The 72,089-nt window shown below is 40.7% G+C and overlaps 1 protein-coding gene and 1 non-coding gene across 4 annotated transcripts; one reads left to right on the forward strand and one right to left on the reverse strand.

Moving 5' to 3' along the window:
• Positions 1-10,983: 10,983 nt before the first annotated feature.
• Positions 10,984-11,090, reverse strand: LOC126013036 (U6 spliceosomal RNA). Its single transcript, XR_007497372.1, has one exon. It is a non-coding gene; the product is annotated as a U6 spliceosomal RNA (small nuclear RNA).
• Positions 11,091-30,222: 19,132 nt separating this feature from the next.
• On the forward strand, positions 30,223-33,909 carry FOXA2 (forkhead box A2). 3 transcript variants are annotated; one of them, XM_049774342.1, is made up of 3 exons: positions 30,223-30,385; positions 31,484-31,553; positions 32,559-33,909. In XM_049774342.1, the coding sequence occupies exons 2-3, from the start codon at positions 31,485-31,487 to the stop codon at positions 33,861-33,863; spliced, it is 1,374 nt and encodes a 457-aa protein (XP_049630299.1). In that variant the 5' UTR covers positions 30,223-30,385; position 31,484; the 3' UTR covers positions 33,864-33,909. The 3 variants fall into 3 exon arrangements, with proteins under 3 accessions (XP_049630299.1, XP_049630300.1, XP_049630298.1); XM_049774343.1 differs by lacking the exon at positions 30,223-30,385 and adding an exon at positions 30,399-30,521; XM_049774341.1 differs by lacking the exon at positions 30,223-30,385 and having other exon boundaries at positions 31,402-31,553.
• Positions 33,910-72,089: the final 38,180 nt, after the last annotated feature.

Consider the following 72,089-nt stretch of genomic DNA (forward strand, 5'->3'; position numbering starts at 1 on the left):
CCATTTTAGGAACTACTTAGACATCCTCAGCTGTTGAGGGGTGGTGGTGGGTTTGTATAGTAACTCCTCTGAGTCTTACTAAGCTACACACCAGAAAATTCATTCTTCGTTTATTCCTTGGTCTATCCCCTATTGCCACTGTACAGATCAAGAGTGCATTCCTGCCTGGTATTTTGCATATATGTGGGGGGGGGTGCTGTAGGGATTTTTTGTACTAAAATGTCTGTGGTTCATGGGAAGAAACAAGGTTAGTATTCGAATACTGTAGATATCATGTGTTCTAGCCATGTTCACCTTCAGTCTTCACTCTGGCTCTCCACAAAATAATCTTTGAACTGCCTGTTCCTCTGATCCTTATCTTTGAAATCCTTATCAAGAAAGCTGGGGGCTTCTCATCCTTCTGCAATGATGCATATTTCCTAGTAGGCCTATGAGAATATCTGATCCCCTTCTTTCCTTGGAGAGGGGTGAGAAATATAAACACTCTAAATCCTTTTCTTTCCTACATCATTCTCCATGTTCTAAAAAATAACATGTCGCCAAATTTCTTGGAAGTCTCAGAAATACCTCTTTTCTAGCTATTTCCACATTCTTCCTATTCTGAAATTTGGCCCTAAGGAGACCTGTCAGGGCTCTATACCTCACTTTTTTCCTATTCTCACTTATGTGAACTGCACAAAGCTTTTTGCTCTCACCTCTTTTTGTTGGACAATGTTTTTATATCATGTAGCTGCAACTCCCCTTTGCCACAATTTATATTAGAACTTTAACTCTCAATGTGCCCATTTTCATGTAAAGGAGATTTTTTTAAAGTTAAAAATATTTCTTCTATTTTTTCCAAACTTGAATTTAAAGTTATTGTCTTGCCATAGACTCAGAAAAAACACTTTCAGTATTAAAGCAGAACAATGATTTTTTTCTTCTTGCTTTTGATATTTTAAGACTCATTTCTAAACTCACAAAACAATTGGGGGCATTGCTTTAGATATCATCTCTCAGATCTCCCTGAAAGAAGTTTCTCAGACACCATGAAGTACTTTAGTTTAGATAATTTTCAAATGCAGTGAAAATATTTTTTGTTATTCTTATACCCTGAAATAGTCTTGTTAAAGATCAATATTATTTTAAGACTTTCTCGATTGATACCCAAAATGAGTTTATTGTAAACTTACTGGATACTTGATCTCTTGAATCTGTTTTATTAAAGGCATGTAGGAGTCTTTCTCCCAAACAGTGCTCAGGATTCTAAAGGTACCTTTTCTGGCATTCTCAAGCAATCAAAAAGCATTTCAAAATGAAGAAAGAGCTTAAGGATTTGGGGTTACTCAGGCCCTGGAGTGTCAAGATTGCCCAGGTCATCCAGAAATGTCAGGAGTGCCTGTGAACAAACAAGGGTCAGTAACCCCTGTAATATCTCTGTATCCCCTTAAGAAACTAAATATTATTGAGTCTACATACTCTAGCCAAGTAATGTAACACATACATTGTGAAATCAGAAACTCAAGTCACAGGTTTGACAATTGATGTTCTTTATCACTGACAAACAATATCATCAGTGTGTCTTCTCAATCAAAGAAAACCTTAAATCTAGACCATATGTTAGGTAAATAATGAGTCCAAGGGAAGAGAATAATCACTGGTTTAACTATGAGGAAGAGAAAAGCCTGTCAGAAGAAACCTAGGAGAAATCTGTGGAGACAGAGGAACAGGGATCCCCAAATATCAAAGGAGTGGAATAATAAAGTCCTGAGTTCCATGTTGGCACAATTGTAGAAAAATAAGGTGGTGCTAATGAGTAGAACTAGGTTAAAGCAAATCTAAGGTTTATTCTAGCCTCCATGAAAACTCCTCAGACAACCTTTAGAGAATGATGCTTTCCATATGCTCTGGTGTGCCTCCACCCTTTTTTGTAAAGTTTTAAATAAACTTAACCCGTGGTATTTCCAGGAACTATAAAATATGTTTTTTTGTTTTTGTTTTAGTTTGGGGTCTATATCCAGCAGTGCTTGAGATAGAAATGAGGTCAGCTTTCATGCAAGGCCTTTCTTGCTGAACTATCTTTCTGCCCATCACCTTATGAAATACTTTTGACAACAAATTTTTTTTACCAATTGGATAGCAAAAACTCCTTCTTCAACCCATTTTACAGCACAAAAGAATGTGAATGATATAATTACCTGCACAAATTTAAGAAAGCGATAACAGAATATTTATGGATTTTCAACTTCTCAGAAGGGAAGTTCTTATCTACTCAAAGAAAAGAAATAATTTACCCCTCAATTCCAAGACCAACTGGTGCAGCCCAGGGCCTTTCAATTTATCCTTTCCTTCCCTCCTAAATTCAAGATAGAGCCTAAGTTCTAACGCATTGTGATTGGCTGCTGCTGAGCCATAATGTCCAATGAACATGAGCATAGCTAAAGAACCCAGACCCTGCACCCAGAGAATTCATTATGTGGATTGTTCTTCTGAATGCTCCTTTAAACATGCAAATCCCTTCAGGACTTCTCTTCTTGTGATTGAATAGAATTTGAAATCAAAGGTTATTCTTTCCTTTAATGATCGGATCATAAAGTCTGAAACACGTCATGTTGTGATGTTTTTAAATAGGTACAAGTTAAAACTTTACTTATTTTCCAATAGTGCCCAAAATGAGTGTAGGTGGTAATGAGAAGTCCTTTGTATGTTAATCTAGATTTAAAAATTAAAATAATGAATGAATTTCTAGAATGTACTACCAATTATAGGAAGACCATTGAGATGGTGTTAAAATATAGGGTGGAAATCCAGATAAAGTCTGAACAGCCTTGTTACTAATTAAAGTTTCTGTTAACCTCATGGGGATCTAATCAAATGCTTTCTGTCAAAAGTAAATCTGAAACTCCAGGCGTGAGAGTTCTTACAGGGGTGGGAGAAATTCCATCAGTGCTTTGTAGAAAAAGCCCTGAAAAGGAGATGCATCATATCACTCATGGTGAGAATGATCACAGTCCAGTTTTTGTACAAGAGGGACAGATTCTGAGAGCTTTCCTCTGTGCTCACTTTCTGGATTCTACTGTTGAAGGTACAACTCATGATCCAGATTGTACTAGGAGAGTTTTTCATGATTACACAGTGTCAGAAACCTCATTCACTACAAGTGAAGCATCAGGAAGGAAACTGGAGCCAAGTCAGCAGTTCACCTTCTAAGTGTTTAATAAGGCAACAAAGTTCACCATTACTAGATACTTTTAATGCTTTTGATACTTCACTGAGCACTAAAAATGCACAATTTTAAATTTCTACTCAAAGTATTCGAAGTAATAAAAAGGCTTTGCAAAAAAAACCCAGGATTCACAATCCTATTAATTCTCTAGTTGGTATAGACCACACTGTTCCTGAATTCTATCAATAAATAATTAAAAAATTACATTGTTTATTTGGTAAATTTTTCCAAGAGGTTTATTTATTGGTCCTAGCAATCATTGGCAGAATATAACTTTTTTTTTTTTTTTTTTTTTTTTTTGGTTTTTGGGCCACACCCGGCATTGCTCAGGGGTTACTCCTGGCTGTCTGCTCAGAAATAACTCCTGGCAGGCACGGGGGACCATGTGGGACACCGGGATTCGAACCAACCACCTTTGGTCCTGGATCGGCTGCTTACAAGGCAAATGCCCGCTGTGCTATCTCTCCGGGCCCAGAATATAACTTTTAAATTAAACAAGTAAATAATTAATGAAAAAATTCAGAATTTGGGAGGAGGTTGATTTGGTCTTAAAGAAATTGAAATGGTGCTTTCAAATGTGGCCTATCCACGTTTGAAATTAAAATTCTGATTTTTGAGTACATGGTATATTAACATAATATGTATCATCTTTATGTCATTTCTTTAAAAATATTGTTCAACAACTGAAGCAGAGTCACATTTAAATCTGTCAATTCTTTTTTTAATAATATTTATTGTGATCAAAGTGAGTTACAAGTCTTTCCCAGTAATATTTAAGGTACATAGTGACAATGAATTAGGGCCATTCCCACCACCAGTGTTGTCCTCCCTCCACCCCTGTTCCCAAGATGCATCCCATACCTCCCCCCTTTACCCCATTTACTGCTAGTGTAACATGTCTCCTTTGTGTATAGCTTGTTGTAGATTAGGTATTGATTCTGGTGTAGTTGACTTTGAATTTGGTGCATAAGTCTGATCATTTTTTATTTTCACTCACTGTTCATACAACTCATTGTTCCTGGTACCATCCATTTTCCCCCTCAATTTATGAAGTGCTGTGGTTCTGTTGCAAAAAAAAAAAAGAAAGAAGAAGAAGAAGAAGAAGAAGAAGAAGAAGAAGAAGAAGAAGAAGAAGAAGAAGAAGAAGAAGAAGAAGAAGAAGAAGAAGAAGAAGAAGAAGAAGAATAGCAGGAAGGAATCTGTATAGAGGCTATATCAATTCAAGAAGAAAGGAAAAAAAAAACAAAAACAAAAAGAAAAGCAATGACAAAAACACAACAGAAACAACAAAAACTCATCACCAAAACAACAACCACAAGGAAGAAAAGAATTAAAGAGGGAAAAGAAAAAGAAAAGAAAAGAAAGGGATGGTATGGCAAGACTTTGTAGTTTTGTTTTGTTTTGTTTTGCATAGGCACAATAAGTATTGGGAAAGTTAGAAAGGGAATTCCCTTGGCCTAGGAGATACAGAGTTTCTCCAACCTTTATGTATTTATATTTCTATATATAACTTATTTAAACACCTTGATTACATACATGATTGTGTTTGGGTTTCAGTCATGTAAAGAACACCACCCATCACCAGTGCAACATTCCCATCATCAATGTCTGAAATCTCCCTCCTCCCCACCCAACCCCCGCCTATACTCTAGACAGGCTTTCTATTTCCCTCATACATTCTCATTATTAGGATACTTCAAAATGTACTTATTTCTCTAACTAAACTCATCCCTGTTTGAGGTGAGCTTCATAAGGTAAGCTGTAACTTCCAGCACTTTTATGTGTCTGAAAATTATTATTGGAAGAATGTCCTTCATTTTTCTTAAAATACATGGTAGAGTGAGACCATTCTGCATTTTTCTCTCTCTCTGACTTATTTCATTCAGCATAATAGATTCCATGTACATCCATGTATAGGAAAATTTCCTGACTTCATCTCTCCTGGCAGCTGCATAATATTCCATTGTGTACATGTACCACAGTTTCCTTAGCCATTCATCTGTTGAAGGATATCTTGGCTGTTTCCAGAGTCTTGCTATGAATATAGGTGTAAGGAAGGGATTTTTTTTTTTTGTGGTTTTTGGGTCACACCCGGCAGTGCTCAGGGGTTACTCCTGGCTCCATGCTCAGAAATTGCTCCTGGCAGGCACAGGGGACCATATGGGACGCTGGGATTCGAACCGATGACCTCTTGCATGAAAGGCAAACGCTTTACCTCCATGCTATCTCTCCAGCCCCAAGGAAGGGATTTTTATATTGTATTTTTGTGTTCCTAGGTTATATTCCTAAGAGTAGTATAACTGGATTATATAAGAGCTCGATTTCCAGTTTTTGGAGGAATCTCCATATTGCTTTCCATAAAGGTTGAACTAGACAGCATTCCCACCAGCAGTGGATAAGAGTTCCTTTCTCTCCACATCCCCGCCAACACTGCTTGTTCTCATTCTTTGTGATGTGTGCCAATCTCTGTGGTGTGATGTGGTACCTCATAGTTGTTTTGATTTGCATCTCCCTGATGATTAGTGATGTGGACCATTTTTTTCATGTGTCTTTGGCATTTGTATTTTTTCTTTGTTAAAGTGTCTGTCCATTTCTTCTCCCCATTTTTTGATGGGATTAGATTTTTTTTTTGTAAAGTTTTGTCAGCGCCTTGTATATTTTGGAGATTAGCCCCTTATCTGCTGGGTATTGTGTGAATAGTTTCTCCCACTCAGTGGGAGTATCCTGGGCACTATTTTCTTTGAGGTGCAGAAGCTTCTCAGCTTAATATATTCCCATCTGTTAATATCTGCTTTCACTTGCTTGGAGAGTGCAGTTTCCTCCTTGAATATACCTGTAGTCTCAATGTCCTGTGTTTTGCCTACGTGTTGTTCTATATATCTTATTGTTTCGGGTCTGATATCAAGGTTTTTAATTTATTTGGATTTTACCTTTGTACATGATGTTAGCTGGGGGTATAAGTTCATTTTTTGCAAGTGGCTAGCCAGTTGTGCCAACACCACTTGTTGAAGAGGCTTTCTTTGCTCCATTTAGGATTTCTTGAACCTTTATCAAAAATTAGGTGATTGTATGTCTGAGTATTCAAGTCTATTCCACTGATCTGAGGGCCTGTCTTTATTCCAACACCAATACCATGCTGTTATGGTAACTATTGCTTTGTAGTAAAGTTTAAAGTTGGGGAAAGTAATTCCTCCCATATTCTTTTTCCCAATGATTGCTTTAGCTATTCTAGGGTGTTTATTGTTCCAAATGAATTTCAAACTGCCTTCTTTGAAGGCATGTCACATGTATCTTTAGAGGGATTGCATTAAATATGTACAATGCTTTTGTGATTATTGCCATTTTGATTATGTTAATCCTGCCAATCCATGAGCAGGGCATGTGTTTCCATATTCAAGTTTTCTCTCTTATTTCTTGGAGCAGAGTTTTATAGTTTTCTTTGTATAGGTTCTTCACATTTTTAGTCAAGTTGATTCCAAGATATTTGAGTTTGTGTGGCACTATTGTGAATGGGGTTCTTTTTTTAATGTTCATTTCTTCCTTATTACTATTGGTGTATAGAAAGGCCATTGATTTTTGTTTGTTAATTTTGTAGCCTGCCACCCTACTATCTGAGTCTATTGTTTGTAGAAGCTATTTGGTAGTCTTTAGGGTTTTCTAAGTAGAGTATCATGTCATCTGCAAACAGTGAGAGCTTGACTTCTTCCTTTCCTATCTGGATTCCCTTGATATCTTTTTCTTGCCTAATCGCTATAGCGAGTACTTCCAGTACTATGTTGAATAGGAGTGGTGAGAGAGAGGACAGCCTTGTCTTGGGCCAGAATTTAGAGGGAAGGCTTTTAGTTTTTCTCCATTGAGGATAATATTTGCCACTGGCTTGTGATAGAGGGCCTTAACTATATTGAGAAAGGTTCCTTCCATTCCCATCTTGCTGAGAGTTTTGATCAAGAATGGGTGTTGGATCTTATCAAATATTTCTCAGCATCTATTGATATGATCATGTGATTTTTATTTTTCTTGTTGTTGATGTTGTGTATGATGTTGATAGATTTACAGATGTTAAACCATCCTTGCATTCCTGGGATGAAACCTACTTGATAGTAGTGGATAGTCTTCTTAATGAGGTGTTGAATCCTATTTGCCAGGATTTTGTTGAGGATCTTTGCATCTGCATTCATCAGCGATATTGGTTTTTAATTTTCTTTTTTTGTAGCATCTCTGTCTGCTTTAGGTATCAAGGCGATGTTGGCTTCATAAAAGCTATTTGGAAGTGTTCCTGGTTTTTTGATTTCATGAAAGAGTCTTGCCAGGATTGGTAGTAGTTCCTCTTGGAAAGTTTGAAAGAATTCATTAGTGAATCCATCTGGGCCTGGGCTTTTGTTTTTGGGCAGACATTTGATTACCATTTTAATTTCATCAATAGTGATGGGGGTGTTTAGATATGCTACATCCTCTTCATTCAACCGTGGAAGATTATAAGAGTCCAAGAATTTATCCATTTCTTCCAGGTTCTCATTTTAATGGCATAGAGTTTCTCAAAGTAGTTTCTGATTACCCTTTGAATCTCTACCATATCAGTAGTGATCTCTCCTTTTTCATTTCTAATACTAGTTATCAAGTTTCTCTCTCTCTTTGTTAGTTTTGCCAGTGGTCTTTCAATCTTGTTTATTTTTTCAAAGAACCAACTTATGCTTTTGTTGATCTTTCAGATTGTTTTTTGGGTTTCCAATTCATTGATTTCTGCTCTCAGCTTTGTTATTTCCTTCTGTCTCCCTATTTTTGGGTCCTTTTGTTGAACACTTTCTAATTATATGAGCTGTGTCATTAAGCTATTCAGGTAGGCCCCTTCTTCCTTCCTGATATGTGCTTGCAAAGCTATAAATTTTTCTCTCAGTACTGCTTTTGCTGTGTCCCATAAGTTCTGATAGTTTGTGTCTTTATTATCATTTGTTTTCAGGAAAGTTTTTATTTCCTCTTTAATTTCATCTCAGACCCACTGGTTATTCAGTATGAAGCTGTTTAACTTCCAGGTGTTAAAGTTTTTCTTCTGTGTCCCTTTGGAATTCACATATAATTTCGAGCCTTGTGATCAGCAAAGGTAGCCTGCAAAATTTCTATCTTTTTGATATTATGAAGGTATGTTTTATGTGCCAGCATGTAGTGTATCCTGGAGAATGTCCCATGTACATTAGAGAAAAATGTGTATCCAGGTTTCTGGGTATGGAGTGTCCTATATATATCTACTAGGCCTCTTTCTTCCATTTCTTTTCTCAGGTCTAGTATATTCTTGTTGGGTTTCAGTCTGGTTTACCTATCCAGTGTTTACAAAGCCATGTTGATGTCCCCCACAATTATGTTGTTATTGATATTATTTTTCAGATTTATCAACAATTGTATTAAATATTTTGCTGGCCCCTCATTTGGTGCATATATGTTTAGGAGAGTGATTTCTTCCTGCTGTACATACCCCTTGATGAATACACAGTGTCCATCTTTGTTCCTTACAACTTTTCTGAGTATAAAGTTTGTATCATCTGATATTAATATGGCCACTCCAGCTTTTTTTATGAGTGTTATTTGCTTGGATAATTATCCTCCAAACTTTTATTTTGAGTCTATGTTTGTTCTGACTATTCAGGTGCATTTCTTGTAGGCAGCATAAGGTTGGATTGAGTTTTTTGATCCACTTAGCCACTCTGTGTCTCTTAACTGGTGCATTTAGTCCATTGATATTGAGAGAAAGAATTGTCCTGGGATTTAGTGCTATCTTTATATCAAAATTTGGTGTGTCTTTTGGTCAGTTTTGTCTTAAATTAGGTCATTCAGTTTTTCCCTTAAGACTGGTTTTGAGTCTGTAAAGTTCTGAGCTGTTTGTCTGTGAAACCATGTATTCTTCTGTCAAACCTGAAAGTGAGTTTTGCTGGGTACAGTATTCTAGGTAAAGCATTCATTTTATTGAGCTTTTTCACTATGTCCCACCACTGCTTTCTGGCCTTGAGTGTTTCTGGTGACAGGTCTGCTGTAAATATCAAGGATATTCCCTTTAATGTAATTTCCTTTTTTGACCTTGCTGCTTTCAGAATTCTGTCTCTCTCTCTCTGTGGGTTTCATCATTGTGACTAGGATATGTCTTGAGGTATTTTTTCTGGGTTCTCTTTTGGTTGGTACTCTTCGGGCAAGCAGAATTTGATCGCATATATTCTTTAGCTCTGGAAGTTTCTCTTTAATTATGTTCTTGACCATTGGTTCTTCCTGGAAATTTTCTTCCTGTGTCTCTGGGACTCCAATGATTCTTAAGTCATTTCTGTTGAGCTTATCATAGACTTCTATTTTCATCTGTTCCCATTCTTTGACTAATTTTTCCATTGTCTGTTCATTTGCTTTAAGGTTTTTTTTTTCCCAATTTCTTCCGTGTATGGAGTTGTTATTTTTCTCATCTTCCACAGCACCAATTGTATTCTCAGCTTCTGTTACCCTGTTGGAGCGCTTATCCATTTTGTCCTTCAATTTGTTTACTGAGTTTTTCAGGCCTGTTATTTGACCTGTTATTTCAGTTTGGAGGTTTGTGATTTCTGTCTTCATATTTTCTTGGTTCTTATTAGTGTTCTGTTCAATTTGATCCATGGTTTCTTTGAGTTCTTTGAGCATCTTCCATGTTTCTTGTCTAAACTCCTTATCTGAGAGATTGATTAGTTGATTGGCCATTTTCTGTTCATCAGAATTGTCATCTTCATTCTCTATGTTTGATGCTGGCCTGCGTTGTTTCCCCATTATAACACTTGTATTGTGGGTTTTTCTACGTGTTGTGGTGGTATTCATTGGCTAAATGATGTACTCGGCCATGCTCCTCTGGCTCCGCCCTTTCTGGGTGGGTTGACTTGTCTCCAAGGAAGGGGAGTCCTCCGTGAATGAAGCCTCATACAGGATCAAATCTTGGGCCCGAGCACACAGCAGAGAAGACAGTCATGAGAGAAATGCTGGGCTTCAGTGATCCAGCACAGTTCTTAGTGTAATTTTTTTCTTCTTGTTGCAGTAGTGTTCTTTCCTTCTGAGCATCAAATGGGTGTTGCCCCAAAACGAAAAAAAAAAAAAAAAGATTTAAAAAAAAAAAGAAAGAGTGCACGGCCACGTAGTGAAGCGGAGCCAAAGTGCTCTTCTGGACCTTCTGGGAGAGTGAATTTTCTGGGCCCTTTTTGGCTCACATCCAAGAGGTTCAGGAGACAGACAGTACAGGAGACAAACACACACAGGCAGCACTCACAGTTTCTCACAGTCAGACTTTCTCCACCCTTTAAACCTCTCAACTCTTGAGGCATTTTTACTATCCTTGTTTTATAACCAAGGTGCTGAATTTTTAGAGATATGAGTTCTCTAAGCTCTGGCCACCTTAAACAGGTCATCTTAGAGTTCAACTGCCATCTTTATCTTCTATCCCTTTCCATCTTTCCTTCATGTTGGAGGATCTTTTTGGCAACAGAATCTTCTCTCTATGCAGGACTGAACAGGTAACTACCACCAGCAGCCATCAATATGCAACCAGGAGGGGTTTGTATAGAAATACCTTTTTTCCTCTTTCCTCCACTGGGATACCTCCAAAGTGCTTGTTATACTCTATATCATAATTAACTCCTTGCCCATAATAGTAAAAAGCTTGATGGTATCTCCTTAAAAGATTGCCTAACCTTCCGTATTTTTACTTAGCAAAGTTTTCTGGATCAAATATTCTACTAGCACTGAAATCCTTGGTAACTTTGGGGAGCATAATTTTTTTAATATTTTTTAAATAAATTTGCTTCACAAATTTGCGTGTCATCCTTGTGCAGGGGCCATGCTAATCCTCTCTGTATCGTTCCAATTTTAGTATATGTGCTGCCAAAGCGAGCACGAAACATAGGTTTTTTTTTTTTAATTTTTTGTCCTTTTTTCTAAATTTTCATTTCAAATGGCAATCTGTGTCATTTGAGAGTCTCCTGAGACTCTCAGAGAAACTGGCTCCAGATGTTCAGCTACCTAGGTAAGTGCTGCAGTCTCAGGATGGTGATCTAAATCTGCTATTTGAAGGCACCCTCAGAGTCAGAGTTTAGAACTCATAATGTATATGAAGATTATTGGACTCAATTACTAACAGGAGGGTGTGCAAAATAGAGGGAGAGGTAGGAGGAAGCTGAGGATAAATTCCAACATTCACATACATCTAACATAGCTTTGGTGGACCAACTGAAGAATCCTTGAACTAGTGTAATCTTCAGAGTGTCTAGAGAGGGATGTTAGAGCCTTGAATAATTTGAACATTGGATGTAGTCATCCAGAAAGAATTTCAGCAAAGATACTCTACAGTTGTACTAGCCCCTTAGGCCCTTAAACTATTGATGATCTCAGAAATAAACATTTTTTATAAGAAATTCACAAACCTTCCTTGACAAGAGTCAGATGACTGGTGCTCCTGGGTTTATACTCTCTCCCTTTCATACTGCCGGGAAGACAATCCTCCAAGATATCTGGGACTCAAATATCCTTAAGATCTGAGGTCAAACTCTTTCAAATTTAGTTCCTCTGGTCCCAGGATTCGCCTCCTCTCCCAGCCCCCTGCTGCTAGGTACACCATACCAGAGGAGCCATTGTTCTCGTCAGCCTGATAACTCTTCCAGGATTTGACTTAAATTCCACCCACTCAAGCAGAAAGCTCCAATCCTGCTCATTAAAAAAATGGTGCATTGATATTATTTCAGGGATATGTTGATTGTTGCTATATTAAAATATTTTCTTATGTTTGGTTTCATTTTGGTATACAATTTTTCTTTTTTTGGTTTTTGGACCACACCCAGTGACACTCAGGGGTTACTCCTCGCTATGCACTCAGAAATTGTTCCTGGCTTGGGGGACCATATGGGACGCTGCGGGATCAAACTGAGTTCTGTTTTGGATCAGCCACTTGCAAGTTCTATAAAGTTGAAAACATCTGAGATACTCCATGAGTCATAAACCCATGACATATACTAGGCATTTAGTATTTGTTGTGTGAATAATAGTTGAGCTTATCTAGAAGCATGAATAAATGTGACTTTAATTGATGGCTAAGATGAAAATTAGTGTTCACTTCTTGTCACAGATTCTGAAGAAACTGAAACAAATGAGGGCTACAATGAGATCTTAAGGATCATCTATAAGAAGTTCCTAATTCCTAATCTCTAGTCCTAATCTCTATTTCCTAAACTATAAGGGAAATTTTATAATGAATTCTATATGCCACCCAATGCAATAGGAAATATTTCACCATAACAAATTTGAAAAGACATGAAAATGGATCTGGAGAGATAGTACAGTGAGTAAGGTGCTTGCTCTGAAAGAGACTAACCTAATTTTAATCACCTGCATCCCATATGATTCCCTGTGCACCACCAGGAATAATTCCTGAGTGCATAGCCAGATGTAACCCTTGAACTTCACTGGATGTGGCCAAACAATAAACAAAACTACAAAGGATATGAAAAGTGAAAAGAAAACATTACATATTACCACCAAGTTTCTCTTTATACACATTCACTCCACTGTGCTCAATTTCTTCCACTAGGATAATCATTATCGAGTGCACTGTGGATCTTTTCAAAATTTTCTGTGCTCTAGAGGAGCATTATTATGTTCATAGGCTAGTACAAGATTATATATTATAATACTCCTAACACCAAAATATTCAATCCCAGGTAATATATTTTTGGTTTGTCACCAAGTTTTCCTTCAATTCTGCTTCTGTCATTTGGTGTTAGATTTTTCATGAGTTACTGTAGCTACTTCTCTATCAGACTGTCCTTGGACATTAGAACTCACTTGGCAGACACCTAGAAATCACTTGTCACAGGAAGACCTTTTGCCCATGATGGGCTTGGAAAGATGGTCTTACTCTGGAGTTCCATGATGGGTTCTAGTAAATGGCTTTACTCTGGTATTCTGGCAGATTATTGGTGCAACTTTTCTTTGTGAAATTTCTGCCAAGACAGTATGTAACTTAGCTTCACTATATTCCCCTCCCCTTCCCCATACCTTTCTGATTTATTTTGAGACCAGCTTCATAAGTCATATAAATATGAGCCCCCATACCTTCAGGGTGTGCTTCTGAGGAGCACCTAAATCCAGACAGAAGCAGATTGATTAGAGAAAAATAAAAAATACTCATTGGAATAAAATAAAAATAAAAGTTTTTCTGTGTAGATTAACATAAGAAATCCTCATGATATAACTTTGTGTGGTAAATTAAAATATGGCAAGAACATACATATAAAAATAGCATGTCAGGAAAAAATAATGCTGCCCAATGCTACTGAAAAGTTCAGAAATACATACTTCTCCCACATGCTCCAATCTGCTTCCCTATTGCAGTTGTTGTTTTACTAATCTGACTTATGTTTTTTTTTTTTAGAAGATTCTGATCAAAGGTACCCTTGCTACCACTAGCCATGAACTGGATTCATGAGGGGAAAAAAATCATTAATTTCCCATCACAAAAAACAAGGTTACATTGTCTTATATTGGAAGTGAATATACTATCCCCAGCAATTTCTAAGGGCTACAACTAGCTCAGAGTATTTGGTGGGACCAGAAATCAAACACATGCTCCAATCTGCTTCCCTATTGCAGTTGTTGTTTTACTAATCTGACTTATGTTTTTTTTTTTTTTTAGAAGATTCTGATCAAAGGTACCCTTGCTACCACTAGCCACGAACTGGATTCATGAGGGGAAAAAAATCATTAATTTCCCATCACAAAAAACAAGGTTACATTGTCTTATATTGGAAGTGAATATACTATCCCCAGCAATTTCTAAGGGCTACAACTAGCTCAGAGTATTTGGTGGGACCAGAAATCAAACCCTGGTCTCTTGCCTGAAATGTTAAGCTATCTAGATCTTTAGCTCCTGGCTTCTATTTTAGAACTAATAGCTTTTCTAGTAAATTAGTATAACTTTCCATGCTAACTGAAATAAATCCAAGTGGAAGACTTGGGTTGTTTGTTTTATTAGTTGTTGTTTGCTTCATTGATTGTTTAAGGAACTGGTTGAAAACTGACAAATGTTCCATCCAGGTAAGATCTCCCAGAGTGGTTTGAGGCAGCCATTCTGAGAAAGATGGAAGATGATGACTCTCACAGTTAAGAAATTTTCCAGAAAGATGAAAAAAAAAGAAAATTCTACTTGATTCTGGAGAATATATTTTGGGTAGAAAAGAGTTTAATGGGTAGAGAACAAATAAGAATGCAAAGAGAACAAGATAGAAGTTAGAGTAACAGTTTACAATCAACAGGGGAAAAGGAGAGTTCTAAACACATCTAGAAGGTGAGAATTCCTGGGCCAACTAACTGCAAAAAAAGTGATAGAGTTAAAGAGATGATTTTAGATTATCCTCTTAGTAGACAATTTATGATTTAAAAAGAACCATAAATAAAGAAGGGTCGGTAATTATGATCAACATGAAACTTAAAATTCTTAATTTAACCTACAAAATGAAAGGCATCTTGAGTTTGAATATAAGATGGAGTTCCTTGTTTAAAAGTATCAGACTAAAGAGATAGTACAGAAGGTAAAGCACTTGTGTTGCTTGCACTAACCCTTATCTAATCTCTAGTACCACATATGGTCCCCCAAACACATTGTCCAGAGCGAACTCTGAGCAACAGAACCAGAAGAAATGCCCAAGCACTTCCAGGTATGGCTCAAAAGTAATATAAACTGAAAAAGGATCACAAGTGGATAGAATATGTTTGCTAACCATGGAGCACTCTCTTCTCTGAGATCATATATCAGAATGGTATTTTCATATGCGCAACATTTAAAGCAAGTATTTTGTTTGTTTGTTTGTTTGTTTTTGGGGGTCATGCCTGGTGATGCTCAAGGGTTATTCCAGGTTAATCTGATCAGAAATCACTCCTGGCTTTGGGAGACCATATGGGATGCCAGGGATTGAACCTAGGTCTATCCTGGGTTAGCTGCGTGCAAAGCAAATGCCCTACTGCTGGGCTACCATAGAGCAAGTATTTTGAATAATTAATGAGAAAAAAATTATGAAACATGATACAATGCATTCTTCTGTGTAAAATGTTGAAAATGCCCTTTTGTTTAACGATGAGAAGTTTCCCAGGGTGCCTAATATTAAAAAAAACAAGGTTGATTATTGTTATCATGTTATACATCAACCTAAGCCATCATCATCTACTTTCCCTTATTTCATCCTCACCTTTTCTGTGATGGTGGCATTTGCTATTACCCTATCTTCTGAATGAGACATTTGATGTTCTTTTACAAGAAAAAAATAAGGAACCCATAGCCCCAAAATGCAGTGTCTCAAGCTATTTTTACACAATAACTCACAGTAAGAAAGAAATGCATTTTTATTCAGGTGAAGATATATAAACATGTTTATAATAGAAACAAGTTTTTCAGAAGTGCACATGTCTTTTTTCACGGTTTATTTCATTTTTTATTATTAATTATTTAATAAATTTTTAATTTGTTTGGGGACCACACCCAGTGGTGCTTAAGACTTAGTTCTGTGCTCAGTTATCACTTTTGTGGTGTTAGACATTAAATCTGGGTAAACCATATACAAGATAAATATTCTACCTTCTATAATACCTCCCCAACTATTAATTTCAAAGAAGTAAATTGCTTTCAAATGAAAATATGCTAATTTATTTACCATCAGGTTAAATTTGTAAAAGACTCAAGATTTGCTATGATGTCATTTTATCTCTCCAAATCTAGTGCTCATAGGTAAAGATATAAATTTTTAAATAAATACTGCACTGCATCTACTTTCTGTTCTCTTTTGGAGGGGCCACACCATTGATGCTCAGGGGTTACTCCTGGCTAAGTGCTAAGAAATTGCTCCTGGCTTAGGGGACCAAATGGGAAGCCGGGGATTGACCCCAGATCCATCATGGGTCAGCAGTGTGCAAGACAAACACCCTACCACTGGACTGTCGTACCAGTACCTACTTTCTATTCTTTATTCATTCATGAATCTATCTTCCCACCTACTTATCATCATCCATTCATCCATATTTTCATCTATCCATTCATCTAATAAAAACAAACAATTTACTAATGTGTAGAAATTCTACCAATTTAATTTCTGGTCTCAATTTTCCATTATAAGAATTTATGCTATCATCAACCTTCTGCTTCTAACATGAAAAATTTAAATTATTAACACATGCAAAAATCCATAAATAACAGATATTCTAGCAATGTCCAGTGGAGAAATTTTAAGTAGTTCTAAGGTAACATATTTTATCTTAACATCCTACCCTGTATCAATATTTTTAATAAGCTGCAAAGACAAATAAAATATTAAAAAAGAAAAATGGTAACAGTTTGTCACTATAGAATTTTATCTCATACAAAAAAATCTGGAGACAAGAAACCAAAATCATGCCATCCCACAGCAACCTAAATTCTTGCTTCTGAATTTGCTGTGAGTCCTGCTAACCATGAGCATAGGCTGTTTAAAAGTACACCATTCACCTTATTTAATTTTCTTCTCCAGTCATAAATATTAATTAAGTAAACCACAGAGAGCTTGCATTTTAGTCCTTTCCTGAGAACCATAAGCAGTTAGACCCACAGCAATTTCAGTAGTAACTAGATCTTTATGTCTGCCCTGTGACATTCCTTTTAATTTTTTTAATTAGGTCTGATTTATTAAATTTTAGTGGTTTCTTTTTCCTACCAAGCCTCTCCTGAACTTTGAGTGCTCCAATTTGATTCTCTTCTTACAACTATGATCTATGTTCTCTCAAAGAACTTGCTCATTACTTAATGCAGAAAAATGCATGTTTCAATTAATAAAGACGAAATATTTGTGTATACAGTCTTTTAGCATTTTAGCAGTAAACATGATGCCTTTCTTTTTCTTTTTCTTTCTTTTTTTTTTTTTGGTTTTTGGTTTTTGGGTCACACCCAGCAGCGCTCAGGGGTCACTCCTGGCTCTACACTCAGAAATCACTCCTGGCAGTCTCAAGGGACCATATGGGATGCCGGGATTTGAACCACCGTCCTTCTGTTCTAAGGCAAATGCCCTACCTCCATGCCATCTCTCCGGCCCCAAAGATGATGCTTTTTAAGACTTACTTGTTAAGGTTTGTTTAATGATAAAGATGGATGCAACAACAGGAAAGAAAGAAAGAAAGAAAGAAAGAAAGAAAGAAAGAAAGAAAGAAAGAAAGAAAGAAAGAAAGAAAGAAAGAAAGAAAGAAAGAAAGAAAGAAAGAAAGAAAGAAAGAAAGAAAGAAAGAAAGAAAGAAAGAAAGAAAGAAAGAAAGAAAGAAAGAAAGAAAGAAAGAAAGAAAGAAAGAAAGAAAGAAAGAGAAAGAAAGAAAGAAGGAAGGAAGGAAGGAAGGAAGGAAGGAAGGAAGAAAGAAAGAAAGAAAGAGAGAGAGAAAGAAAGAAAGAGAAAAAGAAAGAGAAAGAAAGAGAGAAAGAGAACGAGAGAAAGAAAGAAAGAAAGAAAGAAAGAAAGAAAGAAAGAAAGAAAGAAAGAAAGAAAGAAAGAAAGAAAGGAAGGAAGGAAGGAAGGAAGGAAGGAAGGAAGGAAGGAAGGAAGGAAGGAAGGAAGGAAGAAAGAAATAAAGGAAGGAAGAAAGAAAGAGAAAGAAAGAAAGAAAGAAAGAAAGAAAGAAAGAAAGAAAGAAAGAAAGAAAGAAAGAAAGAAAGAAAGAAAGAAAAAGAAAAAGAAAAAGAAAGAAGAAAGAAAGAGAGAGGAAGATAAAAGAAAGAAAGAAGGAAGGAAGGAAGGAAGGAAGAAAGAAGGAAGGGAAGGAGGGGGGAAGGAAGGAAGAAAAGAAAGAAAGAAAAAGAGAGATAAAGATAAAGATAAAGGAGAGAAAGAAGAAAGAAGAAAGAGAAGAAAGGGGAGGGAAGAAAAGGGAGGGAAGAAAGGAAGGAAGGGAGGGAGGGAGGAAGGAAGGAAGGAAGGAAGGAAGGAAGGAAGGAAGGAAGGAAGGAAGGAAGGAAGGAAGGAAGGAAGGAAGGAAGGAAGGAAGGAAGGGAGGGAGGGAGGGAGGGAGGGAGAAGGAAGGAAGGAAGGAAGGAAGGAAGGAAGGAAGGAAGGAAGGAAGGAAGGAAGGAAGGAAGGAAGGAAGGAAGGAAGGAAAAAGAATCTAAGGAACAAAGGGCGGGATGAGGAAAGAAGAGACAGAGGAAAGGAGAGACAAAAGAACAGCCTTATCCCTTCAAGTTCTGAGGTCTGGGGATATAATTATTAATGGTTTTCTATGTAATCTTCACATATTTTTTATGTATTAGGGTCAAGGCTAAATTTTTGCTGATTAAATCAAATCACTCACATTCTGCAACTTTTAGAAATATATCAGATAGTGGATATGCTTTATAGATAATTTAAGAATTTACTTAATTGGGGCCAGAGAAATAGCATGGAGGTAAGGCGTTTGCCTTTCATGCAGGAGGTCATCGGTTCGAATCCCGGCGTCCCATATGGTTCCCCATGCCTGCCAGGAGCAATTTCTGAGCCTGGAGCCAGGAATAACCCCTGAGTACTACTGGGTGTGACCCAAAAACCACAAAAAAAAAAAAAAAAAAAAAAAAAAAGAATTTACTTAATTTTTTATGAAAGCTGTACAATGTTTCACAATAAAGTTGAACTCGAATGTGGGCGAATGTTGGGACTAGAACCAGATAGGTTTAAGGCTCACTTTTATCTGTACACTCAAGGGTCACTCCTGGAGGTGCTTCTGGAATTACATGCTGTGCCAGGGATTGAACATAGGTTCCTCATATGCAGCCCAAGTGACTTATTCATTGTGCTGTCTATCTGGCCTCTGGTTGTTTCTCATTTTATAGTCTTCCTTTTAGAGTTAAGAGCTTGAGCATCTTGTAAGTAAACTATATACATGCTGAAAACTTAACTTGAAGCATTTTTCTCTTCTCCTACTTTTGGCAACATCTTCAGTCAAACTAAAGGTATGTGACCAGAAAGGAAAAAGAAAAATGCAAAATGAAGAATTGCATAAAAGAACCTGGGTTGAGATTATAAGGCCTGGGTAACCAATGAAGGCTCTCAACAACCTTTCTTCTTATTCCTGTGACAACAAAGATTGCACAGAATAACGACCTGAGAGAACCATAATTGATGCCAATTATCAGTCTCTTGTACCACATCTTTATTCACTAAGAACCAAGTCACTGAGGGGCAATAGGAAAGACTAAAGAAATAAGTAGAAAAACATCTGTACTTCTAAATTCAATATGTAAAATAAAATAAAATAAAATAAAAGGAATAAAATAGGAAAGAAACAGATTAAAAAAGGGTTTTAGGTCCAAGGCGCAGAACTGCCTCCTGGACCAATTGTTTTTCGTCATTAACATCAACTTAGCACTTAATTTTAAAGACTTAAAAGAAGTGAATTTATCAGATTTTATTCTTTGGGGGGGGGGTTTGGGCCCCACCCAGCGGTGCTCAGGGTTTACTCCTGGCTATGTGCTCAGAAATAGCTCCTGGCAGGCACGGGGGACCATATGGGACACCGGGATTCGAACCAACCACCTTTGGTCCTGGATTGGCTGCTTGCAAGGCAAAAGCCACTGTGCTATCTCTCCGGGCCCCAGATTTTATTCTTAAAACAAAACAAAACAAAAAAAAAACTGTTAAACTCAAATATTTAAAAGGTATTTACCTAAACATTTAGATTTCTCAGGAAAGTATTATATGCCTTCTATATCATGACATCCATGTACTATAAAATAAGATATTTGTAGTCAATCACACACATTTCACTCCTTTAGTCTGTCCAAAGCAATATTTGCAATAATTTGTTGTCTGAGTGTGAAAGAAATAAGTAAAAAATATTTTTTTTTTGGTTTTTGGGTCACACCCGGCAGCGCTCAGGGGCTACTTCTGGCTCTATGCTCAGAAATCGCCCCCGGTAGGCTCAGGGGACTATATGGGATGCCGGGATTCAAACCACCATCCTTCTGCATGCAAGGCAAATGCCTTACCGCTGTGCTATCTCTCTGGCCCCGAAAAATAATTTTTATAAGCATTTCCAACTAGGAATCTCAAATCAGTTTAATACAATTTCTTCACAAGTCTTATGATCTCCTAATTTCACTGCTTTTTAAAAATATAGACTAGAGAGATAGCTCAACCAACTAAGCACTTGTGTTGCATATAAAATATCTAGGCTGCAACTAGGCACTAATGGTTTCACAAGCAAAAAATAAATTAAATTAAATTGAAAATTAAAAAATAATAAATTAAATCAAATACTTAGTCAAAACTCTTTTGTTTACATGAACTATTTGCTTTTAATATATATTATAAATATGAATAATTAACCAAACCATAATTAAAATCCCTTCCCATTTAACGTGTCTTCCCTAGAAAGAAAGTACCTTCTTCAGAACGAGTTCCTTCTTTGAATTCCCACAAGAATAGACAGTCTTAACATTCATTATGAATGCATATAGCAAATAGGTAGGTGTTAAGGATATATCAGAATACTTTTAGGTTCTTACATTGAAGACAGAAATTTCAATTATATATGTAAGGCAATATATAAGTAAAACAATAGGGGAAAAAACTTTTTCTGAACAGAATTGAGAAGCTGGAGTGTAACGTGGTCAGGGTTTTCTCTTTGGCATTAGCAAGTAACAGAGTTCACATCATGTCATGTTTTGTGGAAAAAGTTTCGCAATAAGGTTGCCATCAAAAAAAGACTAGCTTGGGGCCGGTCAGGTGGCGCTAGAGGTAAGGTGTCTGCCTTGCAAGTGCTAGCCAAGGAAGGACTGCGGTTCGATCCCCCAGCGTCCCATATGGTCCCCCCAAGCCAGGGGCAATATCTGAGTGCTTAGCCAGGAGTAACCCCTGAGCATCAAAAGGGTGTGACCAAAAACAAAACAAAACAAAACAAAAAAAGACTAGCTCATCTTCCAAGTGATTATGAAAAGCCCACTCATAGCTCAATAAACAGATATGTCCTTGTCACATTTCTTTTCTTTCTTTTTTTTTTTTCTTGGTTTTTGGGCCACACCTGGCAGTGCTCAAGGGTTACTCCTGGCTGTCTGTTCAGAAATAGCTCCTGGCAGGCAATGGGGACCATATGGGACACCAGGATTCGAACCAACCATCTTTGGTCCTGGATGGGCTGCTTGCAAGGCAAACGCCGCTGTGCCATCTCTCCAGGCCCCACATTTTCTTTTCTGATTTATTTTGTTTCTTTAGTGAATATTGTGAATGAGAGCTTCAGGTTGTTTTGAGAGGGCCAGTCACATTCTACACACACACACACACACACACACACACACACACACACACACACACACACACACACACACACACTCACTTTATTTTTGGACCACAGCTTGGTGCTCAGGGTCTTGGATCTGCACTTGGGGCTCTGCACTCAGGGATCACACTCCTAAAGGTACTCAGAAAACCATATGTGGTGCCAGAGATAGAACCTGGGTAGGCCATATGAATGTTAAGTGCCTTTTTTTTTTTTTGGTGATTGTTCTGGCTCCCTCCCCACCCCCTTTTAAGTAGAAAGATGCAGGGTTCTACCTTCAGAACCAGCCCAGTAACAGAAATTCCATCAAGTCAGGACCACTCTGAAATCCTCAGGGGTTTTTTTGCTTAAGGAGACAAATAAGGCATTCCAGAGGTGCTTGCTGTTGCAATGTAATTGCAGCTAAACCTACCTCATACTGTTTTTCCATGACTGAATGACAATTTCCAAATTGCAAAGTCATGACCCTTAGGAATCTCATCACCTAGGAAGGGCAAAACATACACACACACACACACACACACACACACACACACACACACACACACACACACACAAAACTGAGGAAAGGTGGTATTGGGTGAACTAGCAAAACAGGCTGAGAGGGGCCAACTGTTTGTAGCATAAATATGGAACTCCTTGAGCCATATATTTTACAGAATGCTTCTGGATTCTTCAGAATGCAAAGGCTTTACAGAATGGAGACACATCTCTGTGGGGATAGTCAGTCTGGTTAGGAGAGAGTTAAAGGGGGGAACCTATACAGGTAGAGGTGGATTTTGTACTTCCCATTTTGTCCTGGCAAAACATACACACACACACACACACACACACACACAAAACTGAGGAAAGGTGGTATTGGGTGAACTAGCAAAACAGGCTGAGAGGGGCCAACTGTTTGTAGCATAAATATGGAACTCCTTGAGCCATATATTTTACAGAATGCTTCTGGATTCTTCAGAATGCAAAGGCTTTACAGAATGGAGACACATCTCTGTGGGGATAGTCAGTCTGGTTAGGAGAGAGTTAAAGGGGGGAACCTATACAGGTAGAGGTGGATTTTGTACTTCCCATTTTGTCCTGTGGCATCTCACCATGCATCTTGTAAAGATTGTAAAGGGAGTGAGAGTTGTTTGAGGCATAGTTAACCCACTAAGCCACTCACATAAGTGTCACCTAAAGCAGCCTAAGTGTGAAAATTTTCAAACTACTCCTAAACCTCTGAATCAGCATATGCATTTAACATGCTCTCCAGGAGAATCCTATGCACACAAAAAAGCCGAGGAACATTCCCATTTTGTTTAATTACCTTACATTCCTATAAGGCAATGAAGGTCTCATCTTTTAGGAAACTCTATTGTCCTGCTTTTGGTACTACTTTTGAAAGTACTATCTACAAAAAGTGAATAAAAGCAGACTAAATGAATATAAGAATATAAGAAAAGGAGAAGACAACAAAAGTCCAGGAAAAATGGAGTACTTCTCAGTAACTCTCAGAAAGCACTCGATTACATCTGCAGTACTATAAACTACTCCTGGTTCAGTGCTCAAGGTTTGGAGTTGAAATAAAGAAAATGAAGAAAGTAAACAAAAACAAAAATAAGAATATAAAAAAAGGTAAATATCCACCTAATAGTGAGATGAAATGAGAAGACCCTCCATCTTAGGATCTGTGCAAAAACCAAGATCTCTAATTACAGAAGACTGACTTTGACAATGTGACTGAGCAGAACTTTTTCTGGGATTATAAAGAAAGACCTGGGCGGGGGGGGGGGGGGGGTTTGACAACTAACATGCCTGGAGCCTGTAGTCAATCTCATGACAGTATGCTTCAAGGGTGGAGACACCATGTATCTCTTAGGCAAAGGGAATTTCCTTTCTAATGACCCCAACATTTACTGCTTCTATGCAAACAACAATAATAACAACAACAAAAACATGTCACATCTGCCCCCCTTTTTTCTTTTTTTTAATTTTATCTATAGCTTCTAGATAGGGGCTCATTCTTTTTAATATAGAATCATAGAACATTAATCATCTTGTTTTGCCTCATATTTCTATGTCTTCCTACCAATTGAGAAAAGAAAAAAAAAAAAACTGGATGGGAACCAGGGGCCAAGCAGTCTCATGAGCACTGAATAGAAATCTAACATGGTCATTACTAAATACTCAAATCAAAGTCAATAACAATAGAATCAAGAGACCCAAATTATAACAATCTAAACTTAAAAGATGCCTTTTACACTAGCAGTCCAGGGGCTAAGGGTGGAGGTATGGGAGGCATGCTGGGAACAGTGGCAGAGATAGATCAACACTGATGGTGGGAATGGCCCTAATTTACTGTCATTATGTGCCAGTCACTGTGAAAGACTTGTAATTCACATTGGTCTCAATAAAAAAAATTTTCAAAAAAGGTGAATATAAGAAATACAGGCGGGGCCGGCGAGGTGGCGCTAGAGGTAAGGTGTCTGCCTTGCAAGCGCTAGCCAAGGAAGGACCAAGGTTCGAACCCCCGGCGTCCCATATGGTCCCCCCAAGCCAGGGGCAATTTCTGAGCACTTAGCCAGGAGTAACCTCTGAGCATCAAACGGGTGTGGCCCAAAACCAAAAAAAAAAAAAAAAGAAATACAGGGTCCGGAGCTGTGGCGCAAGCTGTAAGGTGTCTGCTTTGAGCGTGATAGCCTAGGACGAACCCTTGTTCAATCTCTCGGCATCCCATATGGTCCCCTAAACCAGGAGCAATTTCAGAGTGCATAGCCAGAAATAACCCCTGAGCGTCACCAGGTGTGGCTGATGAACCAAAAAAAAAAAAGAAATATAATGTAATATATAATAAATATAATATAATGTAATCTAAAGTAATATAATTTAAAGTAAGTTATATAATATAATAATGATATGATACAATATATTAATAACATAATAAGATAATATAATATAACATGATATAATATGATAATAAAGAAATATAATATAAGAAAATATGAAGGATGGAACTCTGAGTGGCCAATGCTGTGGTCACACACGTAGAGCAAGGTTTCAAAACAACACCCATCTCCATTTTTCTACCACTTCATTCCTTCTTTCTAAAGCCAGAACATCCTCATTCCCATCTGATGGAAAACTAAATCTAGAAATATTATACATGGTAATAGAGCAAGATAGGCTATCCCAGTTCTTCCATCTACTAGAACCCTTGGTTTTCTTGTCTATTCTAGACCAATCAGGGTAAAACATTTAACATCAGAGATTTAGTCACTTCCTAATGGCAGCTTGACTAATTTAGTCAATGGATGTAGTCAATGACTACTTTAGTTCAATGGAATTGAATCATTCTTTGAAGTGAGATTTTTTTGGCAATTGAAAGTTCCTGGCTTGGAGCCAGAGAGATAGCATGAAGGTAAGGTGTTTGCCTTGCATCCAGAAGGATGGTGGTTCAAATCCGGGCATCCCATATGATCCCCCGAGCCTGGCAGGAGTGATTTCTGAGCTTAGAGCCAGGAGTAACCCCTGAACACTGCTGGGTGTGACCCAAAAACAAAAACAACAAAAAAGTTTCTGGCTTGTGGCAGGAGGGAAACTGAAATCTGTACCAGAAGAATAAAATAGGAAGATACAGAACAAGAAACTGACTTATTTTCATAAGCTCATGGCTTTCTCTATTTTGTTCAGGGTTGTATTACCTCCATATGCAATATAATAAGTATTCATCAAATATTTACTGAATGAACCAATAATATGTAAATTTCTCTCCATTGTCACTGCTTAATATTAGAGGGAAGTGTGTATAGTTATTTATAATTACACAGAATCCCTGTTTCATTTTCAGATGGAATCAAGAAGCAAACAACTGCTTCAGAAGCATTAAGACTAGAAAATCAGGTCGTGTTATACCTTTCAAATCTCCATATCCATCTTTTGATTCATCTTTATTGAACAGATATTTGCTTATTCAATTAAGCAGTCAGTAGCTCATAGATCTAATGTGGTTGTTCAATTACTTCCTTATGTAATAATACAAAGACTTTGTAAGAAGAAATGCCCGTCTTATTTTAAGTCTGTAACTGACTCCTCATAATTCCTGTACTTAATGACCATTTCTGTAGGCCATTTTGGAAGGAATTGACAAGATTTTCTCCAAGAATAACATCCAAATATATCAAAGAGCTCCTATGGCTACAAATGCAGATACATCTAATTTAAGCATCCCTGAAAAAAGGAGTTTATTCTCCCTCACATTGACATGTTATTATTATTATTATTATTATTATTATTATTATTGCTACTAAAAGTTGTCATTTGTTTTATTTTTATATTTTCCAATTATTTTAATTACCTGCTGTAAGAGTCCCACCACATACCAGAAAGGCACTAAAAACTCAAGTATGGTAGACAGAATGCCACAAATCTTCTACGAATCCATTCATATGGGAGTGGAATCAACCATAGCTCAACCCAACCAATGAGAAAGCCCATGAAGTATGAACAATCCATAATTAAATCCTACCTTTCAAAAACCAATCAATTTAAAGAGATTAAATCCCTAAACTTTCTTTAATAGTCTCCCATTCTTCCTCCTGTCTGCTCCATGCTGAACCTCATCATTGGTGGTCACAGCATGAATGGTACTTTTCTTTCTCCCTCAACACAAGCAAAGGCACAGTATATTTACATAATGGAAAGCTATACAGGTTTGTTTTTCAGAATTCAAACCCTATGTCCACTTGGGAGTGACTACCTGGTCTCCTTACAAGTGTGAAAAGTGTAGATTTTTATCCCAAAGTTTCCATTACTAATATTATTATATGGTTTACTCTATATTTAAAATAATGTAATAATACTATAAAATAATACGCCTGCCCTGTATGAAATGTTAAATAAAATATACAATATCACAATTATTATATGACATTTCTTTTATTTTATTTTGTGGCTGTTTATTATTACTACCGTATTTGCTGGCGTATAAGACGACCTCCTAATTTTGCAGTTAAAACATAGGTTTAGGCCTATATTCGCTGTATCAGACAGAACTTTCCTGTGCTGCATGTGTTCCTGTGCTCATGTACCACAGTGAGCCAATCACAACAAGCAAAGGTTCAAAGGTTATACTGTAATAGACTTCCTCTCTGACTCTGGCCAATCTGAGCAGGCTTTTGACAGTGTAGATTCGGGTCTAGAACATTGTCTAATTTGCATGCATAAAAAGCCTGCTTGGATTGGCTGAGTTAGAGAGGCAGTCCGAGCAGCCTTGTAATGATTGGTGCAGGATCGAGTTGGAAAAAATCGTTTTGTGGCAATATTCAGACAATTTTTCATTTAGCGGCATATTGAAACATTTTTCGGGACATACTCGGCGTATAAGACGACCCTGATTTTCGGTTGATTTTTTTGTTTCAAAAGTCGTCTTATACGCCAGAAAATACGGTAATTACCCATTCTTTCTTTAGGGAATTTTGCCAGGAAGAAGAGTCTAAATGCAGGTGAATTATATATTAAACTTACAATGTCCTTTCTTGCTCTCTTCAGACTTTTCTTGGTCTTTGGAGAAAACTGTAATTCTTGACTCTTCTTTACTCTTTCACATATTATTTTTGGTTATGAAGTCCATTTCACTTGTTTATCCAAAGCATCTAGTATTTTGGCTATAAACAGTAAAAACAAAATTAGTCTTTTAACTATATCTGAAGGTGTGTCCAATGTCAAGAAGTTAATTGTGAAGGTCTAATATTTTAAGTAAATTTAAGAGATAACCTACACAGAAATAAGAAATGTTGACTAATTTCATTCAACTTTGTCTTTTTAAAAAAAGACAGCATTTGAGTGCTGGAGAGACTGACGGTTAATTAGGTGCTTGCCTAGAAGTTGTTCAACAGAAGTTCCAGATCCTTCACTCCAAAGGGCTCTTCCCCTGTTTTACCAGGAATATCCCTGGATCACAGAGACAGGAATAAACTCTGAGCACTACCTGGCAAGCCAAAGAGACCAAACAAATAACATTCACCCTAAGAATTTCTCCCCTTGAATAAAAGAAGTGTGAATGTCTAATTTTGTCAACCCAAAGTAAAACATCTATTTCCACATTTATCTAGAATAGTTTTCACAGCTCTCTGTTCTATACTTGCCTGAGCACTAGGTCGTTGATGTCCACAGTAAGATTGGGTGTTTATTTTCCTCGTGGACTTTAGGTATTGGAGAGAGGATAGGATCCATGCATTCTCCCCCCCCCCCCCCCGCACACACACACACACACTCTCTTCTCCACTGACCCCTTCCCGCCTTAGCTATTTTAGGTGTTACCACTTAGGGGTGTTGACTTCTATTTATTGCTCTCCCCTTCCCCCAAGAATTAGTTTCACAGGACAAAGGAAGGTTCGTGAAGGAAGAAGTTTGCTTGGTGGGGTAGAGGGGGCGTTATGTGGGTGTGAAAAACATGTGCCCCCTTCCATGAAGATTATCTGTGGCCCAGATCTGAGGACAAGTGGAATCGTTGCGGGAGCTCCCAGAATAAAAATGCTAACCCAAGCATAGGGGGCTGGTATTCTGGGTGCTTGAAGACCTAAACGGAGCAGCATCGGAGGGACAGAAAGGAAAGGCCAAGCAAAAGGGCGAGGGAAAGCGTGTTGTTCAGCCATCTATGGGAGTGAGGGGGGAGAGGGAGGGGGCAGCTGGAGAAACATCTGTTTGCAGCAGGAGCAGCCTGCGAACTTTTTCCTGGAGAGAAGATACCCTAGCAATTTACAGCATTCCAGCCGGAGGCTTTCGTGCCAGACGCTCTGAATAAACCTTTAGAAACTTAAACTGTTGGGAGGGCTAGCGTGTGCCGGGGAAGAGGGGGAGTAGTGGGGGTGAAGGGGCGGTGAAAGACCAGGGCCCTGTGCTCAATCCAGCAGCTTTCTCGGCGGGCTGGTGCCCCGGGTCCCGGCAGCCAACCGCAGGCCGCCTCCGCCTTCCCTCGGATCAGAGGTGCGCACCCCAGAAGGTCCCCAGCGGTGCGCGCCCCAGAAGGTCCGGGACTGGCGGCGTCGCCTTTGGCCCAACCCCAGCCAACCCCAGGCTCTCGAGAAAGGCTTGAATTTGCAAGGAATTTGGGGGCGGGGTGATCTAGAGTTTATGAAGACGAGTTTTCAATTCATTTTTTGAGTGTGGGGCTTGGCGGGGTAAAGTTCATTATGCCGGAGGAGGTTTTAGGGAGACTCGAAGAGGTCTCGGGGAAGCCTTTTTGGGCGCAGGGTTGCAGGATCTTGGCTTAGGGTTCCGGTCTGTTCCCGGGGCCGCTCTCGGTTCTCGACAGGGGGCGCCCTGTCACTGCAGGAGCCAAAGCCTAGATGTCCCAGGTAACCTGGATCCGTACCCTCGGTTGGCGGAGAACTTGCAGCGTTACCCTTTGGGGAGGTGTCTTTCTGCAATGGGCCTTTTCCTGCATTCTGCTAGTTGGGCCCTTTAACGGTGGTGGAGGGGTCATTTCTAGGCAAGGGCGGACACGGAAGTCAGGCAGACTGAAAACGGAGCGCTCACACCTAGGTCAACCAGAATATTCTTCGGAGTTTTACTGGAAAGGAGTTTTCCATTCTAGAAACACCAGCAATCTGCCTGTCCTTGCTTAGGCGGTTTGCCAGGGTGTCTCTTTTCTACTGAAAGGAAGGTGTTGGAGGTGGATGCGATTTTTGTGTGTGCACGCGCCTCCACCGCACCCACCCCACCCCACCCCCAAAATCCGCCACCTTTCCCATTGGGCCTGCACAGAAAGCTTTTTTAAAAAAGACAACTCCTTTGTCACATAGTGTGCTCCTTTTCCCCAAGCCCTCAAAGAAAATGCAGTTGCTTCCTCCCACCCCCCCCATGATCTGAAACATGTTTGGAGGGGGGGCATGCTGAGGTTCCTTCTGCTCCCCTGTGCATTGCTCCTCCGTGCAGGACCATTTCCAGAAGACTAGAGGACTGGCCTGCCACTTTTGGAACGCTCAGAGGAGGTGGAAGCTGACTTTGGCGTTAGGAACCCTGCCCTGACACTCCCCACATTTGGGCTTCTTTAACTGTCCTAGATTTGGGGGTGCACACAGCTTTCTAGGGCAGACTCGAGTCCTTGAAGGTTCACCTTGCAACCTGATCCTCAAAGCTACAGTTCTCAAAGCTCACACCCACTCCTGCCCCCCTCACCTATGTTCTCTGCTACTTTAACTGACTACACCAGACAGTTTGGCTGCATGTCAGGAGATCCTCCTTACAATTGTGCTTTCTGAGTGGAGGGCTCCCGATCGGATTCTCAGACCTGGTTGTATATTTGGAATCAAGAAAGACAGCCACAACTTAACACCTGGAATTCCACCAGGGTTCACTGCGGTGCTAGCACAGGGCAGGAGCATTGGAACTCGGGGGCTGAAGCGAAAATTACAAAAAGAAGAAGTATATGGTGGTCGGATATTCTAGCTTTGTATAAAAGGACACTCCCTCCTCCCAAATCTGAGAGGGCGGAGACCTTCCTGAGGTGGAATCTCTTTGCCCCATTATCGATTCCTTTATTTCTCCTTCTCCTCCTGCCCCTTCTCCATCTCCACCTCCTGCCCTGTTTGTTTTAGTTACGAAATTCTGTGGGCACCTCGGTGGTGACTGAGAAGTAACCTTGAAACACGCCGGCCTGAATGTCAGAGACAAATAGTCTCCCAACCGCCGGCTGCAGCTACCGGGGCTCCGGGCGCCCTGCGCCTGGCGCCCGGACTGTGCTCAGGGCCCTAAGCGGCCCCACGGCGGGGCGTCGGAAGACCGGCTCGGAGGCGGCGGGGGACCCAGGTGGCCGGGCCCGGCGCGCACTGCACGCCTCCCGGAACCGCTGTGCGTCCTAACCGTAACGGGGAGGGGCCTCCGGGAGCAGCTGCCGGCCAGTCAAAGGTGTGTACGCGGCTTCTCGAACGCGGACCGCGCTTTGCAGATCGCCTCTGTGTCCCTGGCTTGTTTTGACAGGAAGGAGCGCCGAGGGCGACGAGACCCGCGGCAAAATAAATGCGGCGCTGTGCCAGGGAAAACGGTGCGCCCTAGCTGCACGCGCCCTCGGAAGGAAGAGCGCACGGTGGCCAGAGCCGTGGGACGGGGCAGGGGGCTCTAAATCTTGGACCGCGCCCAGGAGAGCTTCCCAGCATTTCCCTCTGTACGCTCCGCTTGGTGGCAGGAGGAAAAGGGGGGCTCTGCCCTGGAGCCCGCGAGCCTCGCTCCCTCTCGGCCCGCTACTCCGGGCTCGGCTTGCTCCTGCCGGGCGCGGCGGTAACGGGGCGGGCGCCCGGTGCCCAGGGGCAGGTATGGGCCCGGTTAGGTGTGAGCTGATTATTCAAATGGGCTGCCCCGGGTCTGGGGATTGGAGGCCCGCGCCCGCGTGCAGCGCTATATCACTAGCCACCCACGTCACTGCGGCACTTGTCCGCTCCCGGGTCCACACCTCCTCCTCTTCCTCCTCCGCTTCCTCCTCCTCTCCTCCTCCTCTGTTCCTCCTCCTCCTCCTCCTCCTCCTCCTCTCCTCCACCCCCCTCCACCCTCGCGCCGCGCGCTTCCCGCCGCCTCCTGGCAGCTCAGCACTGCCAACCTGGGCCTCCACCCGGCCGCCCGCGAGCACAGCTCGGCCGCGGGCGCTCCTCAAAGAGGAGCTCGAGTCTGGCCTCCTCCCCTCCGCGGCCCCCCTCCTCCCGCGATTTACCCCTCCCTCCCACTTCAAACCATCGCCTCTGGCCGGTCCGAGAGAGAGAGAGAGAGAGAGAGAGAGAGAGAGAGAGAGAGAGAGAGAGAGAGAGAGAGAGAGAGAGAGAGAGAGAGAGAGAGAGAGAGAGAGAGAGAGAGAGAGAGAGAGAGAGAGAGAGAGAGAGAGAGAGAGAGAGAGAGAGAGAGAGAGAGAGAGAGAGCCTTGGTCGACTTTTTTTTTTTAAGAGGTGGGGGTGGGGGTGCTGGCTGGTCGTTTGTTGTGGCTGTTAAATTTTAAACTGCCATGCACTCGGCTTCCAGTATGCTGGGAGCGGTGAAGATGGAAGGGCACGAGCCGTCCGACTGGAGCAGCTACTATGCCGAGCCCGAGGTAGGAACTCTCTCCTCTTGCAGGGGGAAGTGGGGTGGCCTCCTGCGCTCTTTCCCTGCAACCTCAGGACCGCTTCCCTCGCTGACACCTCCTCCCCACCCCACCGCCCCCATCCCCGCCGCTCTGGGCAGCCGCCTTTTCCACCCTCCTTCGACTCAAATGGGTCTCTTTTTTATACGACACACTGTTAGCCTTGAGATAATATTAACTTTGTGATCAAATATTGACTTGCGGCGCCTCCAAATCCTCTTCGTGGCCGAGCCACGCACTATCCTAACAGAGTTATGTTTGGCAGCGAGCGGCTGGGGAGGGGTGGGAGGTCGGCCGGCGGCGAGGGGGTGGGGAGCAGGAGAGGAGAAAACGGCAGAAGTTGGGGGCTGAGGTACAAGCAAAGAGTCGGGACCAGAGGACAAAGAGAAAAAAAGTTGGTCTGCCCAGCTCCCGCGCGTGTTGTTCAGTTCGCGGTCCCCGCCCTTCCCGTCCATCAGGGGGGTGTCCAGCTGGCCCCAGACTCAGCGAACCCAGCGTTCCTGTGCTCTTGGGGCCAGAGCTGGGGTCCCGGGAGAAAGAATGATCAGCTGGAACCCTGAGGCAGTCAGGAACAGTATCCCACAGGTTGCTCACGCGGGTGGGAAGTGAGGTGTAGGACCATACTACCCGGTTGGTTAAGATAGCGGGAGCATTGGGGAGAATCAGCGGCAGAGGGGAAAACATCAGGAGTGCCCTGGGTCCCCGGTTTTGAGGTGCAGAATTCCGCATATTCCCAGCCCCACAGCCGCCCTAGCCACGACTCCAGCACGGCCTGTGGTTGAGGATCCCGACTGAGCACTGTAGAACCGGGCTGGGCACTGGAGTCTCGGACCCTGGCTAGGGACGGGCGTCCCGGGCGCAGGCGAGAGCTGGACTGGGCCGGAGGTTGGGAGGTGCGGGTGACTGGGAGGTCCGGGCGCGTTCTAGCCGCGGTTGCTAATGCTGTGCGCCCCCCTCCCCGGACTCTGTCCGCAGGGCTATTCCTCCGTGAGCAACATGAACGCCGGCCTGGGGATGAACGGCATGAACACGTATATGAGCATGTCGGCGGCCGCCATGGGCAGCAGCTCGGGCAACATGAGCGCCGGCTCCATGAACATGTCCTCGTATGTGGGCGCAGGCATGAGCCCATCGCTGGCCGGCATGTCCCCTGGGGCCGGAGCCATGGCTAGCATGGGTGGCTCGGCCGGGGCGAGCGGAGTGGCGGGCATGGGGCCGCACCTGAGTCCCAGCCTGAGCCCACTCGGGGGACAGGCTGCCGGGGCCATGGGCGGCCTGGCCCCCTACGCCAACATGAATTCCATGAGCCCCATGTATGGGCAGGCGGGCTTGAGCCGCGCGCGCGACCCCAAGACGTACCGGCGCAGCTACACGCACGCCAAGCCGCCCTATTCGTACATCTCGCTCATCACCATGGCCATCCAGCAGAGCCCCAACAAGATGCTGACGCTGAGCGAGATCTACCAGTGGATCATGGACCTCTTCCCATTCTACCGGCAGAACCAGCAGCGCTGGCAGAATTCCATCCGCCACTCGCTCTCCTTCAATGACTGCTTCCTCAAGGTGCCCCGCTCCCCGGACAAGCCTGGCAAGGGCTCCTTCTGGACCCTGCATCCGGACTCGGGCAACATGTTCGAGAACGGCTGCTACTTGCGCCGCCAGAAGCGCTTCAAGTGCGAGAAGCAGCTGGCCCTGAAGGAAGCCTCCGGGGCCGCCGGCGGGGGCAAGAAAGCTGCGGTGGGGGTGCAGGCCGCGCAGGGTCAGCTGGGCGAAGCGGCCGGGTCGGTGTCCGAGACTCCGGGGGGCACCGAGTCACCCCACTCTAGCGCCTCTCCCTGCCAGGAGCACAAGCGTGGGGGTCTGGGGGAGCTAAAAGGGACTCCCGCTGCGGCGCTGAGCCCCCCGGAACCGGCGCCCTCGCCTGGGCATCAGCAGCAGGCTTCTGCACACCTGTTAGGGCCCCACCATCACCCTGGCCTGCCCCCAGAGGCCCACCTTAAGCCTGAGCACCACTATGCCTTCAACCATCCCTTTTCCATCAATAATCTCATGTCCTCAGAGCAGCAACACCACCATAGCCACCACCATCACCAGCCGCACAAAATGGACCTCAAGGCCTATGAACAGGTGATGCACTACCCGGGCTATGGTTCCCCTATGCCGGGCAGCCTGGCTATGGGGCCGGTCACGAACAAAGCTGGCCTGGACGCCTCGCCCCTGGCCGCGGACACCTCCTACTACCAGGGGGTGTACTCTCGGCCCATTATGAACTCCTCTTAAGGCAGCCCATTCTCACGAGTTCTGACGAGGAGGAGTAGAGACCAGTGGGATAGAGACTCTGAAGAAGGGTATTTGGAGAGAATGAAGGAGAAAAATCCTTTTATCCTGCACCCCAGGACTGCAGTCTCCCCCTTCCCACTGCAGCTAGGTTCTGAACATGTGGGCCACACCCATAGTTCTCCTACATGAGGAGGGAAAGAGAGGACGGTGAACAGTCCGAAAAAAAAAAAAAACAATAAAAAAAGCCTCCAGATGTAGATGCCTGCTTCTCTAAGCACCCACAAACTCTGATTTGTTGTTGTTGTTATTGTTATTGTTATCCTCCTCCATTACTGTGTTGCAGGGAAGTCACACATTATATAAAAATCAAAAAAAAATCACAAAAATCATTTGTGAGTGGCTCGATGTAAAAAAAAAACATGTAGTTATGAAGAATCAGAGTTGTACCTATTGTTCAAAAAGAGAAAAAAATGATGTAAGGATCTTGTAAATGGCTAAGGGGGGAAATGGAATTCCCATTTTTGACACGGTGAAATCCAGGATTTGCGTTTGATTAATTTATCGTTTCTGAGTGCTTTATTTATGGCTTATAATGTGTCTGGCTACAAAGACCAGAGTTCCACAAACTATATTAAAGTGTTATTGCCAGTTTTATTCCTTGAATCTTTTAAGATTTTTTTTTGTTTGCCTGACTTAAACAAATCTGGAAATTATTTAAAATTAGAAGAAAGGGGAGCTGACTGATTGAAGACTTATTTTGTATATGAGGATAGTGGTTGCTATTTACCAAACATTTTTTGGTTAATTTTTCAGTCATACAGAAATTGAATAAATTTTAGAGTAAACATCCCTTTTTGCCCATTGCCCAAATCCTACAGTTATCATGACACTATAATTGTTGCATATCTTATGTTATCACCGTTGGTTGATATATCTTATTTTTCTCAGCATTTCAAAATATATTTTCTAAACAATGCTAAGTAAATTTCAGACATCAATACACTTCCCTCTAAAGACAAGCACATCGTTAAGTAGAATACATTATTGTTAATGTTTTATTTTATTTTGATTTTGTCTTTACACAGATCTCAGGAGGATCTTTCTATTATATTGGATGCAGGTTTATCTTTAAGGTCAGGAGGAAATCACACTTCTTAATGTCACAACTGGGCTAATGAAGATCTAGTGTATTGACTGTCCTCTTTTAAGCCTCCTCACTGATTTCTATGGAGAGAAGTCTGGGCTTTTCATGTTGTTGGGTTATATTTCAAATTTGCTGTTCCTCTTCATGACAGAGGATCCCAGACTGAATTTGCCAATATCTGAAGCATCTTCAAGGCCTTTTCAACATTGCCTGTTTGGTGCCCCTTTACCACCTATACTTGTCCTACATTCTCAGGTCTATGTCTGTATTCCACAACCTCATCCCACCACATAATTTCAATAGTTGTTTCCATAATCCTAGAATACTGAAATTTCTGGGACCACCTCTTAAAAATTATAAACTATATGACCACCCCTACCCCAACAAGGCTCTCTCCAGGAATGATTTTCAAGGAATAGCTTAGGGTAGTGATTCATGGGTCCATTTACAAATCATTATAAAGATAAGGAAGAGGTAAAAGGGTGCCTGGCACAGCTCCCCAAGTAAGGCCAATTGACCTGAGACTTAACCAGTAGTGAAAGACCAGGGTCTACTACATAGATGCTCTGTTCCCCCCTCTATCCCAAACACCAATGATCATGTCAAAGGTTGTAATACATTAGCTCAGGTTTGGCAAGCCAGGATGAGGGCAGAACTGAAGGAATAGGTCAGCGTGAAAGAAAAAAACCAAGAATAAAGACACAGGCTGTTTCTCTTCCAAAGTGGCTTCATCTCAACAGCATCCTCTTTTACCTCTACGGCCCTCTGAATCCCCTCCCCAGGTGACCCTCAGCCGCCCTAGTGGATCTTTGGCTTTGCCAAGAAATCTATGATCAGACAGGTAGCTGAAATCAGTGACCAGTCAGAGTCCTTTTGGACACTGGCACACTTGGGGCAGCTAAGTTCTGCAAGTAAAAACTCTCAGAAGTTACCCCAGCCAAGATCTTGGTTACAGATTTGGAGACACCACGTCCTGTTTCGGGAATGAAATCTTTGAAGTTCTAAACCATACAGGCCTGGAGTGTCCCGGCATCTCCCCAATCACAGACATAGCCTCACCGCGTCCCCCTCGCCACCTTCTGGGATCTCTGTTCCCCTCAAATCTCGCTTGAAGGGGGATTTCTTCACCTTCGCCCGAGCCCCCTAAATCCCCTTTTAGCACGCCACATTGTCCTCAAGAACACAAGGACGAAAAATTGGGGAGGGGTGAAAGGATGGGGAGCCAGCGGCGGATCCGGAGGACGCGGCCAGCAATCAGCGCCTTCTCTTCCCCCGGTCAGGACACACACGTCGCGAGCCGGGCCTGAAATGTGTTTCATTATCACATAAAAGGCTCCCGTGGCGAAGGAGCGCAGAGGCAGGGCCGGGGGCCGAGCGCTGGACAATGGGAGCTGAAAGCGCGGCCCTAACCTGCGATGTTTCGTACCGCGCGCCCATTGTCCGAGGGTCGTTTTAAACTACTTAGCCTGGCCCCCTCCACTGATCCCAGCTGATAAGATATAGTTCTGTCGAATACTTAAAAAGGATGTCGGGAACCAGGAGACTTTCGGGGGTGGGGGGAGGCTTTTCTGCACCTCTTGGGTCTCTCACACCGCCCCCATTCCTCACCCCGCCTCACACACACCCCCCAAGCCCGGCCCCGGGCTCCCAGCGCTTCATCCCCCCCAACTCTGAGCCCCGTCGGGTAAGGTTTTCCTTTCTCCCTCCCTCTCTTTTTTTCCTTCCCTTTCCCCGGGCCTTCCGCGCCGGTTTAAGCAACCGTGATCAGCGAATAAACAAAGTCAGTAAACAAGTGAAAAAAACATTCTAGATCCGAATTCCAGGAGGGTAAACTTTCCCTGCCACGTCACACTTCAGCAAATTTGCACAGATATTATATTGCCTTCCCCCCATCGCCTTTATTATTCTTTTTTTTTTTTTTTGCTCGGGATCCCATTGTACTTAACTAGAATTTTATAACGCTGATCGATATCTTGGTAAAATATTCATTTTTAAACTAGCGGGCAGTGAAATCTTTGCTTTGTGTGCTAAAGTCAACAGTCGCTGGGTTTGAGCTCAAATAAATGCGGGGATGGCTCTGCTCGGAGCAGTTGACCGCCTCCCTCCAAGCGCTGGACGCTCGGCCGCCCGCCCGCCCGCAGCACCGCAGGTAGGGAGCGCGCCCACGCGCCCCCCCCCCGGCAGCTGGGCCCCCCACTCTCGTCCGCGCGCCTCCCTTCCCTCAGCCAGTTCTCATGTTCTGGGGTTCCGATATCTAGGTGGGTGGGGAGGGAAGAGAGAAAAGCGAAGTCCAGGAACACCCTTGGATTTGAAATGTGGCTTTTAATTTGGGGCGGGGGGGGAAGGGACTCTGAGGGGTGCAAGACAAACTCTGCAGTTGAATTTGGACTCGCAGCACAGAATTTGCTTGGGCTCCTGGAAATCAAGACCGGTCCCAGAACCTCTCAAGACTCCGGGATTCGAACCCCGCCCGCGAGTCCTTCCCTATCCCGCACCCCACCCACCTGGCAGTTGCTGGGATTCGGGGGTTGGGGGGAATGAGGCGGAATATCTTTGGCCTCCGGGTGAGGATCAGCCGGAAAAGCCAGGCTGGTTACGGGGTGACGGGCTGCAGAGGCCCAAAAGTTCGAAGACACCCCACCCCCACCCCGAAGGCGTTCACGGGTTCTAGTCCTGTCTAGGCGCATCCCGGGAACACTTCGGTCAAAGTGGCAGGTTGGGTCAGCGCCCGCGGGAGCTGCAGGAGCGAATAACGACTTTTGGAGAATCCAGTGCACTTTGGTTCTCGCTGCAAATTGCGGGCCTCGTAGAAGGCTGGGACTCTGGGTTCAGAAATAAGTCTTCGGAATGATTAGCCAAGTTGCCCAGAAGGAAAAGTTAGAAAAGGGCCGATGGGCCATTTATCAGCGAGTTCTCGGGACTGGCACGCGCTGCGGTGTCAGAAGGAGAGAACAGAACCGACTGCGTGTTTCTGCAGGTAGTTCGGATGCTCCATTCAAAAACAGGACCTCTTTTCTCTGGGGGCGGGGGATCTATGGGCGCCCCATCTCCGCACCCCCCAGAAAATAGACCGTTTCCCCCAAGGAAAGGCTTTAAAAAGCACTGGAAATATGGCCCTGTGGTGGGCTAGGTCGGGTCGGTAATTCTAGATATTTCGTCTCGCACTGAGACTCTCCATTACCAAGCACCCCAGGTAGAAAGCTTTTCCCTTCTGCGCCGCAAATACTTGTTCCCGAATCTAAAGGGACAAAAATCAATGCCGGTGATTTATAGGGTCACTTATGTGAGCAACTCCATGTGTTGGGCCCCTGTGTGGGCCCCTCAAACCCATTCTTCCGTGGCGAGCTCTTGGCCGACTGCGGAGCGCACCCACTGCCCCCCAAGCCGGGGTTCCCAGCTCGCCTGGCTGGTTCTTCCTTGAACAAGGCAGAACGCTTGCAGGAAGCAGGCAAGGCTAATCGTTTTTAAATAATTAATGCCGCCAGATTCCGCTGGTAATGCAGGGCCTTGAATCCGTCAATTACTTGTCATTAGATGAGTGTCGCCCTACGGCCTTCCCTTGGGCCTTGGATGGCGCTTGGTCACCTAGCCCAACCCACTTCAGGACCGAATTAAAAGGTACCAGGCCTTTGAGAGCAGGGTGCCTGGTAGCCACGCTCTCAATTCAATACGAGTTTTGAAAGAAAGAACCTTGCTGAATAGATGTAATCTTCCAAATGGCCAATTTAAGCCCCTGATCTTTATCACCCGCCTTTCCCTAGCTCTCTCTCGCTCTATGTATGTATACAGTCCTCTGCTTTGGGTAACCTTTTTATGTGGGGGTACAGAGGACAGAAGCCAGAGATAAGGTTTAATCGGGTACAGGGTGGGCGTTTGTTCAATGAGGTACCAGGCGGTACCTTGGGGAAACTAGTTTTCTCAGAGATACATCTTTCTAAATATTAGGGGTAGGGAGAACTTCTGGGATTCTGGGGAGGAACACATAAAATATTCTGGGATGTGTAAGTGAGACTTAGCCAGAAAAAGCTGCAAGCTTTTTATTAATGGGAACTTTCCCCTTATCCCACCAATCCCACAACTCTGCTATAAATAGGTCTTAGAGAACTTGTCAGTACTCAGGTCCCCAGCACAGACTTGGCTTGGCAAAACAGCTTCTTGTGCAAAAGATTTAGATTGCAAACCCCGTTACCAAGAAAAGATGGACTCTAAGCTACTCCTTAGTGCCTCAGGCTCAATTTGAAATCTGTAGCTCAAGAGCAAGATACAGACCCTCAATGCCTTGGCTGGTCTGCCATGATGACACCATAGGAACCCGGACAAGGTTCTGACTGTGTTTTATTGTTAACAAAAAGAAAAGTTAAAAATGTAACTAGCTCCAGAGTTTGCAACATATAATGTTTTTTTTGTTGTGTGCTTTCCTCTAATGTTCTTTTGACGGTAAATCATTATCTGAGTGTTTAAGATTTCTAATGCCGCCCCAATCAAAATAATGTAATGTATCTACAAGTGTCTTTGATCACGCAGCATGTCTCCTTTCTAGTTTTTCCTTCCTTCCTTCCTTCCTTCCTTCCTTCCTTCCTTCCTTCCTTCCTTCCTTCCTTCCTTCCTTCTTTCTTTCTATCTTTCTTTCTTTCTATCTTTCTTTCTTTCTACTTTCTTTGTTCTTTCTTTTTCTTTCTCTTTTTTCATTTCTTTTTTCGTTTTTTCCTTTCTTCCTTTTCTTTTCTTTTTATTTCTTCTTTTCTCCCCTTCTTTCATTTATTCTTTCTTTTTTCTTTCTTCTTCCCTCCTTTCTTTTCTTTCTTTCTTTCTTTCTTTCTTTCTTTCTTTCTTTCTTTCTTTCTTTCTTTCTTTCTTTCTTTCTTTCTTTCTTTCTTTCTTTCTTTCTCTTTCTCCCTTTTCCCTTCCCTTCCTCTCTTCTCATCTTCCTCCCTTTTCTTTCTTCTTTCCTTCTCTTCTTTCCTTTTTTCTTCCTTCCTTTTTCCTTCCTTCCTTCTTTTCCATGCTCTTGTTTGCTTTCTTGTTTCCTTTTGGGGTCACAACCAGTAATCAGCCTGTGTGCTCTGTTGCTTAGGAGTCTGTCCTTAAGGTGCTGGTAGAAATAGTGCCAAGATTCAATCCTTTAAGCTAATTCTCAATCTCAGATCAGAATTATTTTTACAGTATCTATCCTTACAATTTGTCTTAGTTTTAGAAGAAAAGAGGTGGAGGGAAGCAGCTTAAAAAGACATGAGCGAAAGTGGAGGAAAAGTTCCTGGAGAGAGAATAACTATTTTTAGAATAGATTAATTAGGCTCATGGAGTAGATTTCTGTGCTTGGCCAATCCACTCAGGTTCTGAGATTCTGTTTGGGTCTTTGGTAATTCTGGAAATGTAACTTTTGAGAATATACCAAGCTTATTGGGATTTTTTTGTGTGCATGTGTGCTCACATAGACACACATACACACAAACACTTGCGCAAACACACACAAACCCTTTTTGGTGAGCTTACCAGTTAGACACAGGATGTTACAGGCACCTTCAGAGACAAGCAAGCAAATATTGCCTAGGACTAGATGAGTGTCCCAGTGGTGCTCAGCGGGATCTCCAGCTCCTGGTGGGCTTCTCCCTTTAACAAAACTCCCAGGGAGCTCCCTACCCCCACAACACTCTATGGGTTGCCTCGGAAGCCTAAATCCTGGGGCATCTTCCCCATTCTATTTGCAGCCTTCCTGCCCTCTCTCTTATCCTTTTTTCTCCTTTCTTTTTTAAAACAATCATGTGTGTCCCCACTTGCCCCCTCCTACCATTGTATCAGTTGATGACCTAACACGCTCACACCAAAAGCCACACACAGAAAACCAACAACGTGGGATGGGAGGAGAGACCAATTATGATTGAAGCTAACAAGCAGGGAACACCCAAGTTGAGGTCGGCTGTCTCCTGGGAGACTGATGGAGGCTTATTTTACAAGCTGTCATTCCTTCCTTTGGTCCTTTTGCCAGACTGGAGGTGATTCCTATTCTTCCTTCCCCCTCAGCTCCTGTACCCTTGTCATTTATTCTTTGTATGTTCCTATGCCTAAGAAGTGACTTCAAAGTCTCTCTTGCTCACAGGTAGAGGACAGAACATTTTTTAAACCAATCTTTACAACAATTTTCTATATATTTATCATCCACTCCACTAACTGATTCACAGAACTCACTATCAAGATATGGATTGGTCTGATGTCACTGATGTCACTGCCCCACATACTCCCCCCCATATGTTCCCATTAAAGGCATTAACTGTCTTTTTAACTCTTTAACCCTTTCCTTCTCTGATGCAGAATGCATTTTATTGTTTGGTGATATAAATGATAGCAGGCAGTGTTGAAAGACACAACCCAAATTAAGTTGCATTCATTCATGCAAAACTAGAGATCTTCTTGAGGCCTCTGTCAGCCTGGTGTCTGACCCTTTTTTAAAGCTAAAGCTAATTGCATGCAACTCATTATTCCCTGCAGTATCAAGATTCTAATGTTAGTAACGTCATGTTTATTTAACTTAAACATATCAAATTAAAGGAGGGCAAAATTTTATTATCACATTCACATGTATGATGGGGAAATAGGACTCTACTCATTGAACTTATATATTTTGCTGTTCCTTTTTGTTTGGTTGTTGTTGCTGTTGTTTTTTAGCCTTAGTTGCTTTATCTGTCCTACATCTGCTTTCCTTAAATTGATTAGCCTATGTTTCTTAATAGGTAAAATTGCTTTCCTATGACTTCTTTATTTGTAAAGACTACAATAAAAGCATTTAAGAACAAGAGAAGGTGTTTGCACCAGTGTTGATTATGTCCCAGCAAAACAAAATAGAATCTGATGCATTCACTTTTACTTGCTATTATTTTATTTGAAATTTGATCTCATAGCATTATTCTTTTGTATCATAATCCAGAGAAGACTACAATACAATGGATTTGTTGGGGGAAAATGTGTTTTCATAAAGAAAGGCACACAATTACTGATTTGAAAAACAAGAATATAAAACTGGAGGTTGGAGAAATGGTGTTTGCCATTGATGGGTTAACCTGGGTTTAAACCTTGGCACCATATATGGTCCTCTAAACCCCACCAGACAGAAATGATTCCTGAGCATAGAACCAAGAATAATCCCTGAGAACTGTCTAGTATGGCTCAGCTCCACAAAAGAATATAAAAAGTACCTTGCTTGTAAATAAAAAACATACTCTTGGAAGTATTTGAAATGATTTGAGATGGGAATCCAGAGTTCTAGGGATTGAAGGTGGCAATTTGATGCCATGTCCTGTGAATGAACAGGGTAAGGTTCTGCAAGTAAGGTTCTGGCTCTGCAAGAAGGTCAGAAGCATTTTTAGTACAGGAGTCAGTAGATCAACAGCCTGGCTGTCTTTTGCTCCTGCATGTTGAAGCCTTACCTTCATAACCCAATTTAAGAATTCTAAAGTAAATGTTTTTAAAAATAAACAAATTCCTGTCAAATTCTGAGTCACATAAATTGAGCTCTTTACATAAAAAGTTATGCTAGCTTAGAAAATTTACTCTAGATTAAAGAGTAAGTTAAATTCTTAGCAAAACATCTACCCTAAAGAGGTAATTCTAAGTTTCTATTCTCAAGACCTATTAGGATCCTCCTCTCATCCTCATTGTGACTTCTTTAGTCCAGCCACATACTGTAGATGGATTCTCTATAATGGGTACACTGGAAGGCATTTTAATGAATGTGACCTCTTTAAGTTTTCCCTTATCCCAACATTAGATGTTAGAATTTATGGGTGACAGGCCTGAAAAAGAGAAAAATTAGGGGATGTTCTCCAACCTCAGATATTAGTACTGACTGAAACTCTTTCACGTCAATGTTCTTACATTTATCTTGACTTTTTGTTGTTTTTGTTTTAAGGTCACACCTAGAAGCTTTCAGTTTTTATTCCTGGCTTTCTGCCCAGGAATTACTCCTGGCAAGTTCAGGGAACCAGATGGTATGCCTAACTGAACCCAGGTTGGCCACTTACAAGGCAAATGCCCTACCCTCTGAGCTATCACTCACTCCTTGCTCCTCAAGGACCCCTCTTGACTTCTAATGTTACTATACATATGATCTCATACCAATATATTGGAAATTTACCTTTGAATTTATAACTGTTTTTTGTTTTTTTGCTTTGCTTTTGAGCCACATTTGGTTTACTTCTGGATCTGTGTTTAGATCAAACCCTAGTCAATTGTGTGTAAGGCAAGCATCTTACTCACTGAACTAACTCTAGCCTAATTCAGAAGTTTTTGATGTTCATAGAGAGGAAAAGCCTGTAGTTTGGGGGAAGGTAGAACAATATCTCAAGCAGACTAGGCATAAATAATGTTTAGAAGTATGCCAAAGACCATATCTTTTGTCCTAAAAAGCGCTAAGGATAGGTTTTATATATATATATATATGCCTAGGATCAGGATAACTTACTATTTTTTTCTTTTTTGGTAGGATACAATTATAAGTTCTACATGCTCATAGACTTTATAAACTGATACAGGTTTCAATCAGGCCTGGACCAATACTTCTCATCAAAGCTTAGTGTTGAGGCCAGTCAGTGAATGCTGGAAGGGGGAGCTATGAAAAGATTCAGCATTTAAATGACCCTTTCACTGTCATTGGAAAGAGAAAGTGACTGAGAAAAGAAAATGTCAGAGGCTAAAACAATAGCCTGGTGTGTGAAATAATAACCTGGTGTGGATGCAGTTTAGGCTACTACATTCAGTAGTGCTCAACACTGGTGCCTGACTGAATTCAAGGATCCCTCCTGGCAAAGGTCCAGGAACATATGAGGTGCTGGGATTGAAACTGGTAAGGTTTCAGCAAGAAAAGCACCTTATCTACTGAACTATCTCTTCAGTCCTTTGATAAGTGATTTTAAAACAATCTATATAGCCAATGGCTTTTTACAATTCAATTTGCTTTATCTACCTTCTTTCCTTACTCTCTACATCTCTCCTCCCCTCGCCTTCCCCTTTCTCTCTCTTCTGTTCCCCTTCCTTTCTTCCCTTCTTCCTTTTTCTCCCTTTTCTGCTTTCTTTTTCTTTCTTTCTTTCTTTCTTTCTTTCTTTCTTTCTTTCTTTCTTTCTTTCTTTCTTTCTTTCTTTCTTTCTTTCTTTCTTTCTTTCTTTCTTTCTTTCTTTCTTTCTTTCTTTCTTTCTTTCTCTCTCTCTCTCTCTCTCTTTCTTTCTCTCTCTCTCTCCCTCCCTCCCTCCCTCCCTCTCCCTCCCTCCCTCCCTCCCTCTCCCTCCCTCCCTCCCTCCCTCTCCCTCCCTCCCTCCCTCCCTCTCTCTCTCTTTCTCTCTTTCTTTCTTTCTTTCTTTCTCTCTCTCTCTCTCTCTTTCTTTCTTTCTTTCTTTCTTTCTTTCTTTCTTTCTTTCTTTCTTTCTTTCTTTCTTCTTTCTTTCTTTCTTTCTTTCTTTCTTTCTTTCTTTCTTTCTTTCTTTCTTTCTTTCTTTCTTTCTTTCTTTCTTTCTTTCTTTCTTTCTTTCTTTCTTTCTTTCTTTCTTTCTTTCTTTCTTTCTTTCTTTCTTTCTTTCTTTCTTTCTTTCTTTCTTTCTTTCTTTCTTTCTTTCTTTCTTTCTTTCTTTCTTTCTTTCTTTCTTTCTTTCTTCTTTCTCTTTCTTTTCTTCCTTGCTAGCCAAATGCTCAGGGCTTACTCTTGGCTCTGTGCTTAGAAGTTACTTCTAACTGTCCAGAAACCCTATGTTATGCTGATGATGGAATACGGCAAACTGTTGTACTATAGTACTATCTCCCTGGACATGTACTCTCTGGAGATTTTCCCTGAAAATTCTGCAGCAGTGGCCAAGAACATCCAAAGGGACTCTTGACTTTTTAAAACTTACTTTATTTAAGCACTGTGGTTACAAGGATGTTCATAACACAGCTGGGTTTTTTTTTTCACAGATAAAAATTAATTGTGATTGAGTTTCAGTTATACAACACTCTTCACCAATACACAATTCCCTCCACCAATGCCCCCAGTCTCCCTCCTGTCACACACACACCCACCTCTGGGGCAAATATTTTTCTTCTCTCTTTATTTCTTTCCCTCCTTTTAGCCATTGTGGTGTACAATATTGTTACTGAGGGGTATCATGCTTATCATTCCCATATCCTTTCAGCACCCAAATCTTGTCTAAAGTGATCATTTCTAACTATTATTGCCCTAGTGGTACCTTCTCTGACCTAATTGTCCCCCCCAGTTATGGTAAGCTTTCTACCATGAACTGTTCCTTCTGGTCTTCATCTCTATTGTCTCTAGATATTATTACCATACTACTTTTTATTACACAAATTAGTGTAATCATTCTATGTCTATCCCTTTCCCTCTGACTCATTTTGCTCAGCATAATACTCCCATAACTATATAAGCAAGTTTCATGACTTCATTTTTCCTAACAGCTGTGTAGTATTCATTTGTGTAGATGTACCACAGTTTCTTTATCCACTAATCTGTCCTCGGGCACTTGGGTTATTTGCAGATTCTGGCTATTGTGAATAGTGCTGCAATGAACACAGATAGCAATGCAGAGGACTTTTCTACATTATGTTTTTTTTTTTGGCTCCTAAGATATATTCTAGGGGTGGAATTGCTTAGTCATATGGAAGATCAATTTATAGTATTCTGTTTTGTTTTGCTTTTTATTTGTGGGGGGGTCACACCTGGTAGCGCTCAGGGGTTACTCCTGGCTCTACACTCAGAAATTGCTCCTGACAGGCTCGGGGGACCATATGGAATGCCGGGATTCAAACCACGGTCCTTCTGCATGCAAGGCAAATGCCCTATGTCTCTACTATCTCTCTGGCCCCAATTTCTAGTTTTGTTTTTTTTTTGAGGAATATTCATATTGTTTTCTAAAAAGACTGGACCAGTCAGCATTCTCAGCAGAAATGAATGAGGGGCTCAACTTTGACTCTTGACTTTCCTTTTTAAAAAAAAAAATTATTCATTTATTTAGGTTTTGGAGCCACACCCATGATGCTCAGGCATTATTCCTGACTCTGTGCTTAAAAATCACACTTGGCTTAGGGGACCATGTGGAATGCTGGGGAATGGAACCCAGGTCTGTCCTGGTTCAGCAGCATGCAAGGCAAATGCACTATCTGCTTTGCTATTGCTCCAGGCCTGACTTTTGACTTTCCTAACCAAAACCTGGAGGCCTGATTGTACAGATGAATGCACCAAGCACCGGTAGTTAGTATCCAGGATTTCTTTGCCTCTGTCCAAGATGCTGGAACTATATCGCCTTAACTCCCCTTCATTTCCACCATCCTCTCCAAGTTATACACTAATGCAGATCTATATACAGCTCTACCTTTGGGGTTTGCTCCTGAATCTTGTAGATCCAACAGGTTATAGGAGACAGAGTAGAGCTGTGGTCCAGCACTCAATGTTGCCTATAGTTTGAGGAAAGTACTGCACCCTAGTCAAGTGCTCACTGCCTGGCTACATGCAAGTATTTAGGCATGCAAGATATTGGTATAGTATACTTGTTTAAACTAGGCTCTGTGATGTGTTGTGGAAGTAAGCATTGCTTCTCCTGGAATTAAGGATGCAGGTCAATGCAGTCTTTGTTTCATACAATATACAAGTTACCTAGGCTGATATTTTTAGTGTGTGGTTTTCCTGACAAATTAGCCTCATTCATTGTCAGATTTGTTGGGAGGCTCTGCAAACTAAATTCTAAATCCAAGTATATACACAGTCCAAGTCTATACAGCTTCTTATCCAGGGATAAGAATGAACACTTGGAACTGAACTATTCTGGTTAAGTGAGTAATTCTGTCTACTTCAGATGGGTAATTGAGGTGTTAGAATCAGATGAAGCGTAAGAAGGGAAAATGGGTGCAGTTATCCACACTTGGGTTGGACACTGAGACTTGTAAATAAAGGGAAAATGTCATCACAAAGCTATTTATAGAAACAAAGGGGAAGGGGGTAGCAGGTATCCAACTATATCTTATCCATTTTCTCTTCATTTTAATTACCATCTCCCTCCCACCAGCCGAGTTTGCCAATTAAAGGCCAATCTCTCTTGATTTCTTTGCTTTAAAAGGACATTTCGATTCACCCAGGCAGACAATTAAATCCCCCTCTTCCCTCTCCCTTCTCAGAGCTCAAGAACAAGATGCCTCCCTATCTTTTGCTAGCATCGAACAGTAGGAAGTAGTTGATCTCAGGTGCTAACCTGCAGTTATCAGAATGCCATACTCATTTAGGGAGCTCAACTCTGGAACCAGAGACGATCCTTTCATTGATTGTGGAAAGCGCTGTTTAGATTTTGCCCTGGCTCAGTAAACAACTAAAAGAAAAGGCGGGATTTCTCCCTTGCATTTAGGAGAATCTCTTTCTCTCTTACACACACACACACACACACACACACACACACACACACACACACACACACACACACACACAGCCTTCCCTTCTCCAGGCTCCTATTTAATAATTAAAAAAAGGACCTTTATACGACAGTTCCTCAGCTAACCTCAGCTACTTTTCACCCTCCCTAGCCCTGCACCTCCACCCCAATCCAAATGGATTGGATGTTTCTCTGGTGATAGGTTTTCCTTCAAGGATTTGGGTCTCTCCAAAAGGACACACCTTCTCAAATTACTAAATCATTAGGCAAAGCTTCTAAAAAAAAGAAAAGGTTATCCCTTTGAGCCATCCCCATCACCTCTGAAAGTCCCACAAGGCTAAAATGCTTGTTAGAAACTTCACTGGCCAATTCCTCCCATGCCTCCTTGCCACCAGTTCCAAACCTAGCCTTTAGCTCCTCCACCCAGTTTATATAAGCCTGTTGCAGATTGGCACAGTTGAACAAATTTGGTATGTGTATATGTTGTGCGGGGGGGCCTGTTAGATTTGCTCTTTGTAATGTCAAAGAAATATTTCTGAACTCCACCACATTGTCTTGAATGCAGAGTCCTTTGGTGGAAAAGAGAATTAAATTGGTTAATTTAATGCCATCAAAATGTTAACTTTTACATTTTCCAATTGAGATTTCAAAATACTTTTCAGTTAATAATAGGGAAAAAAGAGGTTTTCTCTTGTCTATAATTTCTAATATTCTAAAAAGAGCATTACCTCTACCCACCCACCCTACCTATCTCTAAGGCTAATTTTGCTCTCTTGCGGTCTTGTTGTAAGTTCACACTCTGCTTGTGAAAAATAGATGCTAGTAATCTGAAATATAAAAGCTAGTACACATCTGAAACAATGATTATTTAAAATTGGTCATCATTAAACAACAAAACTCAAGAAGTCAAAAGATAAAGGAGAGTTTTCCTGAAGAGAAGCCACAAATCAGCATCCAATCAATAACTTGTTGCATTATTTTTAACTAAGAAACTTTATTTTCCAAACTCAATACTATTTCAAATTATTTTCTTGTTTGCATTAAATATTTCATATGATAAAAATGTATTTTCAAATAAGAACAACTTATCTTAAAATACAGTATTTGATACCAGACATCCTTATGCTTTTAAAATGTCTTCAAATCTAATGTCTTGGTGTATCTCCAGATTAATCAAACAGTAAAAAAGAAATAAAGAAAGGGAGGAAGAAAGAGGAAGGAAGGAAAAGAAAGAAAAAAGAAAGAAAGAAAGAAAGAAAGAAAGAAAGAAAGAAAAAAGAAACAAGAAAGAAACTACCAAACTTTTCTATGAACTCTCCAACTTACAAATTTTAAAACTAATTTGAAACTAATTTAAATATATAAATTCTTTGGATATTTCTTCACAGTGATGTTCAGTGAAGAACATCAATCTAATACATACATTTATGTATAAAGTTAGAGATAGATTTATACAATTGTTATTTTCTAATATAAGTTGCCCCTGGACAACCAATTAAGTGTATTTATATATATTTTTTGTTCCTTCCCTTTCACTGCACAATTTTGTGAAGGAATATAAAAAGCTTGTGGGGTTTTAATATATTTATTGTGAGCTAAGCTATCTGAGTTTTTGATAGGACTATAGTATTCTTTGCACAATGTACAGACTGGATCTATCCGAAAGGAAAAAATGAATTGCCATCTTTCCAGTTACAACCCTTGGGGAGGCCATTCTCAGACCATCCTCTCTGTATTGTTACTGACGGTACTATTTTTTTAAATGTCAGCTTTCATATGACTAAAGCTAATTAATTACCCAGTTTCATTTCCGATTTTCACTAAATTTTATGTTTGATAAAATGACTCATTCGTGCACCTTACAAAAATTATTTATTTTGCTCAGTGTTTGTCTTTCTGGGCATGAAATTTACACTGAAACATTTCGGGAGGGTGATATATGGATCATTTTCACGGTTTAAAATATATCACCAGAGGTTTCTGGTGAAAACAAAATTGATTATTTTGTGTAGAAGAATTTTGCCTTTCCAGGTCTGTCCGCACTTGGAAATTACTTTAGCTTTAGCTATTTTGTAATTGTTCCCCACCTTTGGATTCCAGGCAAAGTCGTGCTAGATTAGAAAAATGTAGGAGGAAACTGCAAATCATATCAGGACACGGGGTGTAACCTCTCTTGGCACCCTGGGACAGGCGACATTCTGTTTGGTGCAAGGGGCGAAATATCCTACCTAACAATGTTTACATGTGTATTCAGCCATGAAATTGAATGTTATCAAAGTTGAAAAACATGCAAATCAAATTAAAACCAGGGAAAATTGTCTTTGGAATTACAGCACGTTGGAGCGCCTCCCCTACCCCCAAGTGTTTGCTTAAAATTAAGGCATTTAGTAAATGAAAAGCCTTCAAATTACCTCCCTTTTGTTTCCGTACCCATCGCACCTTCAGATAGATAGTTCAAGAAATGTGTGGCGACTTCTTGGCCATAAATCACTGGCTGCAGAGAACAATCATGCTGGAATATAACTTAAAAAGATAGCAATCAAACTAAATGAATGTCTCTCCCTTGACCAAATTCGACTGAAGTCGTCGAACCCCTTGGAGAACCACTAAGGGGGCTCGGGCTCCAAGAGTGCTGGGGAGCCTCAGCGGCTCTACCACTCCCAGCTGCTCTCAGCACCCCGGGTCCCCCCCATACGAGTCGATGAAGCTGTTCGGCCCCGCGCGCGCGTGTGCCGCTGGCACCGGAGTCAGGCCAGGCGTCTGCCCGGGTTGGCGCTTAGGCGGCGGGGATGCACCGAGCCGGGCTCTCTCCGCCCAACACCGCTCACGGCTTACTGCGCTAACTCGGGGCTTCCCAAGGTCTGGGTACCAGGACCTCAAAGGGCCTACTCGGGATCCGTGCGTGTTGAAGGGGAGAAAAAGCACAGTGGCTTGCAGACCAGTGGGGTCATTCTGATCTCCAAATTTGCAAGCGCGGGGAACCGATGTCAGACTGCCACCCCGCTCGACAGGGCCAACTGCACCTTAGTAAATGGGGCGCTGGACATTTTATGTATCGCCTTGCCCAGGCCTCTCGAGTCTTAGCACAAACCACAGAAACGAGGAGAGGGCGGGGGGTGGGGGCGTTGTTTGCCTCTTTCGGAGAGTAGGCGCGGGTCCGGCTCGAGCGAGCTGCGCCCGGACAGACGCTCAGGTGGAAGACTCGGCCCGGGAGGCGCTTGTCAGGGACCCCCAGGCTGGAGCCGACCCCGGCAGCCACGCCCACCGGGGGGCCTGGAACCATGCAGTGACTTTTCATTGCATCGAGTCCCTTCCACCAGTCTGAGCATCCTCGGCTTCTAACCCCCATCTACCCTACCCGTCTAAGAATCGGATGCACAAGATAAGGGATGGATAAGGGATGTCGGGCTGACTCCAGCCAACAGCGTCCACCCTCCGGGTCCGGGGCGGCTGCCCCCATAGCAGAAACGCTCAAGTCCCTCCTAGTGAACGTTATAGGGGTGGGGTGGGGAAGCAGCGACAGCCACTTTTTTTTTTTTTAAACCTGCCTCTAGATTTTCTTTCCAGACCCCTTGGATCAAGACCAGTTGATAAAACAGATTCGCGTTCCCCAGAGCTTATAACCTAGGCCCATAAATTGTGGCCGCGGTTTGGAGATTCGGGAACCCTTTTCCGAAGAGAGTTCTGGGGGGCATGCTTATGTTTGTTATTTTCGAAATAGGCAAAGGAAACAGCAGCCAATTAAAATAAAATATTTTTATTTCCCTCGAACGTTGTCAGTGATTTGCCCCCGGGGAACCACAATTTTCCCAAGCCTGTTAACGGGTGACAATGAATGAGTGTCTCGTGTAATTTAATTTTCCTGTCACAGTAAATAGAGCTACATTGTAAACCTTAGATCTACTCTTACTGATAGGATCGTCTTGTTTTGCCATTTGCACCATAAAGACCCCCAAAAGGGACACTGTATTGTGACCTCTACTCTTGAATTATTCAAGAACTTAATGACATTTTCCATTTTAAAAAGGAAACTAATTGCCAGTGATGTAAAGCCTGTGACTTTCTCTGACCAGGAGTATGAGAATGTAACCATCTGCATGTGCACAGAGGAGCAGTAGCAAAATTAGAAGAAAGATGCAAACGTAAATGAGCCCCGACTATGACACCAAGTCAAAAATATTCTTTAATTTCACCTCAGACCCCAAAGAAGAATACAGTGTACAAAACTATCTAAAATCTCTCATTAGCCAGGCTTGAGTTGGGAACCCTGCGTGACATCTTAGCTAAATAGGAGGATTTAACTTCTGGAAATCTGTTCTTTACTAACAAAATTACTGTGAGTGATTTCCACAAATTATGTAATCATCCTCTTTGCTCTTTCTTTATTTTTCTCAGCAAAATAATTTTGTATCCAAAAGAAAAGGGAAGCTCAGCAACTGTAAAGGAATTGTACCTCAATACTTGCAATTTGACTCAGTATTAAGATTTTGAGAAAAGTTGGCACTGCTGTTCTTCATGACGGAATTCTTGCTCTTAAATTACTTAGGGGGAAAAAAGTGCTCATTTTTCTTCAAAGAACTCCCCCCTTTATGTCCTAGCATCCTTATACTCTCCTACCCACAGAAGGAAAGCCAAAGGCGAGAAAATGGACTTCTCTGAATGTTATTTGGCTGCATAAATTCATAGATTAATACAAAGATTCTTTGAAGTGTTTCTTCCTTTGTTTAATTCACAACCCCAATCAATCATTTTAAAAATGGGACTGAATTTGAAAGTTGGAAGAAAAACATTTTCTATGCTATGCTCTCCTGCATAATACTTTTTTGGTTTTGCACTTTTGAGTGAATTTTGATGCAAGAAATGATCAGATTTTATAGTGAATTGACAACTATTTTATAATAAACACATCTATGTTCACCTAGTACTAGATAATTCTGTGTCAAGTTGTGAATCCAGATCTCTGCCTTGTAGTATTTCAAGAAAAATAATTAAAAAGTACTTTTGCACATTTAGCTTGATTCTAATGAATACCACATTGATCCTCTCTGACCACAATTGCTAGTTGTTCAAACTATGACATCCTGGATCTCTGCAAAATACTCTTGCCTTAAGTGCTTTTTGGAAGATAGTCATAAATCATTATTGCCTGCTATTACTATGTAACAGAAAAACTATTTTCGTATTTTTAAAAGGAACCAGTTTCCTTTCATGGCATTATGTGCTTTGACTACAATAATATGACAGAAAAAAATGAAGAAGTGTTCATTGTTCTAATTAAATAAGACATATTTTTGAACTACATTTGAAAGCATTTTCAGGTCAAGAAAAGTTGGTACATGTGTGAAATAAGAGGCAATTCACCCCCTACTATGTTTCTTGTGATAAAAGCTATACTTTATATGTCAAATCTAAAAATTTTTGTTTTAGAAAATTTTTATTAAGTTCTTTGTAGTCAAAAACTAACACTAAACTACGCTGAAAAGTATTCTAAAATTAGAAAGAAATTCTGTCTCAGAGCATGTCCACTTCTTCTAACATCTTACAGTCTCAGAATCCAATAGTTTTTCTATAGCAACAGCATGAGATCAAAATGAAATTTTCTTAACTGTTCAAATTGTTTCAAATTGTTCATAAGCTTCTTTATAAATTAGGATACTGGTGCTATCTCTCTTATAGGTGAACCATGAATAAACCATAGTTAATTTTTCCCCATCTTTCAAAAATGACTCTCTTGATCTAGAACCACTTGAAGGACACTTTAAGTACCATGGAGAGTTGGGGGCATCCTTAGGGCATAGCAAAACTCTCTTCTGGCTTTTTTTTTTTTTTTCTAGATCCCTTTCTTGTCTGGATGAATTTCTGTGTTGACAATTCAGAGAACAAGGAGGAGATATTTTATTTTTACTGAGTTGATTGCTTCTAAAGAGGTGTGCAAGAAAGTCTGATTCAATATCAGGATTCATTTCATTTCGGTTCTATTTCTTCTCTCTCTACTCTCTCAAAACAAAACAAATCAGGACAAAAACATTTTGAAGGAACATTCCTATTTGATCTTCAAAAAGGGGCAAACCAAAAGTTTCATTCATAGGAAAAAAAACATTTTAATTTCTTATCTATTGAGTGTATTTTTATATTTCTATTTATTTTACTGTTGTGAAGGAACACACTGTGGCTTTCTAAGAGTATTCCTTAGTATAGGGAGCTTTCAGGGCGCTCTGAACTTTGGTTATTTTAATGTACATTTTTTGTTATGTTAGGGATCAAGCCCAGGAATTCACATATGCAAGGCAAATACTGTATTGCCTAGTTGCACCCCAAATTTGACTATTTTTCATGGTGATATGCACAAGCTGAAAGGGAAGAATGAGATAGGCTATTATTATGGAAAAACATGTTAACTTAGAACATCATCAGGCCAGCCTTTCCTTAACCAGATAGAATTTCTTAAATTTTCAAGATTCTAGTAGATATTTAATCACAGTAGTAGGCAACCAGGATGAAAGTCTTGTCTTGGTTAATTATTTTACTTACCTCCAACTAGGAAAACTATCATTCATTTTCATTCCTGAATTTGTTACATGCTCTGTGTTTCTTTTTTAAAACTTTAACTGTTGATACATCGCGTTGATTTATTTTTATCTTGGGGAAGTTGGGTCATACTTTGTGGTGCTCAGTGACTACCCCTGCTGTTTTAGGGGTCACTTTTAGTAGTACTTTTGGGGAACCATATGCAGTGCTGGGCTCAGTCATATGGAATACAGGGGCTTTAACTAGTGTACCATCCCTCTAGCCCTGATAAACTTCATTTTAAAAGTCAACAGTATCAAAAGTTGATAACTAAGCAAATGCTTAGTAAGTTAGTGTAGACAGCTTGGGTTTGATCCTTAGGACCACTTCTGGGAAGTAAGGATGAAATATCAGTTGTAATCCTCGTAGTGTGGCACCAAAATCAAAACAAAAAGGCATAAGTTTCTTACGTGTAATGTTTATTTTAGAAATACAGATTGTAGTCCAATCCTGTGTCTAGTCAATTTATCCATGCTTATAGATGGACATTGTCTCTGATTTGAAAAGATGATGACAATATAACTTAGTAATGCCATTTCTAATTTGAAAAATTTGATTTTAGAGATAGAAATGACCTGTTCTTTTTGGGGTATGGATGGGTAGGTGGTGGCCCATACCTGTTGGTATTCTGAGCTCAGGGATGACTCCTGTTTGTACTTGGGGGACTATGTGGTGCCAGATATAGAACTGAATAGCTGCATGTATTCCTACCCACTGTTTTATCATTCCAGCCTGGCCCATGGAAACAGTTCTAATGCTCTTTTCTAGTCTTCTTCTTCTTCTTCTTCTTCTTCTTCTTCTTCTTCTTCTTCTTCTTCTTCTTCTTCTTCTTCTTCTTCTTCTTCTTCTCTTTTTCTTCATCTTTTCTTCTTCTTCTTCTTCTTCTTCTTCTTCTTCTTCTTCTTCTTCTTCTTCTTCTTCTTCTTCTTCTTCTTCTTCTTCTTTCTTCTTCTCTTTCCTCTTCTCTTCTCCTCCTCCTATTCCTCCTCCTCTTTCATTGTGTTTTTTTGTTTTGTTTTGTTTTGGGGCCACATCTGGCAGTACTCAGGACACTCCTGGCACTTTCTCAGAAATCACTACTGTCAGGGGACCATATGGAATGCTAGGGAAAGAACCAGGGTAGGTCCCAGGTCAGCTGCATGCAAGGCAAACATCCTACTGCTGTGCTATTATTCTGGCTCAAAGGTGTAAATCTTCTATAGTATTTTCTGTGTAGTAAGTGAATCTCATATGCTATCTTTAATTTTTATTTTGATTTAATGTTATTATTTGGGGGGCATACCTGGCAACACTCAGGGGCTACTTCTGGCTCTGCACTCAGAAATTTCTCCTGGTCAGCCTGAGGGATGATATAGGGTACCAGGGATCAACCCCCGCAGTTGGCCACATGCCAGGCAGACTTCATACCTGCTGTGTTACTGTTCTGACTCCAGATTTTTTTTATTTTTAAGGATATATGTCATCTATTTAAATAATGAAGTAATAAGCATGGAAAAATAAACCATAATGTCTAATTATTTGGGAATTCATATTCTCTGATATAAATTAGGTATCAGTTTTGTAATAAGACTATCAAGGATTTTTGTCATACAATCTTTAGACAAAACTCTAACTATATTGTGATTCTACCTGGTCATGTTTTTATAGTTTTTCTAGATTTATATATTCACAGCAACTGGAACAAAAAGATGAGGTGGAGAAAGAATGTTGGGTTTCTAACATCATGTGACTGAAAGTGCATTAGTATGTTTCCATGCTAAAATTTGATCATGACAAGAGTGGGCTCCTCAATGAGATACCCTTCAAGTCCTTTCCTCTGAATTCTCTATAAAAGCAATTAAAGTGAATGAAACTAAAAAACAAATTGTAATAGAATGGCAATTCAGAGTTTGAACAATAGTACAGCAAGTAGGCCATAGTACATGGCCAGCTGGAGTTTGATCCCCAGAATTCTACATGATTCCCTGTTTACTGACAGGAGTGATCACTGAGCACAGATCCAGAAATAAACCCTGAGTACAGCTGGGTTTGAATCCAGCACACACACACACACACACACACACACACACACACACACACACACACACACACACACACGGATGGCAATTAGTTTAAAACCAAATGGGTGTTGTATATAAATAAGAATTTTCAGGAGGGGCCATGAAAGTCAGAACTGGCAGATTCGAGTCAAACCAAAAGAACAGAAAATATTCAGAATTAAAAACACAAAGATGGAGCTGGAGCAATAGCATAGTGGTAGGGCTTTTGGAGCAATAGCATAGTGGTAGGGTTTTTGCCTTGCATGCAACCGACCGGGGACAGATTTGGTTTTGATTCCTGGCATCCATATGGAACCTTGAGCCTGACAGGAGAGATTTCTGAGCGCAGAGCCAAGTGTAACCCCGAAGTGCCTCTGGGTTTGGTCCAAACACTGAAAAAAAAAAGATATTAAAATATGAAAGTGTTCATCTATTTTGTCTTACAAATGGTAATTTTTTGAGCCACACCTTGTGACACTTAGGGATTACTCCTGTTATGCACTCAGGAATCTCTCCTGGCTTGGAGGACTCTATGGAACACTGGAATTCAAAGCACCATCCTGGGTCAGCTGCATGCAAGGCAAACACCCTACCACTGAGCTATCGCTATGCTCCCCTCCTTTTTGGGGAACAAATTTTAATTTTTGAAAAAATAATGAGTAGATCTTTCTTTCTTTCTTTCTTTCTTTCTTTCTTTCTTTCTTTCTTTCTTTCTTTCTTTCTTTCTTTCTTTCTTTCTTTCTTTCTTTCTCTTTCTTTCTTTCTTTCTTTCTTTCTTTCTTTCTTCTTTCTTTCTTTCTTTCTTCCTCCCTCCCTCTTTCTTTCTTTCTTTCTTTCTTTCTTTCTTTCTTTCTTTCTTTCTTTCTTTCTTTCTTTCTTTCTTTCTTTCTTTCTTTCTTTCTTTCTTTCTTTCTTTCTTTCTTTCTTTCTTTCTTTCTTTCTTTCTTTCTTTCTTTCTTCCTTCCTCCCTCTTTCTTTCTTTCTTTCTTTCTTTCTTTCTTTCTTCTCTCTCTCTCTCTCTCTCTTTCTTTCTTTCTTTCTTTCTTTCTTTCTTTCTTTCTTTCTTTCTTTCTTTCTTTCTTTCTTTCTTTCTTTCTTTCTTTCTTTCTTTCTTTCTTTCTTTCTTTCTTTCTTTCTTTCTTTCTTTCTTTCTTTCTTTCTTTCTTTCTTTCTTTCTTTCTTTCTTTCTTTCTTTCTTTCCGTTCTTTTTTACAGACAGTGCCAGGGAAGGAATCTGGTTTAGCTATATGCAAGGTAGCCTTAGCACTCTACTATCTCTCAGTCCTGATAGCCTTACTTTTCAAACTCAGAGTGATTGGGGAGGAAATACATGGTGGTCTAGTTCCCAAATCTATGCAAAATATTGTTGGCTAATTATACATGGACAGTGAACCTGTGCTCATAAACAAGAGTAGTAGTTAGTTTGTGAGCAGGCCTTCTGAACCTCTTAATTTGATAAGCAGGTAGACTTTCCCCAAGGATCACTGAGCACACCTGGACACACCAATAATGTCTCAACTCTCTGTCCATGTCACATACATGCAATGCTGATGGTAACTCATTATAAAAGGAAGGGAGGGAGTTTTGAGAACTCAGACATGGCCCATATATTTCAAGCTTTATTGTTTTTAGTAGCACTTCTAATTTTTGGTTGAGAGAATGGAAAAGAAATAGAACTTGCTAACTAACAGTAAAGGATGGGCCCCAAGGGATATCAGGTTAGCCATTTGCCTTGCAAGTTGCTGACCTAAACTTGATTCCTGATCCCCTGTCTCCTAAGCATTACAGGAGTGATCCTAGAGTATAGATCCAGGAGAAACTTCTGAGTCCAACTGAGTTTGTCCCCCCTCACCCCCCCCAAAAAAAAAACCCTATAAAATGTAAAGTGTGAGAAAGTGTCAATCCCAAGAGGCACAGAGTTTTCTTTATATCTCTTTTGTATCCTGAGTGCCCTTCACTGGCTGGTCTTTTGTTACATGGGGGTTTAAAACATAATGCAATATTTTTTCAGTGTTTTTTTTTTTTTTCTCTGTGGAGAGGATTCAGAAAGCCCTTTAAGTCCTCAACCTTAAATCCGAGTTAATAGGTGAAAGCTTTTTTTTAAACTCTTTTTTTTTTTTTTGGTAGAAAGGGAGGTGTGGTTGGGCAAAACAGTGACCCAGACTGCACTCTTCGTAAACTAGGGCAAAAGGACTGATGTCATCGGCAGGGTATTTATTAACTACTGCTCATTACAGGATCAATATTTTCAGTAAAGGAGTCGACACTCAAGATAGCCCACTAAGTCTTGCCTTTTCTTTGACACACAATTTATTTTATAAATGCATCTGCCAGAGAAGAAAAGGCAGTACAAAGGACTGTGTCTTTTATCTCTGGGATATGCAAAGCACATTTATTTTCAGCTTTTATCTCTGGAATTGTATGTTGATCCCATACATATAGATTGATTTTGTTCAGGTAGATAATGAAAAGTCAAGTGGAAAATTACACAATGGCACTCACGATCCCAGTCTTATATCGGTATATAAATTGGTTTATTATTTCATTCTATTAAGTAGGGCCTTTTTTTTCTTTTGGACCAGAAAAACTTCAAAATATATTATGTTGTCAGCTTCACTGAATTTTCCTTCAGGGAGAGAAGCAGAGGTGGAGTGGGGGTTAGTCTCTTCTGCTCCCCTTACTAATTGTTTTGGCTAAATGAGCTTTCACAGAGGAATGCCCTTGGAGCTTTCTGTCCCCAGCTTACTCGAGGGTCATACACACAACATCTATATCTCTGGGACCTTTCTGGGCCCAAACCATGATCTCAATTGTATACTTCCTGTTATATAGGTAGGCATTATTTTTTACATCCCAGGCAATTCTTAATTTTGTCAGGATGGCTAAAAGAGGCCAGACCCCCCTCCCATGCTCCATCTCCCCAGCATCAAGAGGCCAGGGGTAAGAGGGTGGCAGCCGGATCAAGTCCACCACCAAGGGACAGCTTGGAGAAAATGTTATTAATAAACATCTCCTGGACATTTGGTAGCCCATAGAGCTTGCTCCAGCTTAAAGCAATTAATTCAGGACACTGACATAAACTCTCCTGGTCTTTGACAGCTTGCAGCCGAAATAAAAATGCTAGTTCTCCCGGGAAGAGAAGAGGATGGCTAGCTCTTTTCTGGACTGTTTACTTATAGGCCCAGAGAGCAACCTTCCTTACCGAATGAAATGCAAGGGCACAAACAATGTACCAGGGAGAGAATAGAAGATGGGAATGAACAGTTTGAACTATTTGCTCAGCAGAAGGGCGCCACAATGCTGGGGTACTGCTTTTCCCAGGCAGCCTCCATTTCTTCCTTGGGGTCTTTGTTGTTCCCAGTCTTTTTGGCCAGATAAGGGCACAGCTGCAGTGTTGCAATTAAGTAGGGCTCTACCTCTGCTCCCAAATCTCAGGGTCTCTGTACTGTAACAGGTTAGGCCTTCCTTCTTTATTTTATAAGGGGAGGAATGGGGTAGGGGAGAAAAGGAGAATAAGAAAGGATTGGGTCGGGGAGAGAGGAGATAAGGGCTGAGACATTTGTTCTGTCTCGCACTTGTTATTAAAAAAAAAATACTTAAACCGGGGCTATAATCCAAAACAGTCTTTGTAAGGCATTTAAGGTGATGAGTTCAGAAATTTGAATTGCTGGCTCAAAATGTTGTCTTTTGAGGTGAGAGAGGGAGGGAGGAGAAAAAGAAAGACAGTGAAAGAGTGAGAGAGATTTTGTATGTGTATAAGGAACTCCATACTGGGAAAAGGTTTGGAAGTTGAAGATTATTCTTTGAAGTAATGAGATTTCTCTAGCTGCTGAAAAGAATAAATATTTTTTTAATTTTCCATTAGAGCTGTTCTCAACAATTTTGAAACCCTTTCTGATACATTTTTGGATTTTTATTTTTACTCTTTAAGTTCAAGATCTAACTGAAAAGAAAGTTTGCTGGGATTAAAGCCAAAACAGGATGAGCTGTACATGGGTCATAACATAGACTTTTGTAATTGTCATAAATTATACTCGTAATCAGAATGAATGCCATCTAAAAGAATCAAAATGTTCTTTCACGTTTGCTCTTTTAAAACCAGAAGCTATTTAAATGTCATAAGTGAAAGTAGACTTTACCACACTAGAAGGAATAAGGACAATGTACACTCTTATTAAATTGATTTTAAAGCAAAATTGAGCTCAAGTGTGTACTGTGGGATGTGAGTTCTGACTCTGAGTTTTGCCAGGGATGTTAGCTTAAGGAGATCAGCACATTACAATGTTTACTACTTTTGTAATAAGATTGATTGAGCCCAAATGGCTTTTATAAGGTGAAAATGCAAAAAAAGTTGAACATCAAAGAAAATTAATGCTTGATTATGATTATATTAAACATTCACAGGCCAGAAGCCCACCTGCAGGAGATAGATTGCCCCTTTCTACTGGGAAAACCCGCAGAAAAAGACCTTCTTGATGATTCTCCTGTTGGGTGGTCAGGAGAGGCCAAAAAGCCAAAGGCCTCCTTTTAAGACACTCTAACGCCTAATTAGAGTCATAGGGCCTAGCTCACGTGCTGCCGACAAGCAGGCACCTGCCAATTTCCGTGATTTGCTGGTCAGTTCCGAGCCCGCAGAACCACGCGTCTGCCTCTGATGAAAGGCCAGGGCTTCTTGCTGAGAAATGCCCACGATGCCCTTTGGAGAAATGCCCATCAGACTAAAAACATTTTGAATATATTCATGTGGCCACTGTCTGTAGATTCACAGAGTTGTTTTGATGCCAGTAAGTATTAAATTTGGTTAAAAGCTTTGTGTGTTAAGTGTTGTGGATGTATGTTCTGGCCTGATATTGTATAAAGGAAAAATGATAGAACATAAAGGTAGAGTTTGATTAGTATTTGAATGTGTTTGAAGGCCTATAATAGCAGAACTTTGTGATGCTATCATTAAAAATCTGACCTTTGATGTGATTTTGTATAGACTGCTCTGCATAAATTATAAATTTTTTCTTGGTGGATAATTTTTTCTTTAAGGATTGCAATAAAACCATTACATATAAGTTGTTATGCATTTATTTTGCAATAATAAACTAATGTATTTTGGATTCAATATAGAAATTATTTATAAAATGAAAGACCGCACCTTTATTTTTGATTATGTTCAGACTACATAGATCCCACCTTTATGATGATAACTGAGGTTAAACAGAAAATTGTAGTCTGGTTAAATGAGTACATTTCTTTTCTCAAATTCTTGATGTAAAGAAAACTTCTCCATGAACATTTTTCCAACCTGGCATCTTAATTATCTGAAAATCATGTTGAATGATGTGATCAATTCACATATTGCATTTCAAGATCATGAATTCGCAAGTGAAATTTGTTTGTCATTTCCAGTTTTACCTAGAATGCATGTGTTACTGTCTTCAGTTCGAAACTGCATGTATTGGGAGGCCCCTGAGGAAGGAGGGAACCTATGGGGATAGCAAATGCACAAATAATGAATCAACTTTAAAAGACTGGTCAGAAGCAAGGAACAAGTGATACGGAGGATCTTCTATGAGATGGGCCTGGACATCACACCAGCTGCCACTAGGTTTGATTAATGAGGCATTAAGGAGATGGAGTGACACTTACAGCTAGTTACTTATGGTGCTAATTTCTAAACACTTTGCAATAGACAAAGAGACTCTGCTCATAATGCAAAGTAATTTGTGGTGTGTTCCTGGTGAATGCATTTAGCGAAGCAAATATAGTTATGCAGAATTTAAATTAAGGTTGACACTAATGTAAACAGAACCCAAGAACCACTGTCCAATAATATGATGAGGACACAGGTTTTAATCAAGCCTCCTCCACTAAAATAGCAATTTAAATCCCCATCGTTTAAACTGGATAAAATGCTTAAGCCATGAAGGTGGGGTAGGGTGTGGAATTGAAATTTACTAGAAAAGAAAGAAGAAGAAGAAAAAAAAAGAAATACACTATTTGGGGGAACTGTGACTATGCTTTTTCCCAGGAGAGGTTTATCCATGTTGATTTATTTACTAGGTTGATTTTAAGGCTACATTCTAGGAACCTGGTCATTTCTAATAACGTTTTGTTGTTTTTGTTGTTTGTGTTGTTGTTGTGAACTTATGAATTAACACCTTCTGGTCATACTGATTGCAAAATAAAATAATACTGGTAAGTAGAAAATGAAAACTCTGATGACTAAGTGGATGTTTATGTATTTAATTTATTAAAAAGATAAACACCACCTTTTCACAATTTTTTTTTCGTTTCACAATTTTTTTTTCTGAGCAGTGATACTCAGGGGTTACTCCTGGATATGTGCTCAGAAATCACTTCTGGCTTGAAGGATCATATGGGACGCTGGGGGATCTAACCCTGGTTCATCTTAGATTAGCGCATGCAAGGCAAATGCCTTACCACTTGTGCCATTGCTTCGGCCCCACCTTTTCACAATTAATTTTTGTTTTAACTAAAATTTTCCAAATTGTGTGTGAGAGCAAAAATGATTAAAGAGCTGCTTTACTTTTCTGAAGGCTAGCTTTACTAGAAGGAACACACTTTCATATTTGGCTTTTTTGGGCTCACTAGTTAAACTCACTTTCTTTTTTTTGTTTGTTTGCTTTTTTGGGGGGGCCACACCCGGTGACACTCAGGGGTTACTCCTGGCTATGTGCTCAGAAATCGCTCCTGGCTTGGGGTACCATATAAGATGCTGGGGGATCGAACCGTGGTCTGTCCTAGGCTAGCGCGGGCAAGGCAGATGCCTTATCCCTTGTGCCACTGCACTGGGCCATTAAACTCACTTTCTTAAAAAAAAAAAATGTGTGTGGTGGTATCTCAGATATTATTATTAAAACTAATTAATCAAAATCAACAACATAGTAGATTTTAAGGAGCAAGAAGTTCTTTCAAATGGCACATACATTACACACACAAATACCCACAGCCCTACAAAGCAAAAAAAAAAAAGAAAAAATAATAACAAGAACTTAGTTCTGTCCCCAATCTTGGCAGAAAGAAAAAAAAGAGAGAAGGTGGACAATGTATTCAAGGAGTATGGAGATAGAGTATTATAAATTCTCTGAATTATGACTCAATTCCATGCTAAGGGTGAGACTTTTGGGGGAATAAGTTTCTAAAAGAAGCAATTTTTTGAACAGTTGCTCTGGATAAGGGGCCAAAATGTTTTTAGAGGCTGGAAAGATAGCATGGAGGTAAGGCATTTGCCTTACTTGCAGAAGTACGGTGGTTCAAATCCCGACATCCCATATGATCCCCCGAGCCTGTCAGGAGCGATTTCTGGATGCAGAGCCAGGAGTAACCCCTGAGAGCTTCTGGGTATGATTCAAAAACAAAACAAAAAATGTTGTTAACTATAAAGTACTCTGAAAATGCTCTGATCACTAATATCAATTGTCAATCACCTGACAGGATATAGAAGGAAAAGTAAGAAGAAGGAATTGGAAAAGGTTTTACTTGAGAAATGTAGAAAGTCACGCCCATCACCTATCTTATTGTTGTTTGTTCATTTTTATGTTACACCCAGCTGTATTCAGGGTTTACTCCTGAATCTATGCTCAGAGATTACTCAGTGCTTGGTGGAATGTTTATGGTGCTGTGGATCAAATAGAGGTCAGCTGCATGCAAGACAAGTGTCTTCTCCACTATGCTACCTCTCTGTGCTCTTATTTTTTTTTTTTTTTTTTTTGGATTTTGGGCCACACCTGGCAGTGCTCAGGGGTTACTCCTGGCTGTCTGCTCAGAAATAGCTCCTGGCAGGCACGGGGGACCATATGGGACACCGGGATTCGAACCAACCACCTTTGGTCCTGGATCGGCTGCTTGCAAGGTAAACACTACTGTGCTATCTCTCCGGCCCCTGTGCTCTTATTTCTATTAACCAGCACCACTGACAAACTAAAGCCTATATTTTAAGAAACCAAACCCAAAAGTAATTAGTTTCTGCAAGCAGAAAGGGCCACTCTATGTGCTTGACTTCAGAAGATCAATTTATTTCTCCTTATATGCATGAAAGAGGGAGGGAGTTTTGATAATATCATTTTTTCTAGGGTTACAGAAAATGAATATCTGTGAAACAGCTGCAACAAGAGAAATTCTAAGTGTTCGGAATCATTGCCATTACATGCTCTGTTTAACATAGTCTTAGATATCATTGGGATTTATTGTCAGAGGTGCTTTGGAAGAACTTTTGGAAGGTTCCTCAGGTCCCTTAGGTGACTGGTTCAATTCCCTCTAGTTATATAAGTTCTCGTGAGCACTCCCAGAAGTAACTTCTGAGCACAAAATCAGGAATAGCGGGGCGGGAGATAGCATGGAGTTAAGGCGTTTGCCTTCAATGCAGAGGGTCAGTGGTTTGAATCCTGGCATCCCATATGGTCCCCTGAGTCTGCCAGGAGCGATTTCTGAGCATAGAGCCAGGAGTAACCCCTGAGTGCTGCTGGATGTGACCACAAAAACAAACAAACAAACAAACAAATCAGGAATAGCCCTGAGCATCACAAAGTGTGGCCCAAACCCTATCTCCCAATGATAATAACAATAATAATATGGGGCTGAAGTGAATCCAGCACATAGCTACCTTGTTGGTCTTCAAACCATGCCAGAAGTGATCCCTGAGCACAGAGCCAGAGTAATCCCTGGGACTTCTGGATGTGACCCCAAAATGGGGGAAAAAAAAAAGAAGCAATTTGTGGGTTGTTATTGTCATGCAGCATGGATCACAGCAGGTTACTTCCTCCCCAAATTCTGCTGTGATAGTATAGAACAGTTCCTAAGGATCCTAACCCATAAGACATAGAAACAGAAGATCAATTTCTGCCCTTTGTAAATACAACCCTTGTTTTGGGAGGTATAATATCTGTCTGGCCTGTATGTAGCTAAGTTATAGCTCACAGCAATTTTTTAATTCAGTGGTATAGTACATATGGCTTTTGGGGAATAGCATGCTCAGAAGTGCTCAAAACACTTACTCCTGGATCTGTGTTCAGATATTGCTCCCAGTGGGTTTAGAGGACTGTAGACAATTAATCACCTTAAGCACACACCCTATCTTTTCTTTATAATATTTTTCTTTTTTTAAATAATATTTTTATTTAAGCACCATAATTACAAATATGTTTGAAGTTGGGTTTCAGTTATAAAAAATATGAATACCCCCCATCACCAGTGCAAAATTTTCACCACCAATTCCCCAACTCCCACCCCCCTCACCCAGTGCTTATATTAAGACACGCAATCTATTTCTCTCACTCACTACCATTGTCATGGTACTTGTAGTTATTTCTCTAACTGAACTCACCACTCTTTGAGGTAAGCTTTATATGGTGGGTTTGTCCTTCCAGCCCTCATCTCTATTGTCTTTGGGTATTATTACAACACACCCTGTTTTAACATCCAGATCACACACCCTGCTTTCTCTAATCCCCTTACCCTTGTCTTTTCTAAACACAGAAGTGCACACCCTCTTTTAATCCCCTCTAACACCCTAATTTATTGGCTGACACAAAGTCCACACCTTACTCTCCTCTAATATAAATATTCATTTCTCACCTACAATAGAGTTACTCTCCTAAAGTAGCTGGTGGATGCTTCTTTGTGAGTGTTCTACTTACCTGAGATCATCCAACCTCACCAATGACTTCTACATCCAGTGACGCTGACCTCACCAGTGACTTCTATATCTTGAGATCTGACCTTACCAGTCTCATTTACAGGGGACCACATAGGAATACAAGGGATCTAACTGGGGTCTGCAGCATGCAAAGCCTTACTGGCTATACTATCATGCTGTTCCTACTTACTGCTTATTATTTGAACTCCCATGGAGAAAGTTCTGACAGACAACCACTTAGGGATCCCTCTAAGGTTCGAGCTCTTCAACACATTTGTAAAATGTAAAATGTCATAAACGTACACGATGCATGTGTCTTTAAATTTGTTTCCTTGCTTCGCCCTCCTCACCTCCAATTCTGCAGTTTTCCTTAGAATCCATCCTCAACTTCCTTTCTATTTTTTGCTGATAGTGACTGTGTATAAGTCTTTGTAGGTACATAGATACTGTCCACTCATTTTGTTTTGAGGAACAAAATATGACAACCATATCTATTTCCTAATTTTATTTTAGTATTTTTATTTAACACCATGGCATATAAAATTATTCATAATTGAGCTGTTTCAGGCATTCAATGTTTCAAGACTCAGGCCAATGACAGTGTGACCTTCCTTTTGCCATTGTACCCAGTTTTCCACCCTTCCCCAGCCTGTTTCTTAGAAGGCACAAAATAATTTATTTTATATTGCTTGTTACAACAAAATGGCAAGTGGAATTATCAAAAAACTTGTTCAGGAGCCAGAGCGGTGGTACAGCAGTAGGGCATTTGCCTTGCAAATAGCTGACCTAAGATGGACCACAGTTTGATTCCCCAGCATCCCATATGGTCCCCCAAGCCAGGAGCAACTTCTGAGCGCTTAGCCAGGAGTAACCCCTGAGCGTCACCGGGTGTGGCCCCAAAACAAAACAAACAAACAAACAAAAAACAAAAAACTCTAGCAAGGAAAGTTTATGAAAACTATAATATCTAGTAGTGGGGTTATTAAAATCTAGTAATGGGGTTATTAAAATCATTCATTGATTGTTTACTGACCTGATTGAGACTATTATTTGAGTCTTCTTCCAGGTATTTCAGTTTTCAGGTTAAAAACTCTGCGGTCTTCTCAGAGAGGAAGCAGGTAACTTCTCCATATTTCTTCCCCTCATTCTTCCGGAAACCCCAGCAGCCACATCCACCTTCATCTCAGAAGAGGTGCCAAGTCAAACTGATTCTAGTACAGCAGTCTTCAGGCTGAAAATATTGGGGTGATCTTGGGAGAGGGGCAAGCTGAAAAAAAATTTTAATTGTATTTTATTGAAACAATTGAGATCTACAGAGTCCTTCATAGTTGAATTTCAGATATACAATGAGTCAGGGCCTTTCCCACCACCATTGTCAATCTCCCTCCACCAATGGACCCAGATTGCATTCTCTACCATCACTCTTTGCCCTGGCCTGCCAGTATAACAGGCCCCTTTAAGTTTAGATTGTTAAAGTTTAGATCTCTTGATTTCATTATCATTGACTTTGGCTTGGATATTTAGTTCTGTCCTTATTTATTTCCCTGCCAATGCAACAGAGACCACTTGGCCCCTGGCCTCTAGCCTTTTTATTATTTCTTTCTTAGTTTTGAAAAAAAAAAAAAAGAAAGCAGGAATATGGGGTAAAATAAAGTAAAAATCTGTGTCTCACAAGCCGAAAATTCTACAGCTGTATAAATACTGACTGGAGCTATTGAATTGTGTGGTGACACTTCCAAATTCTGTAACACTGACAGCCCAGTAAAAGCACAACAAATTAGATGGGAAAGTAGCAAAGATGTCAACTAAGTTTGTTTTCTCCTTTTAATTAGATTTCAGGAGACCTCATACCTCTGAGATGGCTTGCCACTTGTTGTATAAACAATACACACATCCATAATACACTAAAGCAGAATTGATGTAAACTAGTTGCATTTCTTTCCTCTTTCTGATGTCCCCTAACATGTTTATAAGGCTTGAAAATGCCAATACACTTTGTTTTTTCTGGCCCCAGCATCTATTAGAAAATAAAAAAAAAAACAGTGTCACACAGGTCATTGTTTTAAAAAAAATACTTTGCTTTTTAAAGTTTCTTAGAAATAGAGGATACCCATAATATATTTAGATTCCGTTCTTGTTATCAGAACTTGAGGCAGAATAAAATAGAGGAAAATCCTGTGGCTGACTAGCTTTTCACCAAGAAGTTCTGGCATTCTTTCATCTGCTTTGTGAAAGATAGCTAAACCTGTTTCTCCTGCCCTACCTTTCTTTTTGGAATCTGAGTGCAATTCTCAAACCAACAAACTTGCCGTGCTTTTTTTTTTATGTTTATCTTAAGAATTTGTCTCAAGTGAGGCTCAAGTAGCAGTATGGGCAGGTGCTGGGATCTGGATGTTGACCTGTGGCTCTGCCCAACACATCTTTTATTTTTCCCTTCCTTTCCCTCCATCCTTTTTGACTGCATTGCAAGCAGTCATTTCGGTGCAAAGCCTGATTTCTTACCAGGGTCAAGGTATACCCTGTAACTCTGGTCCTAGGACCTCCCCTGATTTCCTCTTAAACAGAGTAGATATGACAATGTTGCTTCTATCACTATGAAAGCATTCCCTGTTCACAGGAAATATTGACTACTTTTGTAGTAGATGAAGAAAGCCCTCTAGAAAAATACTACAGTGCTTTAGCAGCAGACAAGCTATAAAGGGCCAGAATGCACAAAGAAGATTTTTTTCTAGGCTTCAGCTTTCACAGGGGTGAGACAATCGCCAAAGATAGTTTGGCACAAAGATGGGCAGGATTGGAGTGATGAATTTCTGTCTGCTTTTGGTTTGGGAATATTCATTGATATATATGTTTATTGCATAGACAGGGAGATTTGTCATTGAAATTCTAAGTAAAATGTTGAGATTTGCGGTCTTTATTCAATTTACTTTATCTAATAACTATTCAGGAACTGAATGATTTTTTGTTTTTTTATTTATTTTTATTTAAACACCTTGATTACATACATGATTGTGTTTGGATTTCAGTCATGTAAAGAACACCACCCTTGGGCCCGGAGAGATGGCACAGTGGCGTTTACCTTGCAAGCAGCCGATCCAGGACCAAAGGTGATTGGTTCGAATCCCTGTGTCCCATATGGTCCCCGTGCCTGCCAGAAGCTATTTCTGAGCAGACAGCCAGGAGTAACCCCTGAGCACCACTGAGTGTGACCCAAAAAACAAAAAACAAACAAAAAAAAGAACACCACCGATCACCAGCGGCAACATTCGCATCACCAATGTCCCAAATCTCCCTCCTCCCCACCCAACCCCAACCTGTACTCTATACAGGCTTTCTATTTCCCTTATACATTCTCATTATTAGGATAGTTCAAAATGTAGTTATTTCTCTAACTAAATTCATCCCTGTTTGTGGTGAGCTTCATGAGGTGAGCTGTAACTTCCAGCCCTTCTCTCTTTTGTGTCTGAAAATTGTTATTGCAAGAATGTCTTTCATTTTTCTTAAAACCCATAGATGAGTGAGACCATTCTGCATTTCTCTCTCTCTCTCTTTCTGACTTATTTCACTCAGCATAATAGATTCCATGTACATACATGTATAGGAAAATTTCATGACTTCATCTCTACTGACAGCTGCATAATATTCCATTGTGTATATGTACCACAGTTTCTTTAGCCATTCATCTGTTGAAGGGCATCTTGGTTGTTTCCAGAGTCTTGCTATGGTAAATAGTGCTGCAATGAATATAGGTGTAAGGAAGAAATTTTTGTATTGTATTTTTGTGTTCTTAGGGTATATTCCTAGGAGTGGTATAGCTGGATCGTATGGGAGCTCAATTTCCAGTTTTTGGAGGAATTTCCATATTACTTTCCATAAAGGTTGAACTAGACGGCATTCCCACCAGCAGTGGATAAGAGTTCCTTTCTCTCCACATCCCCACCAACTCTGTTTGTTTTCATTCTTTGTGATGTGTGCCAATCTCTGTGGTGTGAGGTGGTACCTCATAGTTGCTTTGATTTGCATCTCCCTGATGATTAGTGATGTGGAGCATTTTTTCATGTGTCTTTTGGCCATCTGAATGATTTTTTTTTTAAGATTTTATTTTGAGATGTCACCGTTTTCTCACCCATTGGCTTCTTTCTAACCTCTACCACCCAACTATGGATTGCTGCTTCTGTCTCCTGCCTCTTCCATCATTCCCCAAACTCATTCCAATACTTTGCCACTTCTTGGAAGAATACAAAATTTTTATTTATTCTATAGAATATTTTATATGTGCAGGGGTGTTGATCAATATTCTACCTTCAGAGTATTTATTTATTCAATCAATTTATTACTCAAAGCAGAATAATTTGGGTATTTTTAATATAAATTGTTAATATTTTATTAAAAACACTGGCAAGGGGCTGGAGAGGTGGTGCTAGACAGTGGTTCTCAAATAGTGGGGCACGCCCCCTGGGGGGGTGCAAGGCTCTGTAAAGGGGGGCACATTTGACCTCGGCAAACACTGTCATAACAAGCTAAGCCCTGTGTTTATGTCTCTATGTCTCTGGAGCTGCGAGTTGCTGTGTCCTGCTTCAAACCCCGCTTCAAAAAGCTATACATTGCAAAAGGTGCTTATTGTAGCCATTAATCCAGACATCACCTCTAATTAAAAAATCAGCTGAAATTATTTTACATATTTTTGTTTTTCAGGTTAAAATTTTTTTAAATAAAGATACTATTTATAGTTGCCCGGGGTGGGGAGGTGAAAAGTGTTTTCTTCTTCCTAGGAGGGCATGACAGAAAATAATTGAGAAGCACTATGCTAGAGGTAAGGCATTTGCCTTGCAAGTGCTAGCTTAGGGAGGACCATGGTTCAATTTCCCGGCTTCCCATATGGTCCTCCCAAGCCTGGGGGAGATTTCTGAGCCCATTTCTGATGCTCAGGAGTAACCCCTGAGCATCAAATGGCTGTGCCCCCCTCAAAAAAAATACACTGGCAAATGACTCAGCTTTTTAGAAAATTTGCAAGCAAGAGTCTACTTGTTATTTATTAGCAGTTTTTCTCAGAAATATTTAGAGATAAAAGAGTGGATTCTGATGGCTTAGTAAAATTTCAGGGGTTATCTGAGTGCACCAACTATCCATGAGATTAGAGAAATACTAGCTGGGATGTTCATTGGCCTAAACCAGCAGGACACTTTTCATGGTCTTGTGAAATTTCCTATTCACATTCTTTTGTTACTTGAGAGTCAGTTGGTCAAGAGATTGGCAATATCTCAACTCTCCCTTTCTTTAATTATTTACCAAACCTTGTCAATTCTTATTTCGTAACATCATATTTATCGTTACTTTTCCATTCTTTCTGCCAATTCTCTAGGATAGGCCCTTCTTGACAAGGAAATGTCTTTATGTCAAAGGAAAAAAAACTTAAAAAAAAAAAAACTCTAGTACTACCTGTATTTTTAGCAATAATAGGTTTCTAGAGGCCTGTATCAGCATCCACAGAGGGAATAATTTGCATGAGTTATTCCCAACAATTTTGTGGTTGGGGGTGATGGTCAAACCAAAGGATTTACAGATGCAAGGCATATAATCTACCCCTATGTCCTTGACTTTCAATTAAATTTGCCTTTTTAGTATCACACTCAGAGATGTTCCACTTGATGTTATAGAACTGATGTTACTGTTACTATGGTTTGCATGGACCAGGTCATGCTTAGGTATCATTGGTGTTGTTAGGGATTGACATATAGTTCTGGGTGTCAAATTAGAATGTTAAACATACTAGATACAGAATTTACTATTTGAAGTAGCTCCCTATTCATCAATTATCATTATATTTCTTTTGTTCTGTTTTTTTTTATTTTGATAGTGCCCCTGGCTCAGGAATCACACCTGGTAGGCATAGAGAAACATATAGGATACCAGGCATAAATCCAGTTCAGCTGTATGCAAGACAAGTGTCCTGTCTGCTGTATTATCACTCTAGCCCCAAGGTCATGTATTTTTATAATGCATTCCACACTATTATTTCAGTGTTAACAACAGACCACAACATTCTGCATTGAGTTTATTTTACAAAATTATTATTTGGGGCCAGAGAGAGCACAGTGATAGGGCATTTGCCTTTCATGCAGAAGGACTGTGGTTCAAATTCAGGCATCCCATATGGTTCCCCCATGCCTGCCAGGAGTGATTTCTGAGCACAGGCCAGGAGTAACCCCTGAGCACTGCTGGGTGTGACCCAAAAACCAATACACACACACACACACACACACACACACACATATTGCTTGTCCTACATTTGCCAGTAATTTATTCTTTTTAGAGGAGGTCACACTCAATGGCCAGTAACTGATTTTTAAACTCAGAGCTTACTCCTGGCTCTGTGTTCAGGGATCATTTATTCCTGGTAGATTAAGAACAAGACAAGCATCTTGTCCACTCTACTA

This window comes from Suncus etruscus, chromosome 6, assembly GCF_024139225.1.
Source record: "Suncus etruscus isolate mSunEtr1 chromosome 6, mSunEtr1.pri.cur, whole genome shotgun sequence".
Classification (NCBI taxonomy): Eukaryota; Metazoa; Chordata; class Mammalia; order Eulipotyphla; family Soricidae; genus Suncus; species Suncus etruscus.

Bases quoted from the DNA above. Each gene is read 5' to 3' on its own strand.
- FOXA2 (XM_049774341.1), top strand. From the start codon at position 31,467: ATGCACTCGGCTTCCAGTATGCTGGGAGCGGTGAAGATGGAAGGGCAC. The intron at 31,554-32,558 runs GTAGGAACTCTC...CTCTGTCCGCAG, and splicing joins GCTACTATGCCGAGCCCGAG to GGCTATTCCTCCGTGAGCAA.